Below are 71,644 nucleotides of genomic sequence, written 5' to 3'. Positions count from 1 at the left end.
AGTTGGCTGGTGACTGACACCCAGCCTCTGGGGAGGCCCTAGAGGGAGCAACTGTCTCTGAGATGGCCAGCTTAAATGAACCAGCAAAAGTTTGTGTGGAGTGTGTTCCCTGCTTGTAATGAGGCTGTGAGGATAAAGGCTGGGTAAATGAGTGGACAGGGTGCTGAACTGGTGGCAACTGAGCTACAGGTAGCAAAGTAGTAACAGGTGGTGGAGTGGCTGGCTGAACTGATAAGGCTGATGACTCTCTTGCCAACTGAGCTATTGACTGGGCTATGGACTGTAACATGGTGTCTACTGGGTCTGACTGTGACTGTGATGGAGGTGATGAGTGAGTGGCTGACTGAGTTAGCGACTGCTGGGAAGCTAACCGAGCTACCGGCTGAGCAGCTGACTCAACGAACACAGCCCCGGTATAAACAGTCATATGAACTGGTGAAACAGACAGAGCGTCTTTTCCACTCACCACAGCCGGCAGTTCTGAAGTCCTATTCTCCAGCTGTGGGGCGACGCGCCGACGGCGCGATCGTCGCTTCCTCCCGGGCAAAACCTCCGGCGGGCCGGGCAAAACCTCCGGCGGGCCGGGCAAAACCTCCGGCGTCCGGCTGGGTTGGGAAGCGATAGCGGCTGGTGGGTGTAGGTGAAGTTCGTGAAGGATGAAGTCTTGCGCGAGTGGGTGTAGTGAGTCCAATAGCCAGGGATAATCCGTGAGCAGCTGTTGCAGTCTGGCTTCCAGAACGTGGAGGAATGTTTCTCCCTCATGCTCTAGCCACAGGTTGATTATTTGTGAAGCGGAGTTCGTGATGAGGTCCCGAAGCTCCGTGGGTGGGGTGAATGCCGCTGGATCCATATCTGGCTGGTCCGTACTGTCACGGCGAGTGAGGTGAGCCGTGTGGAGGCAATGAAGGAGGATCCAAACGCAGGCAGTCGTGAAGGTGTGAAGGTGGTTTATTGAGCATGAAAGTAAATACAAACGGCAAAGGGAGCTATGACTAACTAGACTGGGAACAAACTAACTACAGAACACGAACCTGAACATGAGCAGAAACATTTGGCGGTTGACAGCAGGGAAACACACAGATGACGCAGGGTGGAATACACAGACGGACCAGCAACTATGACGGCAGACATGACTTAAATACACAGAGAATCACAGGGGAATTACACACAGGTGGTGGACACAGCTGGGAATAATCAACAAGACGAGACAAAGGTAAAACTGAACACACTCACATGAGACGCAGACCATCACAATAAGACAGGAACAAGCAACCATCACACTAAGACACAAACTCGACATAGAGAGACAGACAGAAAATGGCACATGGAGCTAGACAAATACTAAGCAGACACAACTGAAGAACAAATCCTAAACACCACAGAAACATGAAACTCAAATAATAAACATAATCATAATCAACACTACAAGAGAACAAGAAAACAATCCCTGATGCAAACTAAAACCAAAACATAATAAAACTCAAACTACTGGGTCCGACGGACCCAGAACCGTGACACCCAGGCTATTCGGGCACTGAACCAGGTGTAGGACTGGACTCACGTCACTATATGACTGGACTCTCACACACGTCACCACACGCACCACCACACATTTCCTATAATCCTATAATTCCTATAATTTATAATCTTTATAATCTTTATAATCTCTTCTGCTATTTGCACATTCTTTACTGTAAATTCCTAAGTTATAGTAACCTGTAAATTGTAAATATTGTAAAACTTTTCTTCTGTCATTTAATGGTTGGGCATTGTACAGCTACAAGCATTTCACCCCCATGTCATACTGTGTATGGTTGTGTGTGTGTGACAAATAAAATTTGAATTTGAATTTGAATTTGAATTTGAACCATCACAATAAACTAGCAAGCAGTAGATAACAGTAGATACTAAATATTATACGCTATTGTGCAGCACACAAGATAGACAGCGCACAATGTGCTTTGAGGCAGCAGCCAAGAAAGGTGTAGTCCGCGTCTGTGAACACCCGTGTGTACACCTGTGTGCATACCTGTGTGGATCAGCATGCTTATATTCCAAAGGTTTCTCCATGTAACGATCTGCTAGGGAGTGTGGGGAGCCATAGCCCCGTCCACCAGGGCATGAAGCAGGTATGGAGGAGATCCAGGCCCCAGATATCCAGAGGCCCCAGAGTACGAGGACCCGAGGAGGACCACCAAAAGGGGGGGAACCGTGCCACCCTCCTGGGAAGAGCTGAGGAGAGCCCCAAAGGAGAGGTCACCCAGCAGCTACTGAGCAGAGGCCAGAGGGGGTTGCAGTGGCGTTCCCGCGGGCTCTGCCAGCAGCCAGCTGTGCCAGAGAGGACTGAGCTTCAGGCCCAGAGGCCAGAGGTCTGAGGGCACCCCACCCGGGGTGGGGTGCAACCTCTCTGGGCCTGAGATGTACCCAGAGAGGTTGAGTCTAAGACCCAACCTGACATATAGACACAGACGAACAGGCGCACGTGGACACAAACGTGCATTCCCACCCCACAACCAAATACTCGGCACTCACCCAACGTGTAGACAGGCACAAATAGACACTGCACAGACAGTCGCACTCCCCAAACATACTCTATATCCCAGGTCCAGGTACCCCCGCCCCCAGAGCGTCAAGCCGCACCTAGACCCAGGAGATGTAACCCTTCTCTCTGGGGTGGAGGCGTCTCCATTTTCTCCTTCCTAATTTCAAAGGATAAAAACTCTGTGTTTGCCCGCTTTGCGCAACAGGTTAGTAAATTTGCCTCAAGAATGTTGGACTTTTTTGCTCATAAGCTTTGCCTGATAGGCTTGTTGTTTTATTGTTGTTCTTCCTTTTACACTGAATTGTTTCTATCCTGTTACAAAGGATAGCACTTGTGTGCTGTGGTATTCCAAATAGTGGCGTGTTTGTGTTTCTTTACGGTAAAATGTGTAAACCACTTCTACCTGTAGTTGTGGTTTTTTTTTTCTATTGAAACACACTTATGTTATGCATATTTTGTTTTTGTGATGACCTGTTTTTGGTGTTGGTAATTTTCTTTTTGTTACGTCGCTGGCAGGAGGCTCTTATTACAGCGTCATCAGCGTGTCTCAGTGTTCGGATTAACTGCAGGAAAGGTTTGTTTTTCTTATGTGTTTGTGATCTAAACCATATTTTCTCTCTCTCTTTTCGTTGTGAAGTTGAGTGCACAAAGAAGCCGTATGTGTGTGTGAGGGTCACATCCAAGTGTGAGTTCATTCTCTTTGACCTTCTTTCCCTCGGTAGCCAATCTGCCCAGTGGGAAGTCATATCGTTGAATTGCTATTTTATTTGTACTAATGTCATTTATTTGTATTTATTCAGTTTTACCATCATTATAAAACAAACTCCTTAATGACACAAACCACATTTTGCCTTTTTAAGTAATAAAGCCGAGTTTGAGTTGATATTCTCTGTGTGGTTTTGTCTGACTCACCATCTCTCCACCATTCCTCTGAACAGAATTATTTAAATAATACTGTAGTTAAAGGTTGTTGTTCTGTGGATTCACACTTTAGGTCTCATGAAGAATGTCGGCTGCACAGCTCTCTTTATTTCAATATTCAGTGCGCCTCTCTTCTGTCCTGCACTGGGTGAGCAGCTGCTTTATTAAGCTTAGAATCATTCTCGTGTTTTAATATCAAAACAAAGTCGTGCATTAATTAATAAAACTTAATAAGCCTGTTCTACAATGTTTTACCACTTTACCACCAAGTTTGTGTGATATGAAGAGTTCCCCATGATTGAAGCTCTCATTCAGAAAGCACAGAAACATAAACAGAAAATATTGGAATAACTGAAACATTCAATAATTAAAAATATTTTAATTCATTTGACATGTTATATGAGATATTAGATAAATATCTGGATTGAAATTACATTTCTGGTCAACTAATACTTGATACAATGATTTATTCATGAACAGAGAATTATTCCTTGTTCAGTGTTGCACAGTAAGTTTCTGTGTAGTGTTTCTGAATAAGAGTCGCTGATTGGTTCATGTGCACATATTCGGCTCATTTCCAGCTCCCTTTGACTATTATTGGACTAGAGTAGTTTTGCATGATTCACTCTTAGAAATGATCTTTATTTATCTTCTTCTGGGCCTTGATGTTGTATCTCAGGCTGGTAGTTCTTCTTATTGTGTGCTTCCTCTGTCCACATGGAGGACTCATAGTTTAGAGCTGTGTTTTAATCTTTATTTAACCAGCAAGTCAAACTCTTGAGAAGGCTGCATGCTAAGATCGTCTATTTAGCATCTATTTTATGTTGATGGCGTCTTTGTTTGGGTTTAAAACCAAAACCTTCTTGCCACGAGGCAAGACTAGCATCTATGTAAAAGATGACTGCAGCCAACATGATGTCACACAGTAGTTTGTGAATCCCCAGTTTTAGCTTCATGCTGCCATTGTGTAAGGGTTTTGGACCAGAAGTGTCCACTGTCCTCCATCTTCCTGCCTTTGTGCCAGAAATTAATCTCAGTTGATAATTAAATAAATAGTGAAGGATTACTCCTTCCCTAACATGCACCAGGAGCTCACACGGAGAAGAGAGGAGGCTGCAGGAGCTGGGCTCTTTTGTAGGAGGGACTAACATGAAATTATATTTATGTCAACATTCCCCTGCAACTTAAAACATCATAACGAATGAAACGATGTACTGTACGTTTATGGGCGCAGGTGTTCAATGCCCACTCATGAAATTCAGTTCCTCAGGCATAAGTTGAACAACCCATGCTCACAGAACCCAGAAGTGAATCACACAAAGCAGCTACCATGCTCACAAGAGTCAGTTTGGCGAGTGCTGCAGCAGATTCACAATCTCACAGGCAAATGTGCTCTTAAAGCTACAATTAGCATGAATCAGCTGACTTCTTACAGGGCAAAGAAAACCTGCGCCCATAAAATGACATGATCTGCTCGGGCTTTGACACACCTGGAATTTCATACATCAGGACAAAGGTGAGGAGAGGGACCCTGTGACACCCCATTGAAGAGCCGTAGGCTGTGGATCTCTTAAGATTTCACTGTTGGGTTTGTAAGGCCATGTTACTCCTAAATTTCTATCTTGTTCAAAGAGAAGATATAAAACAAAGTTCTTAGCTAATCGACCTTAGTGTTCTCCTTTTTTAAAAAGAATCGATAAAGAATCGAATCGTTAAACAGAATCGAAAATGGAATTGGAATCGTGAAAATCTTATCAATACCCATCCCTACACATATACTCAAAGCTAGCGCGAGGGCCCTCGGTGCGCCCGCCCTGTCCAAGATGTGTACATCCTCATCTTGGACAGGGAGGAACGCTGGTTTGAGCGCGGAGTCAAGGAGGCCATTTACGTGAAAAGGGAAAGACCATCTCTGAATCGAGGAGGGGGCCTAAGGGTACATCTTTCGCCATCTTACAATGTGTGATTGCAGCCATTCCCCAACTCTCTGTGAATGGTACTCATGGTCTTTGATCAGTGGGTTTTGGTCAGTGGTTGTTGATCAATGGTCATGAGAATTTGCATAATTATGATGAAGGAACTGACCTCCCAGCCCATTGCTCCTTCAGTGGGCTGGTTTCAGTCATTATGCAAATGTATGTTTATAAGATTTGGGGAAACCTGCAGTCAGCTGAGACTGAGGAAGTCACTTGGTTTCTCCCACAAAACGCTACGTCCAGATGAACAGAATCAACTTTTGGAGATTTACTTTCCTGGATGTTTGAGAATGCATCAAGACATATTTCACAGTTCACTCAGACATTCAACACAACAAAGCCTGTTCAGTGGCTTCAATTATCTTACAAGTTTCTGGTAAAGAGTTCATTTCAGAAGATTTTTTAATCAAACATATTAAAAATCACTTCTCACTCTGTCATTACTAAACAAACACGTCTCCATTTACCAACAGTGTCAGGATCCTTGGTCACTCGACCCAATACTTTGAATTCTTTGTGTCTTTATACTTTTGTATTGTGATTCATTTATAAGGTTCTCTTTGTTAATCTTAGTTTATCCCATAGTGTCTACTGTTCTAGTTCGGGTTTCCTGTATTCCCATTTTAGTTCCCTGTTTATTTAATAGGTTGCCCTCTTTGTCTACCTCTGTGTAACTGTTTATATTGTGATGTTTGTTCTGGTGCCTTGTGTTCTGTGTTTTCATCATCCCGTCATGTGCTCCTCCTTGTTCTCTCTTTCCCTCCAGGCTATCTCTGTGTACTTCCTGTGTTGCATTGAAAGTCCGTGTCTGGTGTGAGTGTTTTCAGTTTTCATGTCCTCCCCATCCTGCCACGTGTAATTATCCTCAGCTGTGTTCCCTGTGTGCTTCCGCTTCCCTTATTACCTTTTGGGTATTTATGTCTGAGTTTTTCTCTGTTCTGTGTTGCATCGATCTGTCAGGGAACGTCTGTGTGTAGGCAGGAGTGGACCCAAACACAGGACTCTCAACACAAGGTTAAACTCAAAGACTCAACTTCATTAACAGAAAAGCAAGTAGTGATCCAAAACTACACTGGAATGACCTAAAACTAAGGCACAGGGAGACACAGGGAAAACACAAGGAAATGCACACAACCATGAGGGTTGTGCACATGGAAACTAAAAACTAGAGCACTGGCGTCAGTTTCTCCTTTGCCTGAGACAAAAAGTTTTTCCTCCTCTGCATCTAAGCTAACTTTCCTTGGTTGGCTGGCCCATTTAATAGAAGATTTAAACAGCATGTGTGTGTGGCTCAAATCCAGTGCATGTGTGCTTTAGGTACCTTTACTAAGGATATCCTGTCTTTATGATATCATAGAGAGTATGAGTAGAAAAGAAGCCTGAGGCTCCGGCTCACTGGTATTACTTCTATACATAATGACCTTTTTATTTAACATTGTTAAATATCATGGTCATATCTAATGCACTCATCCATTGCTGAAACAGTATAGCTCTATATGACAGGAAATAAGGAAACGCATAATGAGTCTACTCTAAGGAGCTTGCAAAGAGAAGTGTCTGGACTTCTTTAAGTTTCTTGAAGATGTCTCACCTCTCACCTGAGAAGCTTCTTCAGTTCTGAGAGTCTACTTACAAATGACATTATGCATACTGAGTTTAAATGCTCTCTTTAAAGGCTTCACCTGTTCATTATTTCTCATTTATTTATAAGTTCTATCTGCCTTTTATCACAATTACCATTTTATTCTGTTTATATATTTCCGTTTAACCTCTGCAGATCAGGCTAATTTCACTGAGTGCAGAATAGGTCTACAAAGCTGAGCAAAAGAGCAACATCACAATAACATGGCTCAAAATTTCAACACTAACAAGCCTCCTGACTTCCTGCAAAAAGACCTAATGAATGTGTAAAGGAAAACACATGTTTATTCTATAACAGTGAGACTAACACTGAGGCGTATCCAGATGAGCACTACAGAGGATGACAGTATCATTCAGTTCACCTGGAACGGATGGCTTGAGTGTCTTCTTAAGTTATCTGAGACTCAACGACACAGGCACATATCACTGCATCGCTATCCTTAAGAGAAAGAATAGGTCATAGGTCAAATCACGTGACCTCAAAGTTACAGATAAGATAACAATACTAGCTCCTTTGGGTTTGTTTATAGCACTTTCACTCAATCTGTTTGGTAAATAATAGGCCAGTTATGTACATATAGAAAGTAGGTGCTGCTACTGTTATACATAAGTTGCTTTTAAAATACCTCAGAGCTGTATCACAGTGTACTTTTACATCAGCCTCCACTCCTCTACATTTACATTCATAAAACCAACCTTTTTTTAAGTGAAGATGCCAATAAATCCATATCCTGACCAGCTTCTTCTAAAACAGGTTATTAGACTTCAGTGGTGGCTGTAACTCAGGAGGTAGAGCCAGTCTACTGACTGAAAGGTTGGTGGTTTGATCCCTGATTACACGAGTCTGCATGCCAAATATCCTTGTTCAAGATACTAACCCCAAGTTGCTCTCCAATGCTTCCATGTTAGGGGTTAGATAAAAGCATAGAAGAAAGTGTTTGGTTGAATGGGACATGTTGTTTAAAGCGCTTTGGGGTTGTAGCAAAGTGTTGTGTAACAATCAGTCCATTTATCATTAGTGCGAAACTGTTTTTGATTTTAGGTCCGGGAGGGCATCATGTGTAAAACTCAGCAAAGTCAAACATGGCCTGCATTTGTACAGCGCTTTTCTAGTCCATAGGACCCCAAAGCGCTTCACTCTACATTCAGTCATCCACCCATTCACACACACATTCACACACTGGCGATGGCAAGCTACATTGTAGCCACAGCTGCCCTGGGGTGCACTGACATGTTGAACCACCCACTGTACTGACCTCTTCTGGCAACAGAGGAACGAGTAGCTTCTCTCTTTTTTTCTAAACTGACAGCTGTTTTCTAGTTTTTCATTTCCATGAATATGTGAGGGTTTGCTTTATTTAGATAAATTAAAAGTATATTTTTGTTGGCAAATCAAGGCCATCATGTGAAAATGTCCTCCATAATTTTACTTTTTGGTTAAAGGTTAGAAAATGTACTCTAAAGGTTTTAAGTATAATAACAAGCATCTGTAAAAAAATAAATAAATAAGGAATAGTTTGATTTTTTTCATTTCTTTTTTTAAATATCAGTTTGCATGCATGTTCACAGATAAAACACACAAATAGAAACTCTGTCACAGATTTTATTCTTGTGATAACAAATGTATGAATAAAATACAAATTGACACATGAAGTGTGCATTTATACAACACGTAACATATCAATGCTATGTGACAAATCATCGGTATGTTGTGTGTTGGGAATGAGAATGCTCTGAGATTTCACTGCCTATTATTAAAAAAACAAAACAAAACACCTGGTTGCTCTAGCATCACCATACTGGAGGATCCAGAGATGCATTTCGTTCGCCATCCCAAAGATAAACTTAACCTTTAACAGGTCAAGTAGTTTCAGTAGATGAAAGTTAAAAAAAAACTAAACAAAGTACAAAGTCATAATTTATCTAGAAGCATTTTTGGTAAACAAATGAAGCTCAATAGAGTAGAATAGCTCTTTATTGTCATTGTACATGTATTACTAAATTTTGGGTGCTCCACACTAATGTGAGAATGTGTCTTGTCGCAGTAAGTTCACTCTGAGCCGTCACAGAGAGAGACAGTGGAGCCAGGTGACTTTAGCTGAAACCCAGCATATAGTGCTTCAGTGAATTTGGTGTTGAAAGTGTGCAGGTGGACCAGTGTGTCAGAGAGGACACTGTAAAAGGACACAGTGCCTGCAGGGTAGTCCACATACACTGCTAATTTGTGAGAGACAATCAAGGAGGGGACAGCGATCACTATTGATGCGTAATTGTAATTTCCAAAGTAACCATCATCATTACTGCAGTAGAGACTGCAGGACTGATCAGTCCTTCCAAACCTGCTGTCATCGCCGTCTCCTTTCCGTCCAATTCCTACACAAGCTACACCGATTTGAACCTCTCCACTCCACTCGACCTCCCAGTAACAGCGACCAGTCAGACTGTTGGTACAGAGCAGCTGCGGCCAGTGATCAAACCTATGATTATGATCAGGATACAGCTGTTCTTCTTTCACGTGTGTGACCTTCTTGTTGTTGTCAGACAGTTTGAGGTTCCTGTGTGCTGTGTTTAGATCCAGCGTCAGGTCACAGAAATCTAAAGGGGACAATGAGACACAGTGCAAATGGTCTGTAATAAACACTTTTAATTTTATTTGCATGGTTTTCATGTTAATGTATGAAGAAGATCCGGTATGCAAAAGTTTTTGATTTTTTAAGAGTGTGTTACCATCAGAAATTGGTTTCTACTTAGTAAGTAAGTAAGAAGATATGTAACTTTTTTGTAAAATTCATGATTACATATATTTGACAGAGGTACAACTAAAGTGTAAAAAATGTGAACACAGTACAACATGGTGTAAATAGAACTGATACATCAAAAATACTTACATTTCCTTAGACCTGGTCTCATCCACTGGACTCCTTGAGGCTCCACACTGAAATGAGAATTTTATCTTTTAGTGTGAAAACATGCCTTTATATTGTCTGAGTAATCTTTTCTAGAGAAATAATCTTGTTTCCTTTTATTCCATAATAAAATGAAAAGGATAATGCACTTCCAGTTCTATGGATTTATATATCAAAGTAAATTTTTTAAAAAAGAAACCAACTGGTCTGTACAAGGTTCTTAAATTACCTAAAAACAACCTGAGAAAATTGAAAAAATTAGACATGTAAATAAAAAGCCAAAATCCTGTATAAATGACACGGTGCAAAACAGTTCACACTTGTAGCATCCGCTTAGCCATGAGTAGGAATCGAATAACTTAAGAGGAACTTTGAAGAAGAATTCTTAATTTTCTCACATGACTATATCTGCTCTGCATAAATAACAACTACTTGCTTCACTTTTTTTTTCTTTACAATAGGAAAGTCAAAATCCTGTTCCAAAGATTAGGGTGGTTCTGCATTTATTGGTGTAACGGTACACGTAAGCTCCAGACTGAGATGTCTTGATGCATGCTCAATCATCCAGGTAAGTAAATCCCAAAAGGTTGATTCTGTTCATCTGGATGTAACGTTTTCAGTGGGAAACTCCTCACAGCCTATTGTTCACATGTGCTAGCTTCAGTCATTACGCATTGAACTGTATATAAGGTTGGGGAAACCTGCAATCAGCTCAGATTAAAGAAGTCACTTGGATGAGTGACAAAACGTTTGTCCCACTGAAAACATCCAGGTGAACAGAATCAACCTTTTGGGGCTCCAGACTGAGACTAAGTCTGAGAAAACAATCTGACCCAAAACATTGGCATGTATGGCAATACATCTGGTAATAAAGGGAAATGAAACAAAAGGGTTACATAATATCAAAAAATCAATTCTGTTTATCTGGACTTTGCATTTTCAGTGGGAGAAACGTTTTGTCACCCATCCATGACTTCTTCAGGCTCAGCTGACTGCAGGTTTCACCAACCTTATAAACAGTACACAGCAAATTCAAAAGTGTTAAATGTTTTGGTGTTAATAGTCTTCTTGCAAAAGTAGAGTTAATTTTACTCTAAGTAGAGTCACATTCTACGTACGGGTCGGCAGTAATACATCCAGCACCATCATTTTAAACATGGGGGCCCCGCAGGGATGCGTGCTGAGCCCCCTCCTCTTCACTCTGCTGACCCATGACTGCACTCCATCATACAGCTCCAACCTCTTCATCAAGTTTGCGGACAACACAACGGTGGTGGGTCTCATTAGCAACAGGGATGAGACCGACTACAGAAGTGAGGTGAGACGCCTGGCCACGTGGTGTGTTGACAACAATCTCTCTCTGAATGTGGAGAAGACGAAGGAGATTGTTGTGGACTTCAGGAGAATGCACACCCAACATGCTCCTCTGACCATTGACGGAGCGTCTGTGGAGAGAGTGAGCAGCACCAAGTTCTTGGGTGTGCACATCACAGAGGATCTCTCCTGGACGTACAACACCACAGCACTGGCCAAGAAATCACAGCAGCGTCTCTTCTTTCTCCGCAAACTAAGAAGAGCAGGAGCACCAGCCCCCATCATGCACACTTTCTACAGAGGCACCATCGAGAGCATCCTGTCGAGCTGCATCACTGTGTGGTTTGGAACCTGCAATGCGTCCTGTCATAGAACCCTCCAACGCATAGTGAGAGCTGCAGAGAGGATCATTGGTGTCTCTCTCCCCTCCCTCCAGGACATTTACAGCACCCGTCTCACTAAAAAAGCCCTTTGCATAGCGGCTGATCCCACGCACCCAATGCAAAGCTTCTTCAAGTTGCTGCCGTCAGGGAGGTTTAATCCTTAATGGCCTGGAGTCTCCAGGCCAGGACCAGCAGACTGAAGGACAGCTTCATCCATCAGGCTGTCAGGAAGCTTAACTCCCTCCCGATTCTGCCCCCTCTCCCCTCTTCTCCTCCATGGTCTCACTGAACTCTGTCACACACACACACACACACACACACACACACACACACACACACACACACACACACACACACACACACACTCTCTCTGACTCACTCACTGGCCTGCACCAGTTACCAGTCACCTTGTGGAGCATTGGACTGCCACTACCTCATAAGACTTTGTTGTTACACTATCTCTTACCGTACATTACTAAATCTCCATTTGCACTATTTGCCTATTTGCACTACTCTGCCTGGTTTACACTCAATGTCATTTACCCTTACTTGAATATTGTATATTGTATAGCTTTCTTGGTATAATTGTATTGTATTTATTTAAATTTTTACTTTTTAATTATTTTACTTGCATTTCTTAATCACTCTCTTATATTTAAATGTTCTTTTGCTATTTCATCTAGGGTTTGAGAGTAACGAAATTTCTATTCTCTGTATGTCCTGTACATGTGGTAGAATTGACAAATAAAGTTGACTTTGACTTTGACTTGATTCTTTTAATGTAACTCTGAGGTGTAAAATGATAGTAGTTAAAATCGAGTGTTAAAAATGAGTGTTTCTATGTCAAATCTGGAGGTGTTACAATGGAAACATTAACTCTTGACCTCTTAACTCTGAACTCCTAGAGGGGCTACGACACCAACAGAGTAAATTCACAGACTCCGCCCCCAGCACGGCTCCAATCGAAGCTGAAGTGAAGCCGTTTCAGAACATTTTGCTCTACATATTTGAGTTGTTTGCCATGCTTGGTAAGTCATTCTTTCAAAGATTGTTTCAATTATTATTATGAGCTTTTACTTCTGTGGCTCTTTGGAGTTGAGACAAAGCTGTGTGAAAGGCATTAGCCATGTTGCTCGGTGATAGCATAATATTCTGTTTTAGCTAGCTGAAAGGTATTGTTTGCGGGCAAATACCACAGCCTTGAACAAAGCTTGCATGTGAATTTTCAGTCAAACTTTTGGTCAAATACACCTAAAACAATGTCTAGAATGTGAAATGTTGGTATAATGGTGCTACTTGAAGCCTGAAAACGATCGCCCATAAAAAAAAAAAACGAGCAAACAGCAGTAGCAGGCGTCCTGACTGGGTTCTACGTTAGCATAGATCCCTCCAGAGTTTTGTGCACACGGTTTAGGTAAAAATGAAAAAGGTTGAGGTTTTACATTTAGTTCAGTATTACCTGTTGCCTGTGTCCTTGTCTTTTGGGAAAATACTTTACACAAGTAATGGCTCAAAGATGATTCCTTTTTTTTTACTGTGCTGCAATTGTTTACTGGATTATTTGTGCCATTAATTAGTGTCAACTAATTTTTATTCAATCTCCACACAGGATATGCTTGTGAAGATGGAATATGGGGGAGAGTGGAAGTGCGTTGAAGTTCCACAAAGGGATGAATGAAGGACATGCATATTGTATTGAAGAAATAAGTGTTGAGAATGCTGTTATTTGCATTTACCATGTCAGGCCTTTTGATAAACACAATTCTAATGAAAGTGAGAACATGTATACTGTTGCATCTTTCAGAAAATGTTTTGAAATTGTGGTGCACAGTTCAGAATAAATGTTTTTCAAAAACCATTGTGTCTTTTTAGTAAATGTTTATTTCCAAAATAAATTTCTAGAAGTTCAGAACAGTAAAATTCCCGCTTTTTAGAATGAATTAGAAGATAACTCTTACGTAGTTAAACTAAAATACTCTTTGAGAGTTAATATATAAACTCTTAACACCAAGTGTTAAATTATCAACTCCAGAGAGATTTGGTGTTTAACACTAAATCAGAGTTAACGTACCAACTCTCCAAAAAGAGTTAAATTAACACTCTCTGGTGTGGACCCATATAGACACTTTAAAAGTGTTGAAATCAAATCAGACAGTGTTAATTTGGACATGCTGGATTTGCTGTGTACATTTGCAAAATAACGGAAAAAAGCCCACTTGTTGTAGTGGAAAAACATGGGGAACACAGCAGGAATGAATTAGGTGTCATCTGACAGGAGGAAGCAGAACTGCACACACTGAACACAGAACTTGAGATTGTCAAAATAAAACAGGAAACACACTGAGACACAGACCAAGAGACAAAGGCTTGACAAAGGGGCCGGGGGAGAAAACAGACAGGGATGGACATGACAGATTAGGTAGAAAGGATTGTACACAAGGAGAGAAACATGGGAACAACTAAGGGAGACGAGGCCTGGAGGGAGAGGGAGTGAGCGAGAGACAGAGAGGGGGAGAGGGAGGGACACAGAGCAGGCAAAGAGACATAATGGCTGAGGAAAAGAGACATGGATGGACATGACAGACAGAGGAGACATGGAAAGAAACACATGGAGGGGAAAACGGGAACAGAAAAGCGAGATGAAACACAAAGACATGACTGGGGGACACATGAATAAACTCAAAGACATTAGGAAAACTAAAACCCAAACCTAAATCATCTTAACCTCTTAAGCCCCAACGCCCCCTGATACGGGGGCAAAAGGCAGGAGATCAGTTAGGCTTAAGGGGCTTAAGAGGTTAATAAAGTAAAGTGTCAACAATCCCAAAATAAACTCAAACCCCCCATCGCAGACCAAGAACTATGACAAAGACACTTGTCAGAATTTGTCAGGGTTAAACACATCAAAACCACACTTAGCTATTGTGACACCTACAAGTGTATGGTCACAGTTGTAATCTGCTGGAAACATTTACTGATGTAAAAGCCTTTGGTTCACTGCTGTATTGCACTTTTCAGTTAAGGTTATGAAAATTGCGTGGCGTCGCCACAATTCCACTTGTAGTGTAAAGACGTGGTGGGTCTTACTACATCTGTTTTATTTCGTAGCACATGTAGCTCTGAGACATAATTTTAACCTGATGTTAGTAGAAGTTTTACAGTTGATGATTTCAACATAACCTCATTCTTACTCATTATATTGCTAAATGTAAATAGACTGGTTTATATTTACTTTTGGACAACTATAGAATATGTTTGTTTATTGTTTGCAAATATAGTGTTTAATCTTTTAAGGTATAAAGAGTTTATAACGGTAATAATAAGCAGGTTATTCGCAGTGCTAATATCACTGCACAGAGATATTGTTGAAGCTGGACAGCAGCAGGATTTAGTTACAGATTTATTGTAAATAAGGAGACTGATATAAGATCATTATTTTGTAGATCTATACTTGTGAAAAAAACAATGCGACCAAGTGGGTTTAACATGTGAACCTGATTGAATATGATGGTTTTTTTGTCACAAGAGGAATGACTGAAGGAAAGAGGAACGTGTGTATAAATGAACAGAAAACAATGGTATAAAATTCTGTGTAATAGAAAGACAAGGAAGAGCCTCCACAACTTATGTCTCCAGTCTCTACTTTTCTGTATAAAATAGTCCCCATAGAAGGCCTATAACACGATGGTTATGTGATGTTGGTGTTGTGAGCAACACTTTAAAGCAGTGTAGTAAAAAACTGAACTTCATAAGATCGACACAGTTTCAAACATCAGTATCAAGGGTCCCATCCCAAGCTATTTGTTACATTCTCCCTCAAGCTGTGTATTCCTCCTTGTGTATTTCTGCATTTCCTGAGCAACTTTAATTTGTATTTTGTTAAGCTCAGCAATAAAGCTTCCTTTTAATCACCTTGTTTCCCATGTCCTGCATTTTGGGTCTAACTAATCTTGCCACACAGCCAAGCTTTACACACAACGAGAGAGGCAACGCTCGTGGGCAATGATGATGAATCCTGATGGGATGTGATTGGGGTAAATACCTCAATCTTTTATTGAAATGCACAATCTCAATTGTCAACCTTGATGAGGTTGCAAGGTCATGCAGTCATAAGGTAGTGGGTGCCTATTTCATTTGATTTTAAACACTGTTTGAGGCCTAACTCATCATGATCCCAGCCTTATTTGTTTTTAGTCAATTATTTTCTCAAAACTTGGCAGTCTGGAAACAAAGAAAATAATCGATCTGATACAGAGCAAAAACTAATTTGAAAAAAGTCAGTTTTGCCTCTCTCTTGAATTAAAGGTTAAGGTAAACTTAGAGTTAAGGTTATCACTTACTTTACTTTTTTGTCCATAATTGGATAGATATATTGTAGATAGGCAGGAAAGTGGTGAGAGGAAGAGGAAAAGACATGCAGCAAAAGGCTGCTTGAACCCAGGCCTACTGCTCTCCGGCCATACGGCATATGGTCGCCTGTTCACCCACTGAGCTCAAATAGATCAACAAGATGACCACTTATTGTGAATGATATCACAGTATGCAACTGCTTGGCAAAGACTGTGACAGCTGGGATATGTTTGAGCACCACTTTTGACCAGCAAGAGAAGAAAATGTTAGAGATGATTGATTTTGTGATTTTGACTCACAGATGAGCTTTACTGTGATTGGTTCTGAGTCATTCAGCCACACAGTTGCCCATTTGACTGGACATACAGACTATATTACGGGCCATCAGGTCAGTGGTTACAATAAACCCTTAAATGAATTCAAGTAAATATCTGCTCTTCCTTACAAAATGTTGGAGAAAAAATATATTTTCAGCTTTATTTCCTGTTTTCCTACCAGAGTATGTCCAGTTTCACATGTGGATCCTGCTGTTGAGCAGACAAAAGCTTCATTCCTGAGTCTCCTGGATGATTATAGCTCAAGTCCAGCTCTTTCAAAAAGGAGGGATTGGAGCGCACAGCTGTGGCCAGAGAGGTGAAGCCTGTTCCTGTGATCTGACAGCCTGACAACCTTAAAACACATACAACAATGTAAGGAACTGCTCTGCATTTGATGATGTACATGCAGTCAAATGAACAGATTCTGATTTCAGTTAAAGTAGTTTTAAAAAAGGCTTTTAAGGACTCTGTTTAAAAACATGGAAAAAATATTATTACATTTTATTTTATACTATGATGGACAGACATAAATAAAGTTATGTTTGTTTGTGTGTGTGTGTGTGTGTGTGTGTGTGTGTCTTTCTCTTCTACTGTGCTCTTTCAGAGCTTACACCAGAAGAGAAACAACATCTTAAATCTATAAAATAATGACAGTTGTTGTGAAATATCCAAATCTCCTGAAACAAAGAATCAGCTAACCTGAGAGTTTCCAGCACACAGTGTGGATTCCCAAGTCCAACACAAAGCAGCTTCACTCCTGAGTCCTGGAGGTTGTTGTTACTCATGTCCAGCTCTCTCAGGCTGGAGGACTGAGAACTTAGAATTGAGGAAAGAGTTTGACAGCTTCTCTCTGTGAGGTTACAGCCGCTTAACCTAGAAAGACATGAATAGCAGTGAACTTTCCAAACTTTTGAAATAAATACTTTAAAGCAATCTCTTGCCAGGATTAAACTGGATACTTACAGGGCTTTCTTACAGGCTTTGACCACTGGCAGCAGCTGCAGAAGAGCCGCTTCTGAAGCTGAATATTTCCTCAAGTCAAACTCATCCACACCTGTTTCTGATGACAGTAAGATGAAGACCAGAGCTGACCACTGAGCAGGAGAGAGATCAACTTTAGACAGTTGTCCTAAACTCAGTTGATGCTGGACCTCCTTCACTACAGAGTCATCATTCAATTCATTCAGACAGTGGAACAGATTGATGCTTTTCTCAGGAGAGAGAGCGCCATTCATCTTTTTTTTAACATACTGAGCTGTTTCCTGATTTATCTGTGAGCTGTTTCCTGTTTGTGTGAGCAGGCCTTGTAAGAGATTCTGATTGGTCTGCAGTGAAAGACCAAGGAGGAACCGGAGAAACATGTCCAGATGTCCATTTGGACTTCGTAAGGCCTTGTCCACGGCACTCTGGTAGAACTGTCTTACTGAAGACTCATCAGTCTGCACTGAGGCTGTTTCTTCTTCCTCCAGCAGGTTGATACCAGAGTTGGTGAATGTCAGATGCACATGAAGAGCAGCTAAAAACTCCTGAATGCTCAGATGGACAAAACAGTAAACTTTCTCTTGGTACAGCCCTCTCTCCTCTTTAAAGATCTGTGTGAACACTCCTGAGTACACTGAGGCTTCTCTGACATTAATGCCACACTCTGTCAGGTCTGATTCATAGAAGATCAGGTTTCCTTTCTGCAGCTCCTGAAACGCCAGTTTCCCCAGTGCTTCAATCATCTTCCTGCTCTCTGGACTCCAGAGAGGATCTGTCTCAGCTCCTCCATCATACTTGATGTTCTTCAGTTTGGTCTGAACCACCAGGAAGTGAATGTACATCTCAGTCAGTGTCTTGGGCAGCTTTCCTCCAGCCTGTTTGGTTTTTAACACACTCTCTAGAACTGTAGCAGTGATACAGCAGAAGATTGGGATGTGACACATGATGTGGAGGCTTCGTGATGTCTTGATGTGAGAGATTATGGTGTTGGCCTCTTCCTTGTCTCTGAGTCTCTTCCTGAAGTACTCTTCCTTCTTTGGGTCAGTGAACCCTCTGATCTCTGTAACCATGTCTATATACTCAGCAGGAATCTGATTGGCTGCTGCAGGTCGTGTGGTTATCCAGATGTGAGCAGAAGGAAGCAACTGTCCCCTGATGAGGTTTGTCAGCAGCACATCCACTGATGTGGACTCTGTAACATCAGTGAGGATCTCAGTGATGTGGAAGTTCAGAGGAAGTCGACACTCATCCAGACCATCAAAGATGAACACAACTTTGAACTTTTTAAAGTTACAGATTCCTGCTTCTTTGATTTCAGTGAAGAAGTGATGAATAAGTCCCACTAAGCTGAACTTTTTATCCCTCAGTAAATTCAGCTCTCTGAATGGGAATGGAAACATGAACTGGATGTCCTGGTTGGTCTTGTCTTCAGTCCAGTCCAAAGTGAACTTTTGTGTCAGGAATGTTTTCCCGATGCCAGCCACTCCTTTGGTCAGAACTGTTCTGATTGGTTTGTCTCTTCCAGTCGAAGCTTTAAAGATGTCTTCACACCTGATTGTTGTTTCTGGTCTGTTTGGTTTCCAGGAGAACATTTCAATCTGTCTGACCTCATGTTCAGTGTTGACCACTCCGGTCCCTCCCTCTGTGATGCAGAGCTCTGTGTAGATCTCATTTAGAGTGGTTTGGTTTCCTGGTTTAGCAATCCCCTCAGAGACACACTGGAACTTCTTCTTTAGGTTACATTTAAAAGTATTCTCGCAAAGTGGATCAGGATTTTCTACAGGAAAGAACCAGAAACATGAGTGTTATGATTATAGAAAATGTGACAATTTCATTCCTGTAAAGACTGAATTTATGAAGAGAAATCCTCTCACTGCTCTGCAGACAGTCAGCCAGCTCCTCCTGTTTCATTATTCTCAGGAAGTTAACTGCAAGTTTCAGAAATGCCTCTCTGCTGCTCCTTCTCTGCTTCTCTTCCTCACTGTCCAACACCTCCTCTTCATCCCTCTGACACTCTGAATAATCTGGATTCAGGTCATTCTGCATCTTCTTTAGCTCGTCCTTCACAAACATGATAATGTTTCCCTCCAGTATCTGGAAAATAAGCAACACAATCTGAATTCACAAAAATCAGATCTTCATAGTAAAAATAATTTTTCACAGATTTGTTTTCTGTGTGTTTTCAATTTAACAAAAATACCCTGTACTTATGTTCATTTTACAGGAAACAATAAAATAATAACATAAATTAAATTAAATAATTCTAAGTACTCGGTTATTTCCCCATCTTACATCTTATGTTCCCTGTAGTTTCCTGCAAATTCCACATAAGTAAAGGGTACTTGCGCCTTATTTTCAGGTCGTGTTATAAAGTTATGCTGAAGCTTTGCTTTGAAAAGTTTTTCATAAATAAAAATAAAGTAAAAAATTAATTCCCTGTTGAATTATTTCTGGAATTTTGCCATAATTTTATGACGAATATTGTACTGTGCAACATGAAAACAATTACAAACAGAGGTTGGTGTACATGTACAAACCTTAAATATTGAGTCCAGATCAGTTTGATGCTGCAGACTCTCCTGATCAGCTCTGTGGAGACATCATTATTTATTTTATTTTTTTTAGAAAGAGGAAATACATATTAATGAACATTTTAACAAATTTAAATATGCCAGATTATAGCCTTGGGCTAATTTTCATCTGCATGAAGAAATTAGAACCATTTACCACATAAATACAAGCCAACGATTTCTTCTTCTACTGTTAGATGATCATCCTGATTAAAACAAGCACAACTGTGCTATAACAAACCTATTATGTTAATTTATAGACTTATTTATTAGACTCCACTAGTCCAAAACTAACAGGTCAGTGATGGTTCTGTACCAGTGTTCTTGTAATGACCATATTATGGATATTTCCGGTACATTGCATCATCACATTAAAAAAGTCAGATTCGTGTTGATGTGTTGAAGTGTTTCATTTTAAATTTGACCGTTTTTAAAAATACAAACACCAGGGAAGAGCATCTTACAGCAGCAGCTGACGCTTTATTCTGATTAAAAAAACTTAAAATGCACAAATTAAAAAATCGTAAGATGACACGTTGAATCAGCTACATCTGTGGTGTTCAGTGTCCAGATGCTGAACAACAAAATCTTACTACATGACCCATTTTGTCATGTTATTTCATGGAGGTCATATAAAAAGGAACCACTGGTGAAAAATGTAATGTAAAAGGTAAATGGCCTGCATTTGTATGGCGCTCAGTCCCTAAGGACCCCAAAGCGCTTCACACTACATTCAGTCATTCACACACTGGCAATAGCAAGCTACATTGTAGCCACAGCTGCCCTGGGGCGCACTGACAGAAGCGAGGCTGCCGGACACTGGCACCACCGGGCCCTCTGACCACCACCAGTAGTCAAACATGGGGTTAGTATCTTGCCCAAGGATATTTGGCATGCAGCCAGGAGGCAGCCTGGGATCGAACCACGACCTTCTGATTAGTGGCTGCCCTGCTCTGCTACCTGAGCTACAGCCACCCCAATCGAATGTAATGTAAATATCAAGTTTAAAAAAAAAGATTTGCTGTTGTCCTTATTAGTTTTGTTGACGATTGTCATGGTGATGGTGTGTCACTATGAATTATGAGAATCATTTAATAGTTAGAGAAATCCAGCAGCTCATATGGTGGCATCCAGCACCACACATACAGCTGCAGATCATTTCACCTTCCTACGCAAAACTGGCAACTGCATCAGAGTCAAAAGAGTCAAACTAACTGCTGACACATTCCTGCTGATTACCACATAAATTATAATCAGTGTGATGCCCAGTGCAGGGAATGCAGGGCTGTTAAAATAGATTTATTTTTCTTTTAAGTTAGCAGCCTCACTTATGGAGCTCTTCAATCTCAGGACTGAGGCCAGGTGTACCACAGAGCTGTAAGGTAAATGTGAAATGTCTTACTCCTCAGCAGCAGCAGACTTTGTTCCTTTAAAGTCAACGATGAAATATCTTGACCGATCACTCTTCAAAGACACACAGCTGGGTCCAGGTTCAGGTTCAAGCGCATCTGGTGTCTCAGTGATCCTGGTGAACAGAGAAATTAAATTTTTAGCCTTCTGACACAAAAAGTAGGATAAACTTGGAGCTAGTCACAGTGATAATATTACAGTAAGGCTAAAAAGTTTGATGCTCTTCACAATGTTCTCTTTAGTCTGTTTGTTTATCCAACTGTCTTTTCTTCTTTTTGTGAACAAAGTTAAAAATAAATCAATAAATCAATAAATCAATAAATGACTAAACCAAACCTTCTCACTGTTTACTCATGGAGTTAAGATACGTTTAACATTTTGTTAAGTCTTACCTCTCATCAGGAGTCAGTTTCCTTCTTTTAAAGTCAGGGCGATCTTCCTGTGGAGATCTGGGTCTGATCTCAGGCTCAGGAGAGTCTGGTCTGAGGAGTGAGGAAAAGAATAAGGCAGGGTTATATATATACACTTTTTTAATCTCCAGGTGGAACATACGCTGGAAAAACCTTGCAGGGTTAAATTGAATTAACAAAACAGAGAGCAGTTTTTTTGTAGAGTTACTGCATGTATGAAATCATTTCTGTATTTGTTCTTTTAGCAGTGACGATAATGTGAGGTTTTGTGTGATACCTTTCCATGTTGGTAAAAACCTGCAGTCACCTGATGGGAGAGAAAAGTGAGAATAAAACACACATAATCTGTTTATTGAGATATTTGATAGCAATAAGGTATCGCTATCAAATACCTGTTTAATTATAATAATAGTTTTATATTATATTATATTATATTATATTATATTATATTATATTATATTATATTATATTATATTATATTATATTATATTATATTATAATTAAGGTTTCATTGTTTGTCAACAAAAATCTGAAAGAGTCAACAAACAATCATTGTGATGATTAAACTTTTTAAAGAGGAGATTACATAGAAAACAAATTTTAAAAAAGCATAAAAAACTTACATGATATAAATCAGATCAAAGATTCACTTTTTTATCATCATCCTGAACACTGTCTGTCTGCAGCTGTTTGCTGTCTGCACCGGGAGAAGATCTGATTCTGTTCTTTCTCTATTAAGGTCTTGTCTTACTTTCACCACTTTATGCTTCAGGAGTTTGAGTCTGTACTTAAGTAAACTATTCTGTAGCTCACTTCCTTGTTTTTCTCGTATCTGTTATTGTTTTGAATACAGGTGCTCACTGTACTGATGACACGCCTACACTGTTAGACTGGTTAAACTGGTTAAACTGGTTAAACACTGCCTTGTTCTGGTGTTTTGCTGAATTTCCTGCCCCTGGCTACTGAATTTCATCCATCAAGTAAAGGGTTTGAACAACTAAACATAAATTATGCAGTTACTAAATGGCGTAAAACATTTTAATCGAATAATAATTATGTTACGAACTGTAGGGCTCTGCGTCCTGACAAAGTCAGAAATGATCCAGCCACCTGAATCAAAAACATGATAAACTACACAGAGCTCATCACCCAGAGGCATTAACAGTTTTGTCAAAGCACATAAAACCATCATCTGATTGTCTGAAAACACAAAAAACCTAATTCATGGTTCATGTCTCACCTTTAGTCCTTCCAACAGAGTCTGTTCTGCCTGCAGTGGGAAACCTTCAGCCTCCTCAGTCCAGTAAAAAGGTTCTCAAAGGTTTTGTGGTCACGAGCCCCTTTCAGAGGACAACATTATCCCATATAATCAGCTGATTTGGTCTTAGCTTCACATGATGATGTGCACTGACTGAAATATTTAACCACGTTCATCAGATAGATGACTGGCTAATAATTAATTTGTAGCAGGACAGAAGACACAGAATTACAGTAAAAATAAATGAAAGATAAAATACATACGTTTGCCGTGTGTCCTTCTTTCACTCTACCTTTTTCATCACCCTTACAGGACAAAGAACCGAGTCTACTTTCATATGCAAACACAGCCGTCACGCCCGGCTGCCTGAGATCAGGTTACATCAGCGAGTTTGTTCCTCTGTTTGTTTTCACTTCAGCTTCTGTTCAGTTTTCAGCAACTTTGAAGAAACACAGTTATTATTAGGTTTGGTTTTATGAGTAAAGTTTGAAGACATCAGTAAAACAGGAGTAAAAAATAACAATAATTATGTGTGTGTGTTGACCTTGAAACAAAAACATATGATCCTCTGTAATAGGAACTAATATGAGCTCATGTTTATGTGTCTCTTTGGCACACTTAGAAATGTTAATGTAGGTAAACTGGAAAATTTATTAATATTAATAATAATTCAGTGTCCAATCTCAGGTCATCGGCTCAGACGCAGTTTTCTTTCACTCGACCTGAGCTCACCAGCTCAGTAACAGCCCCACTCTTTGGTGTAAATGAGTCTTTATATTTGCTTTCTGTAACTTGATTTTTCTTACTTATTGTGTGCTCATTGTCTGTGTGTTTGTGTGTGTTTGTTCCTGATTCTTCACTTTTGTTGTTGTTTCAGTTCCAGCCTGAACTTTGAACTACATGATCACACAGTGGATTCTCCATTTTGTGCCAAAATCTGTTTTGAGTTTTCAACAACAGGTGTTTAAATCCACTGTTTCCCCTGTTCTGTTGGGCCTGCCTGTGTTAGAGACTAAAACATTACACACATCACACTGGAGTGGGCGTTCACAACCAAACCTGACAGATCCTGGAATTATATTTTTATCTTCTGGGGAGAGATAACTGATCAAATGGTCTCTGTCCTGTATTATGTCCATGACAATTTGTTTGGTTTCATTTAACACAATGTATTCACCTCAACACCTGTCATGTTCATGAAGGACTTGAGGTGTCAGAGTCTCAGGAAGGACGAATCAGACTTCAGCTGTTCAGACTCAGGACTGATGACTCGGGACTGGACCTGTGTCAGATGAACACTGATCATGGCTTCAGCTCTTTTGTCAAACTGAGTCTGAGAAAAAATGAACTTTTTTTATTATTTCCTTTCTGTTTGAATCTAAAAGAAGCCTAAACACACAAGATATCAATGGAAATCCCAGGACGTCCTCTATTTAGTACATGAGGACTTAGCTAAAAAGGGGCAAAAGATATAGACTTAAAACAAATGTCCATTACAGAGGACATAAATGCTGCTTCTCAGGAGGATAAATGTGTCAGGTTTGGTGGTGAACGTCCACTCCAGTGTGATGTTGTGGTTCTCCTCTGCCTGATAGCAGGTCTGTGTCACATTGACTACAAATGATCCTGTTGAGGAGACAGAGAGGGAAAGAGAAAGAGTCTGCCTTCATTCACTCATTACATCATCTACAAACAGACAGAGTGCCACAGTTATACTCTAGATTCTTGTAATTAGGTTGTGCATTAATGAATCATTCCTGAATTATTAATTATTTTGTTACAAATATTTACAAAAGCTCAGTGTGTACACTCACTGTAATAACGGTGAAATTCTTTTTTTTTTTGTAATTTTGAAATAAAAAAGTGAAAAATATTAATAAGAGATAAGATAAGATAAGATAAGATAGAACTTTCTTAATCCCTCGGGTGGGTTCCTCTGGGAAATTCGACTTCCAAAAAGCAATCGTTGAGATGAACCTTGTTGGATTAAGTTCATCGGCTGTTTGAGAGAGTCATGTACGTCTGTCTGTGGTGACGTAATTGGCACGTGACGTGAAGGCTTCAGCAGGCTGTACTCGCCATTTGTTTTTGTGACTTTGGACTTGCTGCGACTTTGAAAGTTGTGAATGTGCAAGAAGTTGGACTTGTTGTTGGAGTGAAGAGGAGAAAATCACAAAGCAGATTCACAGTTTGTCTGTGTTTTGCTGACTTTGCTGTTTGTTCTTTTTCCAACTTGCAGACACGCCTGCCTGCACATACCGTCTGTGACTGTGTGTTTGAAAGTGTCATCATTACATCATCTAGAAAATAGAATCGAAATATGATTCTACATCTGCTCTTCAGATCAGAAATAAATTGTTTGGGCAGAAAGCGTCATTTGCACGCGGAGCTGCATAAAAAGCACAAACTTAAAACATTCATGAGGTCATGTGATTCATATCAGAGCTCAGATTACTAAACTTAAAGTTAAACCGGACCTATCGAGAGGTTTTTTGAGTGAAAAAAATAAGTCTTGAAGCCCCAGAATGAAACCGAAAGTTAGAGAGGATTTTTTAACAGACGTCTCCATTTTCTCCTTCCTAATTTCAAAGGATAAAAACTCTGTGTTTGCCCGCTTTGCGCAACAGGTTAGTAAATTTCCCTCAAGAATGTTGGACTTTTTTGCTCATAAGCTTTGCCTGATAGGCTTGTTGTTTTATTTTTGTTCTTCCTTTTACACTGAATTGTTTCTATCCTGTTACAAAGGATAGCACTTGTGTGCTGTGGTATTCCAAATAGTGGCATGTTTGTGTTTCTTTACGGTAAAATGTGTAAACCACTTCTACCAGTAGTTGTGTTTTGTTTTTTCTATTGAAACGCACTTATGTTATGCATATTTTGTGTTTGTGATGACCTGTTTTTGGTGTTGGTCATTTTCTTTTTGTTACATCGCTGGCAGGAGGCTCTTATTACAGCGTCATCAGCGTGTCAGTGTTCGGATTAACTGCAGTAAAGGTTTGTTTTTCTTATGTGTTTGTGATCTAAACCATATTTTCTCTCTCTCTCTCTTTTCGTTGTGAAGTTGAGGGCACAAAGTAGCCGTATGTGTGTGTGAGACGGTCACATCCAAGTGTGAGTTCATTCTCTTTGACCTTCTTTCCCTTGGTAGCCAATCTGCCCAGTGGGAAGTCATATCGCTGAATTGCTATTTTATTTGTACTAATGTCATTTATTTGTCTTTATTCAGTTTTACCATCATTATAAAACGAACTCCTTAATGACACAAACCACATTTTGCCTTGTTAAGTAATAAAAGCCGAGTTTGAGTTGATATTCTCTGTGTGGTTTTGTCTGACTCACCATCTCTCCACCATTCCTCTGAACAGAATTATTTAAATAATACTGTAGTTAAAGGTTGTTGTTCTGTGGTTTCACACTTTAAGTCTCATGAAGAATGTCGGCTGCACAGCTCTCTTTATTTCAATATTCAGTGCGCCTCTCTTCTGTCCTGCACTGGGTGAGCAGCTGCTTTATTAAGCTCAGAATCATTCTCGTGTTTTAATATCAAAACAAAGTCGTGAATTAATTAATAAAACTTAATAAGCCTGTTCTACAATGTTTTACCACTTTACCACCAAGTTTGTGTGATATGAAGAGTTCCCCATGATTGAAGCTCTCATTCAGAAAGCACAGAAACATAAACAGAAAATATTGGAATAACTGAAACATTCAATAATTAAAAATATTTTAATTCATTTGACATGTTATATGAGATATTAAATAAATATCTGGATTGAAATTACATTTCTGGTCAACTAATACTTGATACAATGATTTATTCATGAACAGAGAATTATTCCTTGTTCAGTGTTGCACAGTAAGTTTCTGTGTAGTGTTTCTGAATAAGAGTCGCTGATTGGTTCATGTGCACATATTCGGCTCATTTCCAGCTCCCTTTGACTATTATTGGACTAGAGTAGTTTTGCATGATTCACTCTTAGAAATGATCTTTATTTATCTTCTTCTGGGCCTTGATGTTGTATCTCAGGCTGGTAGTTCTTCTTATTGTGTGCTTCCTCTGTCCACATGGAGGAAGCACTCATAGTTTAGAGCTGTGTTTTAATCTTTATTTAACCAGCAAGTCAAACTCTTGAGAAGGCTGCATGCTAAGATCGGCTATTTAGCATCTATTTTATGTTGATGGCGTCTTTGTTTGGGTTTAAATCCAAAACCTTCTTGCCACGAGGCAAGACTAGCATCTATGTAAAAGATGACTGTAGCCAACATGATGTCACACAGTAGTTTTTGAATCCTCAGTTTTAGCTTCATGCTGCCATTGTGTAAGGTTTTTGGACCTGAAGTGTCCACTGTCCTCCATCTTCCTGCCTTTGTGCCAGAAATTAATCTCAGTTGATAATTAAACAAATAGTGAATGATTACTCCTTCCCTAACATGCACCAGGAGCTCACATGGGGAAGAGAGGAGGCTGCAGGAGCTGGGCTCTTTTGTAGGAGGGACTAACATGAAATTATATTTATGTCAACATTCCCCTGCAACTTAAAATCATAACGATGAAACGATGTACTGTACTTTTATGGGTGAAGGTGTTCAATGCCCACTCATGAAATTCAGTTCCTCAGGCATAAGTTGAACAACCCATGCTCACAGAACCCAGAAGTGAATCACACAAAGCAGCTACCATGCTCACAAGAGTCAGTTTGGCGAGTGCTGCAGCAGATTCACAATCTCACAGTCAAATGTGCTCTTAAAGCTACAATTAGCATGAACCAGCTGACTTCTTACAGGGCAAAGAAAACCTGCACCCATAAAATGACATGATCTGCTCGGGGCTTTGACACACCTGTAATTTCATACATCAGGACAAAGGTGAGAAGAGGGACCCTGTGACACCCCATTGAAGAGCCGTAGGCTGTGGATCTCTTAAGATTTCACTGCTGGGTTTGTAAGGCCATGTTACTCCTAAATTTCTATCTTGTTCAAAGAGAAGATATAAAACAAAGTTCTAAGCTAATCGACCTTAGTGTTCTGTTCTCCTTTTTTAAAAAGAATCGATAAGAGAATCGATAAAGAATCGAATCGTTAAACAGAATCGAAAATGGAATTGGAATCGTGAAAATCTTATCAATACCCATCCCTACACATATACACAAAGCTAGCGCGAGGGCCCTCGGTGCGCCCGCCCTGTCCAAGATGTGTACATCCTCATCTTGGACAGGGAGGAACGCTGGTTTGAGCGCGGAGTCAAGGAGGCCATTTACGTGAAAAGGGAAAGACCATCTCTGAATCGAGGAGGGGGCCTTAGGGTACATCTTTCGCCATCTTACAATGCTGTGATTGCAGCCATTCCCCAACTCTCTGTGAATGGTACTCATGGTCTTTGATCAGTGGGTTTTGGTCAGTGGTTGTTGATCAATGGTCATGAGAATTTGCATAATTATGATGAAGGAACTGACCTCCCAGCCCATTGCTCCTTCAGTGGGCTGGTTTCAGTCATTATGCAAATGTATATTTATAAGATTTGGGGAAACCTGCAGTCAGCTGAGACTGAGGAAGTCACTTGGTTTCTCCCACAAAACGCTACGTCCAGATGAACAGAATCAACTTTTGGAGAATTACTTTCCTGGATGATTGAGAATGCATCAAGACATATTTCACAGTTCACTCAGACATTCAACACAACAAAGCCTGTTCAGTGGCTTCAATTATCTTACAAGTTTCTGGTAAAGAGTTCATTTCAGAAGATTTTTTAATCAAACATATTAAAAATCACTTCTCACTCTGTCATTACTAAACAAACACGTCTCCATTTACCAACAGTGTCAGGATCCTGGGTCACTCGACCCAGCACTTTGAATTCTTTGTGTCTTTATAATTTTGTATTGTGAATCATGTTTAAGGTTCTCTTTGTTAATCTTAGTTTATCCCATAGTGTCTACTGTTCTAGTTCGGGTTTCCTGTATTCCCATTTTAGTTCCCTGTTTATTTAATAGGTTGCCCTCTTTGTCTACCTCTGTGTAACTGTTTATATTGTGATGTTTGTTCTGGTGCCTTGTGTTCTGTGTTTTCATCATCCCGTCATGTGCTCCTCCTTGTTCTCTCTCTCCCTCCAGGCTATCTCTGTGTACTTCCTGTGTTGCATTGAAAGTCCGTGTCTGGTGTGAGTGTTTTCAGTTTTCATGTCCTCCCCATCCTGCCACGTGTAATTATCCTCAGCTGTGTTCCCTGTGTGCTTCCGCTTCCCTTATTACCTTTTGGGTATTTATGTCTGAGTTTTTCTCTGTTCTGTGTTGCATCGATCTGTCAGGGAACGTCTGTGTGTAGGCAGGAGTGGACCCAAACACAGGGCTCTCAACACAAGGTTAAACTCAAAGACTCAACTTCATTAACAGAAAAGCAAGTAGTGATCCAAAACTACACTGGAATGACCTAAAACTAAGGCACAGGGAGACACAGGGAAAACACAAGGAAATGCACACAACCATGAGGGTTGTGCACATGGAAACTAAAAACTAGAGCACTGGCGTCAGTTTCTCCTTTGCCTGAGACAAAAAGTTTTTCCTCCTCTGCATCTAAGCTAACTTTCCTTGGTTGGCTGGCCCATTTAATAGAAGATTTAAACAGCATGTGTGTGTGGCTCAAATCCAGTGCATGTGTGCTTTAGGTACCTTTACTAAGGATATCCTGTCTTTATGATATCATAGAGAGTATGAGTAGAAAAGAAGCCTGAGGCTCCGGCTCACTGGTATTACTTCTATACATAATGACCTTTTTATTTAACATTGTTAAATATCATGGTCATATCTAATGCACTCATCCATTGCTGAAACAGTATAGCTCTATATGACAGGAAATAAGGAAACGCATAATGAGTCTACTCTAAGGAGCTTGCAAAGAGAAGTGTCTGGACTTCTTTAAGTTTCTTGAAGATGTCTCACCTCTCACCTGAGAAGCTTCTTCAGTTCTGAGAGTCTACTTACAAATGACATTATGCATACTGAGTTTAAATGCTCTCTTTAAAGGCTTCACCTGTTCATTATTTCTCATTTATTTATAAGTTCTATCTGCCTTTTATCACAATTACCATTTTATTCTGTTTATATATTTCCGTTTAACCTCTGCAGATCAGGCTAATTTCACTGAGTGCAGAATAGGTCTACAAAGCTGAGCAAAAGAGCAACATCACAATAACATGGCTCAAAATTTCAACACTAACAAGCCTCCTGACTTCCTGCAAAAAGACCTAATGAATGTGAAAAGGAAAACACATGTTTATTCTATAACAGTGAGACTAACACTGAGGCGTATCCAGATGAGCACTACAGAGGATGACAGTATCATTCAGTTCACCTGGAACGGATGGCTTGAGTGTCTTCTTAAGTTATCTGAGACTCAACGACACAGGCACATATCACTGCATCGCTATCCTTAAGAGAAAGAATAGGTCATAGGTCAAATCACGTGACCTCAAAGTTACAGATAAGATAACAATACTAGCTCCTTTGGGTTTGTTTATAGCACTTTCACTCAATCTGTTTGGTAAATAATAGGCCAGTTATGTACATATAGAAAGTAGGTGCTGCTACTGTTATACATAAGTTGCTTTTAAAATACCTCAGAGCTCTATCACAGTGTACTTTTACATCAGCCTCCACTCCTCTACATTTACATTCATAAAACCAACCTTTTTTTAAGTGAAGATGCCAACAAATCCATATCCTGACCAGCTTCTTCTAAAACAGGTTATTAGACTTCAGTGGTGGCTGTAACTCAGGAGGTAGAGCCAGTCTACTGACTGAAAGGTTGGTGGTTTGATCCCTGATTACACGAGTCTGCATGCCAAATATCCTTGTTCAAGATACTAACCCCAAGTTGCTCTCCAATGCTTCCATGTTAGGGGTTAGATAAAAGCATAGAAGAAAGTGTTTGGTTGAATGGGACATGTTGTTTAAAGCGCTTTGGGGTTGTAGCAAAGTGTTGTGTAACAATCAGTCCATTTATCATTAGTGCGAAACTGTTTTTGATTTTAGGTCCGGGAGGGCATCATGTGTAAAACTCAGCAAAGTCAAACATGGCCTGCATTTGTACAGCGCTTTTCTAGTCCATAGGACCCCAAAGCGCTTCACTCTACATTCAGTCATCCACCCATTCACACACACATTCACACACTGGCGATGGCAAGCTACATTGTAGCCACAGCTGCCCTGGGGTGCACTGACATGTTGAACCACCCACTGTACTGACCTCTTCTGGCAACAGAGGAACAAGTAGCTTCTCTCTTTTTTCTAAACTGACAGCTGTTTTCTAGTTTTTCATTTCCATGAATATGTGAGGGTTTGCTTTATTTAGATAAATTAAAAGTATATTTTTGTTGGCAAATCAAGGCCATCATGTGAAAATGTCCTCCATAATTTTACTTTTTGGTTAAAGGTTAGAAAATGTACTCTAAAGGTTTTAAGTATAATAACAAGCATCTGTAAAAAAATAAATAAATAAGGAATAGTTTGATTTTTTTCATTTCTTTTTTTAAATATCAGTTTGCATGCATGTTCACAGATAAAACACACGAATAGAAACTCTGTCACAGATTTTATTCTTGTGATAACAAATGTATGAATAAAATACAAATTGACACATGAAGTGTGCATTTATACAACACGTAACATATCAATGCTATGTGACAAATCATCGGTATGTTGTGTGTTGGGAATGAGAATGCTCTGAGATTTCACTGCCTATTATTAAAAAAACAAAACAAAACACCTGGTTGCTCTAGCATCACCATACTGGAGGATCCAGAGATGCATTTCGTTCGCCATCCCAAAGATAAACTTAACCTTTAACAGGTCAAGTAGTTTCAGTAGATGAAAGTTAAAAAAAAACTAAACAAAGTACAAAGTCATAATTTATCTAGAAGCATTTTTGGTAAACAAATGAAGCTCAATAGAGTAGAATAGCTCTTTATTGTCATTGTACATGTATTACTAAATTTTGGGTGCTCCACACTAATGTGAGAATGTGTCTTGTCGCAGTAAGTTCACTCTGAGCCGTCACAGAGAGAGACAGTGGAGCCAGGTGACTTTAGCTGAAACCCAGCATATAGTGCTTCAGTGAATTTGGTGTTGAAAGTGTGCAGGTGGACCAGTGTGTCAGAGAGGACACTGTAAAAGGACACAGTGCCTGCAGGGTAGTCCACATACACTGCTAATTTGTGAGAGACAATCAAGGAGGGGACAGCGATCACTATTGATGCGTAATTGTAATTTCCAAAGTAACCATCATCATTACTGCAGTAGAGACTGCAGGACTGATCAGTCCTTCCAAACCTGCTGTCATCGCCGTCTCCTTTCCGTCCAATTCCTACACAAGCTACACCGATTTGAACCTCTCCACTCCACTCGACCTCCCAGTAACAGCGACCAGTCAGACTGTTGGTACAGAGCAGCTGCGGCCAGTGATCAAACCTATGATTATGATCAGGATACAGCTGTTCTTCTTTCACGTGTGTGACCTTCTTGTTGTTGTCAGACAGTTTGAGGTTCCTGTGTGCTGTGTTTAGATCCAGCGTCAGGTCACAGAAATCTAAAGGGGACAATGAGACACAGTGCAAATGGTCTGTAATAAACACTTTTAATTTTATTTGCATGGTTTTCATGTTAATGTATGAAGAAGATCCGGTATGCAAAAGTTTTTGATTTTTTAAGAGTGTGTTACCATCAGAAATTGGTTTCTACTTAGTAAGTAAGTAAGAAGATATGTAACTTTTTTGTAAAATTCATGATTACATATATTTGACAGAGGTACAACTAAAGTGTAAAAAATGTGAACACAGTACAACATGGTGTAAATAGAACTGATACATCAAAAATACTTACATTTCCTTAGACCTGGTCTCATCCACTGGACTCCTTGAGGCTCCACACTGAAATGAGAATTTTATCTTTTAGTGTGAAAACATGCCTTTATATTGTCTGAGTAATCTTTTCTAGAGAAATAATCTTGTTTCCTTTTATTCCATAATAAAATGAAAAGGATAATGCACTTCCAGTTCTATGGATTTATATATCAAAGTAAATTTTTTAAAAAAGAAACCAACTGGTCTGTACAAGGTTCTTAAATTACCTAAAAACAACCTGAGAAAATTGAAAAAATTAGACATGTAAATAAAAAGCCAAAATCCTGTATAAATGACACGGTGCAAAACAGTTCACACTTGTAGCATCCGCTTAGCCATGAGTAGGAATCGAATAACTTAAGAGGAACTTTGAAGAAGAATTCTTAATTTTCTCACATGACTATATCTGCTCTGCATAAATAACAACTACTTGCTTCACTTTTTTTTTCTTTACAATAGGAAAGTCAAAATCCTGTTCCAAAGATTAGGGTGGTTCTGCATTTATTGGTGTAACGGTACACGTAAGCTCCAGACTGAGATGTCTTGATGCATGCTCAATCATCCAGGTAAGTAAATCCCAAAAGGTTGATTCTGTTCATCTGGATGTAACGTTTTCAGTGGGAAACTCCTCACAGCCTATTGTTCACATGTGCTAGCTTCAGTCATTACGCATTGAACTGTATATAAGGTTGGGGAAACCTGCAATCAGCTCAGATTAAAGAAGTCACTTGGATGAGTGACAAAACGTTTGTCCCACTGAAAACATCCAGGTGAACAGAATCAACCTTTTGGGGCTCCAGACTGAGACTAAGTCTGAGAAAACAATCTGACCCAAAACATTGGCATGTATGGCAATACATCTGGTAATAAAGGGAAATGAAACAAAAGGGTTACATAATATCAAAAAATCAATTCTGTTTATCTGGACTTTGCATTTTCAGTGGGAGAAACGTTTTGTCACCCATCCATGACTTCTTCAGGCTCAGCTGACTGCAGGTTTCACCAACCTTATAAACAGTACACAGCAAATTCAAAAGTGTTAAATGTTTTGGTGTTAATAGTCTTCTTGCAAAAGTAGAGTTAATTTTACTCTAAGTAGAGTCACATTCTACGTACGGGTCGGCAGTAATACATCCAGCACCATCATTTTAAACATGGGGGCCCCGCAGGGATGCGTGCTGAGCCCCCTCCTCTTCACTCTGCTGACCCATGACTGCACTCCATCATACAGCTCCAACCTCTTCATCAAGTTTGCGGACAACACAACGGTGGTGGGTCTCATTAGCAACAGGGATGAGACCGACTACAGAAGTGAGGTGAGACGCCTGGCCACGTGGTGTGTTGACAACAATCTCTCTCTGAATGTGGAGAAGACGAAGGAGATTGTTGTGGACTTCAGGAGAATGCACACCCAACATGCTCCTCTGACCATTGACGGAGCGTCTGTGGAGAGAGTGAGCAGCACCAAGTTCTTGGGTGTGCACATCACAGAGGATCTCTCCTGGACGTACAACACCACAGCACTGGCCAAGAAATCACAGCAGCGTCTCTTCTTTCTCCGCAAACTAAGAAGAGCAGGAGCACCAGCCCCCATCATGCACACTTTCTACAGAGGCACCATCGAGAGCATCCTGTCGAGCTGCATCACTGTGTGGTTTGGAACCTGCAATGCGTCCTGTCATAGAACCCTCCAACGCATAGTGAGAGCTGCAGAGAGGATCATTGGTGTCTCTCTCCCCTCCCTCCAGGACATTTACAGCACCCGTCTCACTAAAAAAGCCCTTTGCATAGCGGCTGATCCCACGCACCCAATGCAAAGCTTCTTCAAGTTGCTGCCGTCAGGGAGGTTTAATCCTTAATGGCCTGGAGTCTCCAGGCCAGGACCAGCAGACTGAAGGACAGCTTCATCCATCAGGCTGTCAGGAAGCTTAACTCCCTCCCGATTCTGCCCCCTCTCCCCTCTTCTCCTCCATGGTCTCACTGAACTCTGTCACACACACACACACACACACACACACACACACACACACACACACACACACACACACACACTCTCTCTGACTCACTCACTGGCCTGCACCAGTTACCAGTCACCTTGTGGAGCATTGGACTGCCACTACCTCATAAGACTTTGTTGTTACACTATCTCTTACCGTACATTACTAAATCTCCATTTGCACTATTTGCCTATTTGCACTACTCTGCCTGGTTTACACTCAATGTCATTTACCCTTACTTGAATATTGTATATTGTATAGCTTTCTTGGTATAATTGTATTGTATTTATTTAAATTTTTACTTTTTAATTATTTTACTTGCATTTCTTAATCACTCTCTTATATTTAAATGTTCTTTTGCTATTTCATCTAGGGTTTGAGAGTAACGAAATTTCTATTCTCTGTATGTCCTGTACATGTGGTAGAATTGACAAATAAAGTTGACTTTGACTTTGACTTGATTCTTTTAATGTAACTCTGAGGTGTAAAATGATAGTAGTTAAAATCGAGTGTTAAAAATGAGTGTTTCTATGTCAAATCTGGAGGTGTTACAATGGAAACATTAACTCTTGACCTCTTAACTCTGAACTCCTAGAGGGGCTACGACACCAACAGAGTAAATTCACAGACTCCGCCCCCAGCACGGCTCCAATCGAAGCTGAAGTGAAGCCGTTTCAGAACATTTTGCTCTACATATTTGAGTTGTTTGCCATGCTTGGTAAGTCATTCTTTCAAAGATTGTTTCAATTATTATTATGAGCTTTTACTTCTGTGGCTCTTTGGAGTTGAGACAAAGCTGTGTGAAAGGCATTAGCCATGTTGCTCGGTGATAGCATAATATTCTGTTTTAGCTAGCTGAAAGGTATTGTTTGCGGGCAAATACCACAGCCTTGAACAAAGCTTGCATGTGAATTTTCAGTCAAACTTTTGGTCAAATACACCTAAAACAATGTCTAGAATGTGAAATGTTGGTATAATGGTGCTACTTGAAGCCTGAAAACGATCGCCCATAAAAAAAAAAAAACGAGCAAACAGCAGTAGCAGGCGTCCTGACTGGGTTCTACGTTAGCATAGATCCCTCCAGAGTTTTGTGCACACGGTTTAGGTAAAAATGAAAAAGGTTGAGGTTTTACATTTAGTTCAGTATTACCTGTTGCCTGTGTCCTTGTCTTTTGGGAAAATACTTTACACAAGTAATGGCTCAAAGATGATTCCTTTTTTTTTACTGTGCTGCAATTGTTTACTGGATTATTTGTGCCATTAATTAGTGTCAACTAATTTTTATTCAATCTCCACACAGGATATGCTTGTGAAGATGGAATATGGGGGAGAGTGGAAGTGCGTTGAAGTTCCACAAAGGGATGAATGAAGGACATGCATATTGTATTGAAGAAATAAGTGTTGAGAATGCTGTTATTTGCATTTACCATGTCAGGCCTTTTGATAAACACAATTCTAATGAAAGTGAGAACATGTATACTGTTGCATCTTTCAGAAAATGTTTTGAAATTGTGGTGCACAGTTCAGAATAAATGTTTTTCAAAAACCATTGTGTCTTTTTAGTAAATGTTTATTTCCAAAATAAATTTCTAGAAGTTCAGAACAGTAAAATTCCCGCTTTTTAGAATGAATTAGAAGATAACTCTTACGTAGTTAAACTAAAATACTCTTTGAGAGTTAATATATAAACTCTTAACACCAAGTGTTAAATTATCAACTCCAGAGAGATTTGGTGTTTAACACTAAATCAGAGTTAACGTACCAACTCTCCAAAAAGAGTTAAATTAACACTCTCTCTCTATAGACACTTTAAAAGTGTTGAAATCAAATCAGACAGTGTTAATTTGGACATGCTGGATTTGCTGTGTACATTTGCAAAATAACGGAAAAAAGCCCACTTGTTGTAGTGGAAAAACATGGGGAACACAGCAGGAATGAATTAGGTGTCATCTGACAGGAGGAAGCAGAACTGCACACACTGAACACAGAACTTGAGATTGTCAAAATAAAACAGGAAACACACTGAGACACAGACCAAGAGACAAAGGCTTGACAAAGGGGCCGGGGGAGAAAACAGACAGGGATGGACATGACAGATTAGGTAGAAAGGATTGTACACAAGGAGAGAAACATGGGAACAACTAAGGGAGACGAGGCCTGGAGGGAGAGGGAGTGAGCGAGAGACAGAGAGGGGGAGAGGGAGGGACACAGAGCAGGCAAAGAGACATAATGGCTGAGGAAAAGAGACATGGATGGACATGACAGACAGAGGAGACATGGAAAGAAACACATGGAGGGGAAAACGGGAACAGAAAAGCGAGATGAAACACAAAGACATGACTGGGGGACACATGAATAAACTCAAAGACATTAGGAAAACTAAAACCCAAACCTAAATCATCTTAACCTCTTAAGCCCCAACGCCCCCTGATACGGGGGCAAAAGGCAGGAGATCAGTTAGGCTTAAGGGGCTTAAGAGGTTAATAAAGTAAAGTGTCAACAATCCCAAAATAAACTCAAACCCCCCATCGCAGACCAAGAACTATGACAAAGACACTTGTCAGAATTTGTCAGGGTTAAACACATCAAAACCACACTTAGCTATTGTGACACCTACAAGTGTATGGTCACAGTTGTAATCTGCTGGAAACATTTACTGATGTAAAAGCCTTTGGTTCACTGCTGTATTGCACTTTTCAGTTAAGGTTATGAAAATTGCGTGGCGTCGCCACAATTCCACTTGTAGTGTAAAGACGTGGTGGGTCTTACTACATCTGTTTTATTTCGTAGCACATGTAGCTCTGAGACATAATTTTAACCTGATGTTAGTAGAAGTTTTACAGTTGATGATTTCAACATAACCTCATTCTTACTCATTATATTGCTAAATGTAAATAGACTGGTTTATATTTACTTTTGGACAACTATAGAATATGTTTGTTTATTGTTTGCAAATATAGTGTTTAATCTTTTAAGGTATAAAGAGTTTATAACGGTAATAATAAGCAGGTTATTCGCAGTGCTAATATCACTGCACAGAGATATTGTTGAAGCTGGACAGCAGCAGGATTTAGTTACAGATTTATTGTAAATAAGGAGACTGATATAAGATCATTATTTTGTAGATCTATACTTGTGAAAAAAACAATGCGACCAAGTGGGTTTAACATGTGAACCTGATTGAATATGATGGTTTTTTTGTCACAAGAGGAATGACTGAAGGAAAGAGGAACGTGTGTATAAATGAACAGAAAACAATGGTATAAAATTCTGTGTAATAGAAAGACAAGGAAGAGCCTCCACAACTTATGTCTCCAGTCTCTACTTTTCTGTATAAAATAGTCCCCATAGAAGGCCTATAACACGATGGTTATGTGATGTTGGTGTTGTGAGCAACACTTTAAAGCAGTGTAGTAAAAAACTGAACTTCATAAGATCGACACAGTTTCAAACATCAGTATCAAGGGTCCCATCCCAAGCTATTTGTTACATTCTCCCTCAAGCTGTGTATTCCTCCTTGTGTATTTCTGCATTTCCTGAGCAACTTTAATTTGTATTTTGTTAAGCTCAGCAATAAAGCTTCCTTTTAATCACCTTGTTTCCCATGTCCTGCATTTTGGGTCTAACTAATCTTGCCACACAGCCAAGCTTTACACACAACGAGAGAGGCAACGCTCGTGGGCAATGATGATGAATCCTGATGGGATGTGATTGGGGTAAATACCTCAATCTTTTATTGAAATGCACAATCTCAATTGTCAACCTTGATGAGGTTGCAAGGTCATGCAGTCATAAGGTAGTGGGTGCCTATTTCATTTGATTTTAAACACTGTTTGAGGCCTAACTCATCATGATCCCAGCCTTATTTGTTTTTAGTCAATTATTTTCTCAAAACTTGGCAGTCTGGAAACAAAGAAAATAATCGATCTGATACAGAGCAAAAACTAATTTGAAAAAAGTCAGTTTTGCCTCTCTCTTGAATTAAAGGTTAAGGTAAACTTAGAGTTAAGGTTATCACTTACTTTACTTTTTTGTCCATAATTGGATAGATATATTGTAGATAGGCAGGAAAGTGGTGAGAGGAAGAGGAAAAGACATGCAGCAAAAGGCTGCTTGAACCCAGGCCTACTGCTCTCCGGCCATACGGCATATGGTCGCCTGTTCACCCACTGAGCTCAAATAGATCAACAAGATGACCACTTATTGTGAATGATATCACAGTATGCAACTGCTTGGCAAAGACTGTGACAGCTGGGATATGTTTGAGCACCACTTTTGACCAGCAAGAGAAGAAAATGTTAGAGATGATTGATTTTGTGATTTTGACTCACAGATGAGCTTTACTGTGATTGGTTCTGAGTCATTCAGCCACACAGTTGCCCATTTGACTGGACATACAGACTATATTACGGGCCATCAGGTCAGTGGTTACAATAAACCCTTAAATGAATTCAAGTAAATATCTGCTCTTCCTTACAAAATGTTGGAGAAAAAATATATTTTCAGCTTTATTTCCTGTTTTCCTACCAGAGTATGTCCAGTTTCACATGTGGATCCTGCTGTTGAGCAGACAAAAGCTTCATTCCTGAGTCTCCTGGATGATTATAGCTCAAGTCCAGCTCTTTCAAAAAGGAGGGATTGGAGCGCACAGCTGTGGCCAGAGAGGTGAAGCCTGTTCCTGTGATCTGACAGCCTGACAACCTTAAAACACATACAACAATGTAAGGAACTGCTCTGCATTTGATGATGTACATGCAGTCAAATGAACAGATTCTGATTTCAGTTAAAGTAGTTTTAAAAAAGGCTTTTAAGGACTCTGTTTAAAAACATGGAAAAAATATTATTACATTTTATTTTATACTATGATGGACAGACATAAATAAAGTTATGTTTGTTTGTGTGTGTGTGTGTGTGTGTGTGTGTGTGTCTTTCTCTTCTACTGTGCTCTTTCAGAGCTTACACCAGAAGAGAAACAACATCTTAAATCTATAAAATAATGACAGTTGTTGTGAAATATCCAAATCTCCTGAAACAAAGAATCAGCTAACCTGAGAGTTTCCAGCACACAGTGTGGATTCCCAAGTCCAACACAAAGCAGCTTCACTCCTGAGTCCTGGAGGTTGTTGTTACTCATGTCCAGCTCTCTCAGGCTGGAGGACTGAGAACTTAGAATTGAGGAAAGAGTTTGACAGCTTCTCTCTGTGAGGTTACAGCCGCTTAACCTAGAAAGACATGAATAGCAGTGAACTTTCCAAACTTTTGAAATAAATACTTTAAAGCAATCTCTTGCCAGGATTAAACTGGATACTTACAGGGCTTTCTTACAGGCTTTGACCACTGGCAGCAGCTGCAGAAGAGCCGCTTCTGAAGCTGAATATTTCCTCAAGTCAAACTCATCCACACCTGTTTCTGATGACAGTAAGATGAAGACCAGAGCTGACCACTGAGCAGGAGAGAGATCAACTTTAGACAGTTGTCCTAAACTCAGTTGATGCTGGACCTCCTTCACTACAGAGTCATCATTCAATTCATTCAGACAGTGGAACAGATTGATGCTTTTCTCAGGAGAGAGAGCGCCATTCATCTTTTTTTTAACATACTGAGCTGTTTCCTGATTTATCTGTGAGCTGTTTCCTGTTTGTGTGAGCAGGCCTTGTAAGAGATTCTGATTGGTCTGCAGTGAAAGACCAAGGAGGAACCGGAGAAACATGTCCAGATGTCCATTTGGACTTCGTAAGGCCTTGTCCACGGCACTCTGGTAGAACTGTCTTACTGAAGACTCATCAGTCTGCACTGAGGCTGTTTCTTCTTCCTCCAGCAGGTTGATACCAGAGTTGGTGAATGTCAGATGCACATGAAGAGCAGCTAAAAACTCCTGAATGCTCAGATGGACAAAACAGTAAACTTTCTCTTGGTACAGCCCTCTCTCCTCTTTAAAGATCTGTGTGAACACTCCTGAGTACACTGAGGCTTCTCTGACATTAATGCCACACTCTGTCAGGTCTGATTCATAGAAGATCAGGTTTCCTTTCTGCAGCTCCTGAAACGCCAGTTTCCCCAGTGCTTCAATCATCTTCCTGCTCTCTGGACTCCAGAGAGGATCTGTCTCAGCTCCTCCATCATACTTGATGTTCTTCAGTTTGGTCTGAACCACCAGGAAGTGAATGTACATCTCAGTCAGTGTCTTGGGCAGCTTTCCTCCAGCCTGTTTGGTTTTTAACACACTCTCTAGAACTGTAGCAGTGATACAGCAGAAGATTGGGATGTGACACATGATGTGGAGGCTTCGTGATGTCTTGATGTGAGAGATTATGGTGTTGGCCTCTTCCTTGTCTCTGAGTCTCTTCCTGAAGTACTCTTCCTTCTTTGGGTCAGTGAACCCTCTGATCTCTGTAACCATGTCTATATACTCAGCAGGAATCTGATTGGCTGCTGCAGGTCGTGTGGTTATCCAGATGTGAGCAGAAGGAAGCAACTGTCCCCTGATGAGGTTTGTCAGCAGCACATCCACTGATGTGGACTCTGTAACATCAGTGAGGATCTCAGTGATGTGGAAGTTCAGAGGAAGTCGACACTCATCCAGACCATCAAAGATGAACACAACTTTGAACTTTTTAAAGTTACAGATTCCTGCTTCTTTGATTTCAGTGAAGAAGTGATGAATAAGTCCCACTAAGCTGAACTTTTTATCCCTCAGTAAATTCAGCTCTCTGAATGGGAATGGAAACATGAACTGGATGTCCTGGTTGGTCTTGTCTTCAGTCCAGTCCAAAGTGAACTTTTGTGTCAGGAATGTTTTCCCGATGCCAGCCACTCCTTTGGTCAGAACTGTTCTGATTGGTTTGTCTCTTCCAGTCGAAGCTTTAAAGATGTCTTCACACCTGATTGTTGTTTCTGGTCTGTTTGGTTTCCAGGAGAACATTTCAATCTGTCTGACCTCATGTTCAGTGTTGACCACTCCGGTCCCTCCCTCTGTGATGCAGAGCTCTGTGTAGATCTCATTTAGAGTGGTTTGGTTTCCTGGTTTAGCAATCCCCTCAGAGACACACTGGAACTTCTTCTTTAGGTTACATTTAAAAGTATTCTCGCAAAGTGGATCAGGATTTTCTACAGGAAAGAACCAGAAACATGAGTGTTATGATTATAGAAAATGTGACAATTTCATTCCTGTAAAGACTGAATTTATGAAGAGAAATCCTCTCACTGCTCTGCAGACAGTCAGCCAGCTCCTCCTGTTTCATTATTCTCAGGAAGTTAACTGCAAGTTTCAGAAATGCCTCTCTGCTGCTCCTTCTCTGCTTCTCTTCCTCACTGTCCAACACCTCCTCTTCATCCCTCTGACACTCTGAATAATCTGGATTCAGGTCATTCTGCATCTTCTTTAGCTCGTCCTTCACAAACATGATAATGTTTCCCTCCAGTATCTGGAAAATAAGCAACACAATCTGAATTCACAAAAATCAGATCTTCATAGTAAAAATAATTTTTCACAGATTTGTTTTCTGTGTGTTTTCAATTTAACAAAAATACCCTGTACTTATGTTCATTTTACAGGAAACAATAAAATAATAACATAAATTAAATTAAATAATTCTAAGTACTCGGTTATTTCCCCATCTTACATCTTATGTTCCCTGTAGTTTCCTGCAAATTCCACATAAGTAAAGGGTACTTGCGCCTTATTTTCAGGTCGTGTTATAAAGTTATGCTGAAGCTTTGCTTTGAAAAGTTTTTCATAAATAAAAATAAAGTAAAAAATTAATTCCCTGTTGAATTATTTCTGGAATTTTGCCATAATTTTATGACGAATATTGTACTGTGCAACATGAAAACAATTACAAACAGAGGTTGGTGTACATGTACAAACCTTAAATATTGAGTCCAGATCAGTTTGATGCTGCAGACTCTCCTGATCAGCTCTGTGGAGACATCATTATTTATTTTATTTTTTTTAGAAAGAGGAAATACATATTAATGAACATTTTAACAAATTTAAATATGCCAGATTATAGCCTTGGGCTAATTTTCATCTGCATGAAGAAATTAGAACCATTTACCACATAAATACAAGCCAACGATTTCTTCTTCTACTGTTAGATGATCATCCTGATTAAAACAAGCACAACTGTGCTATAACAAACCTATTATGTTAATTTATAGACTTATTTATTAGACTCCACTAGTCCAAAACTAACAGGTCAGTGATGGTTCTGTACCAGTGTTCTTGTAATGACCATATTATGGATATTTCCGGTACATTGCATCATCACATTAAAAAAGTCAGATTCGTGTTGATGTGTTGAAGTGTTTCATTTTAAATTTGACCGTTTTTAAAAATACAAACACCAGGGAAGAGCATCTTACAGCAGCAGCTGACGCTTTATTCTGATTAAAAAAACTTAAAATGCACAAATTAAAAAATCGTAAGATGACACGTTGAATCAGCTACATCTGTGGTGTTCAGTGTCCAGATGCTGAACAACAAAATCTTACTACATGACCCATTTTGTCATGTTATTTCATGGAGGTCATATAAAAAGGAACCACTGGTGAAAAATGTAATGTAAAAGGTAAATGGCCTGCATTTGTATGGCGCTCAGTCCCTAAGGACCCCAAAGCGCTTCACACTACATTCAGTCATTCACACACTGGCAATAGCAAGCTACATTGTAGCCACAGCTGCCCTGGGGCGCACTGACAGAAGCGAGGCTGCCGGACACTGGCACCACCGGGCCCTCTGACCACCACCAGTAGTCAAACATGGGGTTAGTATCTTGCCCAAGGATATTTGGCATGCAGCCAGGAGGCAGCCTGGGATCGAACCACGACCTTCTGATTAGTGGCTGCCCTGCTCTGCTACCTGAGCTACAGCCACCCCAATCGAATGTAATGTAAATATCAAGTTTAAAAAAAAAGATTTGCTGTTGTCCTTATTAGTTTTGTTGACGATTGTCATGGTGATGGTGTGTCACTATGAATTATGAGAATCATTTAATAGTTAGAGAAATCCAGCAGCTCATATGGTGGCATCCAGCACCACACATACAGCTGCAGATCATTTCACCTTCCTACGCAAAACTGGCAACTGCATCAGAGTCAAAAGAGTCAAACTAACTGCTGACACATTCCTGCTGATTACCACATAAATTATAATCAGTGTGATGCCCAGTGCAGGGAATGCAGGGCTGTTAAAATAGATTTATTTTTCTTTTAAGTTAGCAGCCTCACTTATGGAGCTCTTCAATCTCAGGACTGAGGCCAGGTGTACCACAGAGCTGTAAGGTAAATGTGAAATGTCTTACTCCTCAGCAGCAGCAGACTTTGTTCCTTTAAAGTCAACGATGAAATATCTTGACCGATCACTCTTCAAAGACACACAGCTGGGTCCAGGTTCAGGTTCAAGCGCATCTGGTGTCTCAGTGATCCTGGTGAACAGAGAAATTAAATTTTTAGCCTTCTGACACAAAAAGTAGGATAAACTTGGAGCTAGTCACAGTGATAATATTACAGTAAGGCTAAAAAGTTTGATGCTCTTCACAATGTTCTCTTTAGTCTGTTTGTTTATCCAACTGTCTTTTCTTCTTTTTGTGAACAAAGTTAAAAATAAATCAATAAATCAATAAATCAATAAATGACTAAACCAAACCTTCTCACTGTTTACTCATGGAGTTAAGATACGTTTAACATTTTGTTAAGTCTTACCTCTCATCAGGAGTCAGTTTCCTTCTTTTAAAGTCAGGGCGATCTTCCTGTGGAGATCTGGGTCTGATCTCAGGCTCAGGAGAGTCTGGTCTGAGGAGTGAGGAAAAGAATAAGGCAGGGTTATATATATACACTTTTTTAATCTCCAGGTGGAACATACGCTGGAAAAACCTTGCAGGGTTAAATTGAATTAACAAAACAGAGAGCAGTTTTTTTGTAGAGTTACTGCATGTATGAAATCATTTCTGTATTTGTTCTTTTAGCAGTGACGATAATGTGAGGTTTTGTGTGATACCTTTCCATGTTGGTAAAAACCTGCAGTCACCTGATGGGAGAGAAAAGTGAGAATAAAACACACATAATCTGTTTATTGAGATATTTGATAGCAATAAGGTATCGCTATCAAATACCTGTTTAATTATAATAATAGTTTTATATTATATTATATTATATTATATTATATTATATTATATTATATTATATTATATTATATTATATTATATTATATTATATTATAATTAAGGTTTCATTGTTTGTCAACAAAAATCTGAAAGAGTCAACAAACAATCATTGTGATGATTAAACTTTTTAAAGAGGAGATTACATAGAAAACAAATTTTAAAAAAGCATAAAAAACTTACATGATATAAATCAGATCAAAGATTCACTTTTTTATCATCATCCTGAACACTGTCTGTCTGCAGCTGTTTGCTGTCTGCACCGGGAGAAGATCTGATTCTGTTCTTTCTCTATTAAGGTCTTGTCTTACTTTCACCACTTTATGCTTCAGGAGTTTGAGTCTGTACTTAAGTAAACTATTCTGTAGCTCACTTCCTTGTTTTTCTCGTATCTGTTATTGTTTTGAATACAGGTGCTCACTGTACTGATGACACGCCTACACTGTTAGACTGGTTAAACTGGTTAAACTGGTTAAACACTGCCTTGTTCTGGTGTTTTGCTGAATTTCCTGCCCCTGGCTACTGAATTTCATCCATCAAGTAAAGGGTTTGAACAACTAAACATAAATTATGCAGTTACTAAATGGCGTAAAACATTTTAATCGAATAATAATTATGTTACGAACTGTAGGGCTCTGCGTCCTGACAAAGTCAGAAATGATCCAGCCACCTGAATCAAAAACATGATAAACTACACAGAGCTCATCACCCAGAGGCATTAACAGTTTTGTCAAAGCACATAAAACCATCATCTGATTGTCTGAAAACACAAAAAACCTAATTCATGGTTCATGTCTCACCTTTAGTCCTTCCAACAGAGTCTGTTCTGCCTGCAGTGGGAAACCTTCAGCCTCCTCAGTCCAGTAAAAAGGTTCTCAAAGGTTTTGTGGTCATGAGCCCCTTTCAGAGGACAACATTATCCCATATAATCAGCTGATTTGGTCTTAGCTTCACATGATGATGTGCACTGACTGAAATATTTAACCACGTTCATCAGATAGATGACTGGCTAATAATTAATTTGTAGCAGGACAGAAGACACAGAATTACAGTAAAAATAAATGAAAGATAAAATACATACGTTTGCCGTGTGTCCTTCTTTCACTCTACCTTTTTCATCACCCTTACAGGACAAAGAACCGAGTCTACTTTCATATGCAAACACAGCCGTCACGCCCGGCTGCCTGAGATCAGGTTACATCAGCGAGTTTGTTCCTCTGTTTGTTTTCACTTCAGCTTCTGTTCAGTTTTCAGCAACTTTGAAGAAACACAGTTATTATTAGGTTTGGTTTTATGAGTAAAGTTTGAAGACATCAGTAAAACAGGAGTAAAAAATAACAATAATTATGTGTGTGTGTTGACCTTGAAACAAAAACATATGATCCTCTGTAATAGGAACTAATATGAGCTCATGTTTATGTGTCTCTTTGGCACACTTAGAAATGTTAATGTAGGTAAACTGGAAAATTTATTAATATTAATAATAATTCAGTGTCCAATCTCAGGTCATCGGCTCAGACGCAGTTTTCTTTCACTCGACCTGAGCTCACCAGCTCAGTAACAGCCCCACTCTTTGGTGTAAATGAGTCTTTATATTTGCTTTCTGTAACTTGATTTTTCTTACTTATTGTGTGCTCATTGTCTGTGTGTTTGTGTGTGTTTGTTCCTGATTCTTCACTTTTGTTGTTGTTTCAGTTCCAGCCTGAACTTTGAACTACATGATCACACAGTGGATTCTCCATTTTGTGCCAAAATCTGTTTTGAGTTTTCAACAACAGGTGTTTAAATCCACTGTTTCCCCTGTTCTGTTGGGCCTGCCTGTGTTAGAGACTAAAACATTACACACATCACACTGGAGTGGGCGTTCACAACCAAACCTGACAGATCCTGGAATTATATTTTTATCTTCTGGGGAGAGATAACTGATCAAATGGTCTCTGTCCTGTATTATGTCCATGACAATTTGTTTGGTTTCATTTAACACAATGTATTCACCTCAACACCTGTCATGTTCATGAAGGACTTGAGGTGTCAGAGTCTCAGGAAGGACGAATCAGACTTCAGCTGTTCAGACTCAGGACTGATGACTCGGGACTGGACCTGTGTCAGATGAACACTGATCATGGCTTCAGCTCTTTTGTCAAACTGAGTCTGAGAAAAAATGAACTTTTTTTATTATTTCCTTTCTGTTTGAATCTAAAAGAAGCCTAAACACACAAGATATCAATGGAAATCCCAGGACGTCCTCTATTTAGTACATGAGGACTTAGCTAAAAAGGGGCAAAAGATATAGACTTAAAACAAATGTCCATTACAGAGGACATAAATGCTGCTTCTCAGGAGGATAAATGTGTCAGGTTTGGTGGTGAACGTCCACTCCAGTGTGATGTTGTGGTTCTCCTCTGCCTGATAGCAGGTCTGTGTCACATTGACTACAAATGATCCTGTTGAGGAGACAGAGAGGGAAAGAGAAAGAGTCTGCCTTCATTCACTCATTACATCATCTACAAACAGACAGAGTGCCACAGTTATACTCTAGATTCTTGTAATTAGGTTGTGCATTAATGAATCATTCCTGAATTATTAATTATTTTGTTACAAATATTTACAAAAGCTCAGTGTGTACACTCACTGTAATAACGGTGAAATTCTTTTTTTTTTTGTAATTTTGAAATAAAAAAGTGAAAAATATTAATAAGAGATAAGATAAGATAAGATAAGATAGAACTTTCTTAATCCCTCGGGTGGGTTCCTCTGGGAAATTCGACTTCCAAAAAGCAATCGTTGAGATGAACCTTGTTGGATTAAGTTCATCGGCTGTTTGAGAGAGTCATGTACGTCTGTCTGTGGTGACGTAATTGGCACGTGACGTGAAGGCTTCAGCAGGCTGTACTCGCCATTTGTTTTTGTGACTTTGGACTTGCTGCGACTTTGAAAGTTGTGAATGTGCAAGAAGTTGGACTTGTTGTTGGAGTGAAGAGGAGAAAATCACAAAGCAGATTCACAGTTTGTCTGTGTTTTGCTGACTTTGCTGTTTGTTCTTTTTCCAACTTGCAGACACGCCTGCCTGCACATACCGTCTGTGACTGTGTGTTTGAAAGTGTCATCATTACATCATCTAGAAAATAGAATCGAAATATGATTCTACATCTGCTCTTCAGATCAGAAATAAATTGTTTGGGCAGAAAGCGTCATTTGCACGCGGAGCTGCATAAAAAGCACAAACTTAAAACATTCATGAGGTCATGTGATTCATATCAGAGCTCAGATTACTAAACTTAAAGTTAAACCGGACCTATCGAGAGGTTTTTTGAGTGAAAAAAATAAGTCTTGAAGCCCCAGAATGAAACCGAAAGTTAGAGAGGATTTTTTAACAGACGTCTCCATTTTCTCCTTCCTAATTTCAAAGGATAAAAACTCTGTGTTTGCCCGCTTTGCGCAACAGGTTAGTAAATTTCCCTCAAGAATGTTGGACTTTTTTGCTCATAAGCTTTGCCTGATAGGCTTGTTGTTTTATTTTTGTTCTTCCTTTTACACTGAATTGTTTCTATCCTGTTACAAAGGATAGCACTTGTGTGCTGTGGTATTCCAAATAGTGGCATGTTTGTGTTTCTTTACGGTAAAATGTGTAAACCACTTCTACCAGTAGTTGTGTTTTGTTTTTTCTATTGAAACGCACTTATGTTATGCATATTTTGTGTTTGTGATGACCTGTTTTTGGTGTTGGTCATTTTCTTTTTGTTACATCGCTGGCAGGAGGCTCTTATTACAGCGTCATCAGCGTGTCAGTGTTCGGATTAACTGCAGTAAAGGTTTGTTTTTCTTATGTGTTTGTGATCTAAACCATATTTTCTCTCTCTCTCTCTTTTCGTTGTGAAGTTGAGGGCACAAAGTAGCCGTATGTGTGTGTGAGACGGTCACATCCAAGTGTGAGTTCATTCTCTTTGACCTTCTTTCCCTTGGTAGCCAATCTGCCCAGTGGGAAGTCATATCGCTGAATTGCTATTTTATTTGTACTAATGTCATTTATTTGTCTTTATTCAGTTTTACCATCATTATAAAACGAACTCCTTAATGACACAAACCACATTTTGCCTTGTTAAGTAATAAAAGCCGAGTTTGAGTTGATATTCTCTGTGTGGTTTTGTCTGACTCACCATCTCTCCACCATTCCTCTGAACAGAATTATTTAAATAATACTGTAGTTAAAGGTTGTTGTTCTGTGGTTTCACACTTTAAGTCTCATGAAGAATGTCGGCTGCACAGCTCTCTTTATTTCAATATTCAGTGCGCCTCTCTTCTGTCCTGCACTGGGTGAGCAGCTGCTTTATTAAGCTCAGAATCATTCTCGTGTTTTAATATCAAAACAAAGTCGTGAATTAATTAATAAAACTTAATAAGCCTGTTCTACAATGTTTTACCACTTTACCACCAAGTTTGTGTGATATGAAGAGTTCCCCATGATTGAAGCTCTCATTCAGAAAGCACAGAAACATAAACAGAAAATATTGGAATAACTGAAACATTCAATAATTAAAAATATTTTAATTCATTTGACATGTTATATGAGATATTAAATAAATATCTGGATTGAAATTACATTTCTGGTCAACTAATACTTGATACAATGATTTATTCATGAACAGAGAATTATTCCTTGTTCAGTGTTGCACAGTAAGTTTCTGTGTAGTGTTTCTGAATAAGAGTCGCTGATTGGTTCATGTGCACATATTCGGCTCATTTCCAGCTCCCTTTGACTATTATTGGACTAGAGTAGTTTTGCATGATTCACTCTTAGAAATGATCTTTATTTATCTTCTTCTGGGCCTTGATGTTGTATCTCAGGCTGGTAGTTCTTCTTATTGTGTGCTTCCTCTGTCCACATGGAGGAAGCACTCATAGTTTAGAGCTGTGTTTTAATCTTTATTTAACCAGCAAGTCAAACTCTTGAGAAGGCTGCATGCTAAGATCGGCTATTTAGCATCTATTTTATGTTGATGGCGTCTTTGTTTGGGTTTAAATCCAAAACCTTCTTGCCACGAGGCAAGACTAGCATCTATGTAAAAGATGACTGTAGCCAACATGATGTCACACAGTAGTTTTTGAATCCTCAGTTTTAGCTTCATGCTGCCATTGTGTAAGGTTTTTGGACCTGAAGTGTCCACTGTCCTCCATCTTCCTGCCTTTGTGCCAGAAATTAATCTCAGTTGATAATTAAACAAATAGTGAATGATTACTCCTTCCCTAACATGCACCAGGAGCTCACATGGGGAAGAGAGGAGGCTGCAGGAGCTGGGCTCTTTTGTAGGAGGGACTAACATGAAATTATATTTATGTCAACATTCCCCTGCAACTTAAAATCATAACGATGAAACGATGTACTGTACTTTTATGGGTGAAGGTGTTCAATGCCCACTCATGAAATTCAGTTCCTCAGGCATAAGTTGAACAACCCATGCTCACAGAACCCAGAAGTGAATCACACAAAGCAGCTACCATGCTCACAAGAGTCAGTTTGGCGAGTGCTGCAGCAGATTCACAATCTCACAGTCAAATGTGCTCTTAAAGCTACAATTAGCATGAACCAGCTGACTTCTTACAGGGCAAAGAAAACCTGCACCCATAAAATGACATGATCTGCTCGGGGCTTTGACACACCTGTAATTTCATACATCAGGACAAAGGTGAGAAGAGGGACCCTGTGACACCCCATTGAAGAGCCGTAGGCTGTGGATCTCTTAAGATTTCACTGCTGGGTTTGTAAGGCCATGTTACTCCTAAATTTCTATCTTGTTCAAAGAGAAGATATAAAACAAAGTTCTAAGCTAATCGACCTTAGTGTTCTGTTCTCCTTTTTTAAAAAGAATCGATAAGAGAATCGATAAAGAATCGAATCGTTAAACAGAATCGAAAATGGAATTGGAATCGTGAAAATCTTATCAATACCCATCCCTACACATATACACAAAGCTAGCGCGAGGGCCCTCGGTGCGCCCGCCCTGTCCAAGATGTGTACATCCTCATCTTGGACAGGGAGGAACGCTGGTTTGAGCGCGGAGTCAAGGAGGCCATTTACGTGAAAAGGGAAAGACCATCTCTGAATCGAGGAGGGGGCCTTAGGGTACATCTTTCGCCATCTTACAATGCTGTGATTGCAGCCATTCCCCAACTCTCTGTGAATGGTACTCATGGTCTTTGATCAGTGGGTTTTGGTCAGTGGTTGTTGATCAATGGTCATGAGAATTTGCATAATTATGATGAAGGAACTGACCTCCCAGCCCATTGCTCCTTCAGTGGGCTGGTTTCAGTCATTATGCAAATGTATATTTATAAGATTTGGGGAAACCTGCAGTCAGCTGAGACTGAGGAAGTCACTTGGTTTCTCCCACAAAACGCTACGTCCAGATGAACAGAATCAACTTTTGGAGAATTACTTTCCTGGATGATTGAGAATGCATCAAGACATATTTCACAGTTCACTCAGACATTCAACACAACAAAGCCTGTTCAGTGGCTTCAATTATCTTACAAGTTTCTGGTAAAGAGTTCATTTCAGAAGATTTTTTAATCAAACATATTAAAAATCACTTCTCACTCTGTCATTACTAAACAAACACGTCTCCATTTACCAACAGTGTCAGGATCCTGGGTCACTCGACCCAGCACTTTGAATTCTTTGTGTCTTTATAATTTTGTATTGTGAATCATGTTTAAGGTTCTCTTTGTTAATCTTAGTTTATCCCATAGTGTCTACTGTTCTAGTTCGGGTTTCCTGTATTCCCATTTTAGTTCCCTGTTTATTTAATAGGTTGCCCTCTTTGTCTACCTCTGTGTAACTGTTTATATTGTGATGTTTGTTCTGGTGCCTTGTGTTCTGTGTTTTCATCATCCCGTCATGTGCTCCTCCTTGTTCTCTCTCTCCCTCCAGGCTATCTCTGTGTACTTCCTGTGTTGCATTGAAAGTCCGTGTCTGGTGTGAGTGTTTTCAGTTTTCATGTCCTCCCCATCCTGCCACGTGTAATTATCCTCAGCTGTGTTCCCTGTGTGCTTCCGCTTCCCTTATTACCTTTTGGGTATTTATGTCTGAGTTTTCCTCTGTTCTGTGTTGCATCGATCTGTCAGGGAACGTCTGTGTGTAGGCAGGAGTGGACCCAAACACAGGACTCTCAACACAAGGTTAAACTCAAAGACTCAACTTCATTAACAGAAAAGCAAGTAGTGATCCAAAACTATACTGGAATGACCTAAAACTAAGGCACAGGGAGACACAGGGAAAACACAAGGAAATGCACACAACCATGAGGGTTGTGGACATGGAAACTAAAAACTAGAGCACTGGCGTCAGTTTCTCCTTTGCCTGAGACAAAAAGTTTTTCCTCCTCTGCATCTAAGCTAACTTTCCTTGGTTGGCTGGCCCATTTAATAGAAGATTTAAACAGCATGTGTGTGTGGCTCAAATCCAGTGCATGTGTGCTTTAGGTACCTTTACTAAGGATATCCTGTCTTTATGATATCATAGAGAGTATGAGTAGAAAAGAAGCCTGAGGCTCCGGCTCACTGGTATTACTTCTATACATAATGACCTTTTTATTTAACATTGTTAAATATCATGGTCATATCTAATGCACTCATCCATTGCTGAAACAGTATAGCTCTATATGACAGGAAATAAGGAAACGCATAATGAGTCTACTCTAAGGAGCTTGGAAAGAGAAGCGTCTGGACTTCTTTAAGTTTCTTGAAGATGTCTCACCTCTCACCTGAGAAGCTTCTTCAGTTCTGAGAGTCTACTTACAAATCACATTATGCATACTGAGTTTAAATGCTCTCTTTAAAGGCTTCACCTGTTCATTATTTCTCATTTATTTATAAGTTCTGTCTGCCTTTTATCATAATTACCATTTTATTCTGTTTATATATTTCCGTTTAACCTCTGCAGATCAGGCTAATTTCACTGAGTGCAGAATAGGTCTACAAAGCTGAGCAAAAGAGCAACATCACAATAACATGGCTCAAAATTTCAACACTAACAGGCCTCCTGACTTCCTGCAAAAAGACCTAATGAATGTGAAAAGGAAAACACATGTTTATTCTATAACAGTGAGACTAACACTGAGGCGTATCCAGATGAGCACTACAGAGGATGACAGTATCATTCAGTTCACCTGGAACGGATGGCTTGAGTGTCTTCTTAAGTCATCTGAGACTCAACGACACAGGCACATATCACTGCATCGCTATCCTTAAGAGAAAAAATAGGTCATAGGTCAAATCACGTGACCTCAAAGTTACAGATAAGATACTAGCTCCTTTGGGTTTGTTTATAGCACTTTCACTCAATCTGTTTGGTAAATAATAGGCCAGTTATGTACATATAGAAAGTAGGTGCTGCTACTGTTATACATAAGTTGCTTTTAAAATACCTCAGAGCTGTATCACAGTGTACTTTTACATCAGTCTCCACTCCTCTACATTTACATTCATAAAACCAACCTTTTTTCAAGTGAAGATGCCAACAAATCCATACTATCCTGACCAGCTTCTTCTAAAACAGGTTATTAGGCTTCAGTGGTGGCTGTAACTCAGGAGGTAGAGCCAGTCTACTGACTGAAAGGTTGGTGGTTTGATCCCTGATTACACGAGTCTGCATGCCAAATATCCTTGTGCAAGATACTAACCCCAAGTTGCTCTCCAATGCTTCCATGTTAGGGGTTAGATAAAAGCATAGAAGAAAGTGTTTGGTTGAATGGGACATGTTGTTTAAAGCGCTTTGGGGTCGTAGCAAAGTGCTGTGTAACAATCAGTCCATTTATCATTACTCTTCTGGCAACAGAGGAACAAGTAGCTTCTCTCTTTTTTCTAAACTGACAGCTGTTTTCTAGTTTTTCATTTCCATGAATATGTGAGGGTTTGCTTTATTTAGATAAATTAAAAGTATATTTTTGCTGGTAAATCAAGGCCATCATGTGAAAATGTCCTCCATAATTTTACTTTTTGGTTAAAGGTTAGAAAATGTACTCTAAAGGTTTTAAGTATAATAACAAGCATCTGTAAAAAAATAAATAAATAAGGAATAGTTTGATTTTTTTCATTTCTTTTTTTAAATATCAGTTTGCATGCATGTTCACAGATAAAACACACGAATAGAAACTCTGTCACAGATTTTATTCTTGCGATAAAAAATAGTATAAAATACAAATTGAGACATGAAGTGTGCATTTATACAACACGTAACATATCAATGCTATGTGACAAATCATCGGTATGTTGTGTGTTGGGAATGAGAATGCTCTGAGATTTCACTGCCTATTATTAAAAAAACAAAACAAAACAAAAAGCTCCTGGTTGCTCTAGCATCACCATACTGGAGGATCCAGTGATGCATTTCGCTCGCCATCCCAAAGATAAACTTAACCTTTAACAGGTCAAGTAGTTTCAGTAGATGAAAGTTAAAAAAAACTAAACAAAGTACAAAGTCATAATTTATCTAGAAGCATTTTTGGTAAACAAATGAAGCTCAATAGAGTAGAATAGCTCTTTATTGTCATTGTACATGTATTACTAAATTTTGGGTGCTCCACACTAATGTGAGAATGTGTCTTGTCGCAGTAAGTTCACTCTGAGCCGTCACAGAAAGAGACAGTGGAGCCAGGTGACCTTAAATGAAACCCAGCATATAGTGCTTCAGTGAATTTGGTGTTGAAAGTGTGCAGGTGGATCAGTCTGTCAGGGAGGACACTGTAAAAGGACACAGTGCCTGCAGGGTAGTCCACATACACTGCTAATTTGTGAGAGACAATCGAGGAGGGGACAGCGATCACTATTGATGTGTAATTGGAATTTCCAAAGTAACCATCATCATTACTGCAGTAGAGACTCCAGGACTGATCAGTCCTTCCAAACCTGCTGTCATCGCCGTCTCCTTTCCGTCCAATTCCTACACAAGCTACACTGATACGAACCTCTCCACTCCACTCGACCTCCCAGTAACAGCGACCAGTCAGACTGTTGGTACAGAGCAGCTGAGGCCAGTGATCAAACCTATGATCATGATCAGGATACAGCTGGTCTTCTTTCACGTGTGTCACCTTCTTGTTGTTGTCAGACAGTTTGAGGTTCCTGTGTGCTGTGTTTAGATCCAGCGTCAGGTCACAGAAATCTAAAGGGGACAGTGAGACACAGTGCAAATGGTCTGTAATAAACACTTTTAATTTTATTTGCATGGTTTTCATGTTAATGTATGAAGAAGATCCGGTATGCAAAAGTTTTTGATTTTTTAAGAGTGTGTTACCATCAGAAATTGGTTTCTACTTAGTACGTAAGTAAGAAGATATGTAACTTTTTTGTAAAATTCATGATTACATATATTTGACAGAGGTACAACTAAAGTGTAAAAAATGTGAACACAGTACAACATGGTGTAAATAGAACTGATACATCAAAAATACTCACATTTCCTTAGACCTGGTCTCATCCACTGGATTCCTTGAGGCTCCACACTGAAATGAGAATTTTATCTTTTAGTGTGAAAACATGCCTTTATATTGTCTGAGTAATCTTTTCTAGAGAAATAATCTTGTTTCCTTTTATTCCATAATAAAATGAAAACGATAATGCACTTCCAGTTCTATGGATTTATATATCAAAGTAAATTTTTTAAAAAAGAAACCAACTGGTCTGTACAAGGTTCTTAAATTACCTAAATACAACCTGAGAAAATTGAAAAGAATTAGACATGTAAATAAAAAGCCAAAATCCTGTATAAATGACACGGTGCAAAACAGTTCACACTTGTAGCATCCACTTAGCCATGAGTAGGAATCGAATAACTTAAGAGGAACTTTGAAGAAGAATTCTTAATTTTCTCACATGACTATATCTGCTCTGCATAAATAACAACTACTTGCTTCACTTTTTTTTTCTTTACAATAGGAAAGTCAAAATCCTGTTCCAAAGATTAGGGTGGTTCTGCATTTATTGGTGTAACGGTACACGTAAGCTCCAGACTGAGATGTCTTGATGCATGCTCAATCATCCAGGTAAGTAAATCCCAAAAGGTTGATTCTGTTCATCTGGATGTAACGTTTTCAGTGGGAAACTCCTCACAGCCTATTGTTCAGATGTGCTAGTTTCAGTCATTACGCATTGAACTGTATATAAGGTTGGGGAAACCTGCAATCAGCTCAGATTAAAGAAGTCACTTGGATGAGTGACAAAACGTTTGTCCCACTGAAAACATTACATCCAGGTGAACAGAATCAACCTTTTGGGGCTCCAGACTGAGACTAAGTCTGAGAAAACAATCTGACCCAAAACATTGGCATGTATGGCAATACATCTGGTAATAAAGGGAAATGAAACAAAAGGGTTACATAATATCAAAAAATCAATTCTGTTTATCTGGACTTTGCATTTTCAGTGGGAGTAACGTTTTGTCACCCATCCATGTGACTTCTTCAGGCTCAGCTGACTGCAGGTTTCACCAACCTTATAAACAGTACACAGCAAATTCAAAAGTGTTAAATGTTTTGGTGTTAATAGTCTTCTTGCAAAAGTAGAGTTAATTTTACTCTAAGTAGAGTCACATTCTTTTAATGTAACTCTGAGGTGTAAAATGATAGTAGTTAAAATCGAGTGTTAAAAATGAGTGTTTCTATGTCAAATCTGGAGGTGTTACAATGGAAACATTAACTCTTGACCTCTTAACTCTGAACTCCTAGAGGGGCTATGACACCAACAGAGTAAATTCACAGACTCCGCCCCCAGCACGGCTCCAATCGAAGCTGAAGTGAAGCCGTTTCAGAACATTTTGCTCTACATATTTGAGTTGTTTGCCATGCTTGGTAAGTCATTTTTCCAAAGATTGTTTCAATTATTTCTATTAGCTTTTACTTCTGTGGCTCTTTGGAGTTGAGACAAAGCTGTGTGAAAGGCATTAGCCATGTTGCTCGCTGATAGCATAACATTCTGTTTTAGCTAGCTGAAAGGTATTGTTTGCGGGCAAATACCACAGCCTTGAAAAAAGCTTGGCTAATACCCTGTGTTAAATTATCAACTCCAGACAGATTTGGTGTTTAACACTAAATCAGAGTTAACGTACCAACTCTCCAAAAAGAGTTAAATTAACACTCTCTGGTGTGGACCCATATAGACACTTTAATAGTGTTGAAATCAAATCCGACAGTGTTAATTTGGACATGCTGGATTTGCTGTGTACATTTGCAAAATAACGGAAAAAAGCCCACTTGTTCTAGTGGAAAAACATGGGGAACACAGCAGAAACGAATTAGGTGTCATCTGACAGGAGGAAGCAGGACTGCACACACTGAACACAGAACTTGAGATTGTCAAAATAAAACAGGAAACACACTGAGACACAGACCAAGAGACAAAGGCTTGACAAAGGGGCAGGGGGAGGAAATAGACAGGGATGGACATGACAGATTAGGTAGAAAGGATTGAACACAAGGTGAGAAACATGGGAACAACTAAGGGAGACGAGGCCTGGAGGGAGAGGGAGTGAGCGAGAGACAGAGAGGGGGGGACGGAGGGACACAGAGCAGGCAAAGAGACATAATGGCTGAGGAAAAGAGACATGGATGGACATGACAGACAGAGGAGACATGGAAAGAAACACATGGAGGGGAAAACGGGAACAGAAAAGCGAGATGAAACACAAAGACATGACTGGGGGACACATGAATAAACTTAAAGACATTAGGAAAACTAAAACCCAAACCTAAATCATCTTAACCTCTTAAACCCCAACGCCCCTTGATACAGGGGCAAAAGGCAGGAGATCAGTTAGGCTTAAGGGGCTTAAGAGGTTAATAAAGTAAAGTGTCAACAATCCCAAAATAAACTCAAACCCCCCATCGCAGACCAAGAACTATGACAAAGACACTTGTCAGAACTTGTCAGGGTTAAACACATCAAAACCACACTTAGCTATTGTGACACCTACAAGTGTATGGTCACAGTTGTAATCTGCTGGAAACATTTACTGATGTAAAAGCCTTTGGTTCACTGCTGTATTGCACTTTTCAGTTAAGGTTATGAAAATTGCGTGGCGTCGCCACAATTCCACTTGTAGTGTAAAGAGGTGGTGGGTCTTACTACATCTGTTTTATTTCGTAGCACATGTAGCTCTGAGACATAATTTTAACCTGATGTTAGTAGAAGTTTTACAGTTGATGATTTCAACATAACCTCATTCTTACTCATTATATTGCTAAATGTAAATAGACTGGTTTATATTTACTTTTGGACAACTATAGAATATGTTTGTTTATTGTTTGCAAATATAGTATTTAATCTTTTAAGGTATAAAGAGTTTGTAACAGTTATAATAAGCAGGTTATTCGCAGTGCTAATATTACTGCACAGAGATATTGTTGAAGCTGGACAGCAGCAGGATTTAGTTACAGATTTATTGTAAATAAGGAGACTGATATAAGATCATTATTTTGTAGATCTATACTTGTGAAAAAAACAATGCGACCAAGTGGGTTTAACATGTGAACCTGATTGAATATGATGTTTTTTGTCACAAGAGGAATGACTGAAGGAAAGAGGAACGTGTGTATAAATGAACAGAAAACAATGGTATAAAATTCTGTGTAATAGAAAGACAAGGAAGAGCCTCCACAACTTATGTCTCCAGTCTCTACTTTTCTGTATAAAATAGACCCCATTGAAGGCCTATAACACGATGGTTATGTGATGTTGGTGTTGTGAGCAACACTTTAAAGCAGTGTAGTAAAACAACTGAACTTCATAAGATCGACACAGTTTCAAACATCAGTATCAAGGGTCCCATCCCAAGCTATTTGTTACATTCTCCCTCAAGCTGTGTATTCCTCCTTGTGTATTTCTGCATTTCCTGAGCAACTTTAATTTGTATTTTGTTAAGCTCAGCAATAAAGCTTCCTTTTAATCACCTTGTTTCTCATGTCCTGCATTTTGGGTCTAACTAATCTTGCCACACAGCCAAGCTTTACACACAACGAGAGAGGCAACGCTCGTGGGCAATGATGATGAATCCTGATGGGATGTGATTGGGGTAAATACCTCAATCTTTTATTGAAATGCACAATCTCAATTGTCAACCTTAATGAGGTTGCAAGGTCATGCAGTCATAAGGTAGTGGGTGCCTATTTCATTTGATTTTAAACACTTTTTGAGGCCTAACTCATCATGATCCCAGCCTTGTTTATTTGTTTTTAGTCAATTATTCTCTCAAAACTTGGCAGTCTGGAAACAAAGAAAATAATCGATCTGATACAGAGCAAAAACTAATTTGAAAAAAGTCAGTTTTGCCTCTCTCTTGAATTAAAGGTTAAGGTAAACTTAGAGTTAAGGTTATCACTTACTTTACTTTTTTGTCCATAATTGGATAGATATATTGTAGATAGGCAGGAAAGTGGTGAGAGGAAGAGGAAAAGACATGCAGCAAAAGGCTGCTTGAACCCAGGCCTACTGCTCTCCGGCCATACGGCATATGGTCGCCTGTTCACCCACTGAGCTCAAGTAGATCAACAAGATGACCCCTTATTGTGAATGATATCACAGTATGCAACTGCTTGGCAAAGACTGTGACAGCTGGGATATGTTTGAGCACCACTTTTGACCAGCAAGACAAGAAAATGTTAGAGATGATTGATTTTGTGATTTTGACTCACAGATGAGCTTTACTGTGATTGGTTCTGAGTCATTCACCCACACAGTTGCCCATTTGACTGGACATACAGACTATATTACGGGCCATCAGGTCAGTGGTTACAATAAACCCTTAAATGAATTCAAGTAAATATCTGCTCTTCCTTACAAAATGTTGGAAAAAAATATATATTTTCAGCTTTATTTCCTGTTTTCCTACCAGAGTATGTCCAGTTTCACATGTGGATCCTGCTGTTGAGCAGACAAAAGCTTCATTCCTGAGTCTCCTGGGTGATTATAGCTCAAGTCCAGCTCTTTCAAAAAGGAGGGATTGGAGCGCAGAGCTGTGGCCAGAGAGGTGAAGCCTGTTCCTGTGATCTGACAGCCTGACAACCTTAAAACACATACAACAATGTAAGGAACTGCTCTGCATTTGATGATGCACATGCAGTCATATGAACAGATTCTGATTTCAGTTAAAGTAGTTTTAAAAAAGGCTTTTAAGGACTCTGTTTAAAAACATGGAAAAAATATTATTACATTTTATTTTATACTATGATGGACAGACATAAATAAAGTTATCTTTGTTTGTGTGTGTGTGTGTGTGTGTGTGTGTGTGTGTGTGTCTTTCTCTTCTACTGTGCTCTTTCAGAGCTTACACCAGAACAGAAACAACATCTTAAATCTATAAAATAATGACAGTTGTTGTGAAATATCCAAATCGCCTGAAACAAAGAGTCAGCTAACCTGAGAGTTTCCAGCACACAGTGTGGACTCCCAAGTCCAACACAAAGCAGCTTCACTCCTGAGTCCTGGAGGTTGTTGTTACTCATGTCCAGCTCTCTCAGGCTGGAGGACTGAGAACTTAGAATTGAGGAAAGAGTTTGACAGCTTCTCTCTGTGAGGTTACAGCCGCTTAACCTAGACAGACATGAATAGCAGTGAACTTTCCAAACTTTTGAAATAAATACTTTAAAGCAATCTCTTGCCAGGATTAAACTGGATACTTACTGGGCTTTCTTACAGGCTTTGACCACTGGCGGCAGCTGCAGAAGAGCCGCTTCTGAAGCTGAATATTTCCTCAAGTCAAACTCATCCACACCTGTTTCTGATGACAGTAAGACGAAGACCAGAGCTGACCACTGAGCAGGAGAGAGATCAACTTTAGACAGTTGTCCTAAACTCAGTTGATGCTGGACCTCCTTCACTACAGAGTCATCATTCAATTCATTCAGACAGTGGAGCAGATTGATGCTTTTCTCAGGAGAGAGAGCGCCATTCATCTTTTTTTTAACATACTGAGCTGTTTCCTGATTTATCTGTGAGCTGTTTCCTGTTTGTGTGAGCAGGCCTTGTAAGAGATTCTGATTGGTCTGCAGTGAAAGACCAAGGAGGAACCGGAGAAACATGTCCAGATGTCCATTTGGACTTCGTAAGGCCTTGTCCACGGCACTCTGGTAGAACTGTCTTACTGAAGACTCATCAGTCTGCACTGAGGCTGTTTCTTCTTCCTCCAGCAGGTTGATACCAGAGTTGGTGAATGTCAGATGCACATGAAGAGCAGCTAAAAACTCCTGAATGCTCAGATGGACAAAACAGTAAACTTTCTCTTGGTACAGCCCTCTCTCTTCTTTAAAGATCTGTGTGAACACTCCTGAGTACACTGAGGCTTCTCTGACATTAATGCCACACTCTGTCAGGTCTGATTCATAGAAGATCAGGTTTCCTTTCTGCAGCTCCTGAAACGCCAGTTTCCCCAGTGCTTCAATCATCTTCCTGCTCTCTGGACTCCAGAGAGGATCTGTCTCAGCTCCTCCATCATACTTGATGTTCTTCAGTTTGGTCTGAACCACCAGGAAGTGAATGTACATCTCAGTCAGTGTCTTGGGCAGCTTCCCTCCAGCCGGTTTGGTTTTTAACAAACTCTCTAGAACTGTAGCAGTGATCCAGCAGAAGATTGGGATGTGACACATGATGTGGAGGCTTCGTGATGTCTTGATGTGAGAGATTATGGTGTTGGCCTCTTCCTTGTCTCTGAGTCTCTTCCTGAAGTACTCTTCCTTCTTTGGGTCAGTGAACCCTCTGATCTCTGTAACCATGTCTATATACTCAGCAGGAATCTGATTGGCTGCTGCAGGTCGTGTGGTTATCCAGATGTGAGCAGAAGGAAGCAACTTTCCCCTGATGAGGTTTGTCAGCAGCACATCCACTGATGTGGACTCTGTAACATCAGTGAGGATCTCAGTGATGTGGAAGTTCAGAGGAAGTCGACACTCATCCAGACCATCAAAGATGAACACAACTTTGAACTTTTTAAAGTTACAGATTCCTGCTTCTTTGATTTCAGTGAAGAAGTGATGAATAAGTCCTGCTAAGCTGAACTTTTTATCCCTCAGTAAATTCAGCTCTCTGAATGGGAATGGAAACATGAACTGGATGTCCTGGTTGGTCTTGTCTTCAGTCCAGTCCAAAGTGAACTTTTGTGTCAGGAATGTTTTCCCGATGCCAGCCACTCCTTTGGTCAGAACTGTTCTGATTGGTTTGTCTCTTTCAGTCGAAGCTTTAAAGATGTTTTCACACCTGATTGTTGTTTCTGGTCTGTTTGGTTTCCAGGAGAACATTTCAATCTGTCTGACCTCATGTTCAGTGTTGACCACTCCGGTCCCTCCCTCTGTGATGTAGAGCTCTGTGTAGATCTCATTTAGAGTGATTTGGTTTCCTGGTTTAGCAATCCCCTCAGAGACACACTGGAACTTCTTCTTTAGGTTACATTTAAAAGTATTCTCACAAAGTGGATCAGGATTTTCTACAGGAAAGAACCAGAAACATGAGTGTTATGATTATAGAAAATGTGACAATTTCATTCCTGTAAAGACTGAATTTATGAAGAGAAATCCTCTCACTGCTCTGCAGACAGTCAGCCAGCTCCTCCTGTTTCATTATTCTCAGGAAGTTAACTGCAAGTTTCAGAAATGCCTCTCTGCTGCTCCTTCTCTGCTTCTCTTCCTCACTGTCCAACACCTCCTCTTCATCCCTCTGACACTCTGAATAATCTGGATTCAGATCATTCTGCATCTTCTTTAGCTCGTCCTTCACAAACATGATAATGTTTCCCTCCAGTATCTGGAAAATAAGCAACACAATCTGAATTCACAAAAATCAGATCTTCATAGTAAAAATAATTTTTCACAGATTTGTTTTCTGTGTGTTTTCAATTTAACAAAAATACCCTTACTTATGTTCATTTTACAGGAAACAATAAAATAATAACATAAATTAAATTAAATAATTCTAAGTACTCGGTTATTTCCCCATCTTACATCTTATGTTCCCTGTAGTTTCCTGCAAATTCCACATAAGTAAAGGGTACTTGCGCCTTATTTTCAGGTCGTGTTATAAAGTTATGCTGAAGCTTTGCTTTGAAAAGTGTTTCATAAATAAAAATAAAGTAAAAAATTAATTCCCTGTTGAATTATTTCTGGAATTTTGCCATAATTTTATGACGAATATTGGACTGTGCAACATGAAAACAATTACAAACAGAGGTTGGTGTACATGTACAAACCTTAAATATTGAGTCCAGATCAGTTTGATGCTGCAGACTCTCCTGATCAGCTCTGTGGAGACATCATTATTTATTTTATTTTTTTTAGAAAGAGGCAATACATATTAATGAACATTTTAACAAATTTAAATATGCCAGATTATAGCCTTGGGCTAATTTTCATCTGCATGAAGAAATTAGAACCATTTACCACATAAATACAAGCCAACGATTTCTTCTTCTACTGTTAGATGATCATCCTGATTAAAACAAGCACAACTGTGCTGTAACAAACCTATTATGTTAATTTATAGACTTATTTATTAGACTCCACTAGTCCAAAACTAACAGGTCAGTGATGGTTCTGTACCAGTGTTCTTGTAATGACCATATTATGGATATTTCCGGTACATTGCATCATCACATTAAAAAAGTCAGATTCGTGTTGATGTGTTGAAGTGTTTCATTTTAAATTTGACCGTTTTTAAAAATACAAACACCAGGGAAGAGCATCTTACAGCAGCAGCTGACACTTTATTCTGAGTAAAAAAACTTAAAATGCACAAATTAAAAAATCGTAAGATGACACTTTGAATCAGCTACATCTGTGGTGTTCAGTGTCCAGATGCTGAACAACAAAATCTTACTACATGACCCATTTTGTCATGTTATTTCATGGAGGTCATATAAAAAGGAACCACTGGTGAAAAATGTAATGTAAAAGGTAAATGGCCTGCATTTGTATGGCGCTCAGTCCCTAAGGACCCCAAAGCGCTTCACACTACATTCAGTCATTCACACACTGGCAATAGCAAGCTACATTGTAGCCACAGCTGCCCTGGGGCGCACTGACAGAAGCGAGGCTGCCGGACACAGGCACCACAGGGCCCTCTGACCACCACCAGTAGGCAAACACGGGGTTAGTATCTTGCCCAAGGATATTTGGCATGCAGCCAGGAGGCAGCCTGGGATCGAACCACGACCTTCTGATTAGTGGCTGCCCTGCTCTGCTACCTGAGCTGCAGCCACCCCAATCGAATGTAATGTAAATATCAAGTTTAAAAAAAAAGATTTGCTGTTGTCCTTATTAGTTTTGTTGACGATTGTCATGGTGATGGTTTGTCACTATGAATTATGAGAATCATTTAATAGTTAGAGAAATCCAGCAGCTCATATGGTGGCATCCAGCACCACACATACAGCTGCAGATCATTTCACCTTCCTACGCAAAACTGGCAACTGCATCAGAGTCAAAAGAGTCAAACTAACTGCTGACACATTCCTGCTGATTACCACATAAATTATAATCAGTGTGATGCCCAGTGCAGGGAATGCAGGGCTGTTAAAATAGATTTTTTTTTCTTTTAAAGAAGCAGCCTCACTTATGGAGCTCTTCAATCTCAGGACTGAGGCCAGGTGTACCACAGAGCTGTAAGGTAAATGTGAATGTCTTACTCCTCAGCAGCAGCAGACTTTGTTCCTTTAAAGTTAAAGATGAAATATTTTGACCGATCACTCTTCAAAGACACACAGCTGGGTCCAGGTTCAGGTTCAAGCGCATCTGGTGTCTCAGTGATCCTGGTGAACAGAGAAATTAAATTTTTAGCCTTCTGACACAAAAAGTAGGATAAACTTGGAGCTAGTCACAGTGATAATATTACAGTAAGGCTAAAAAGTTTGATGCACTTCACAATGTTCTCTTTAGTCTGTTTGTTTATCCAACTGTCTTTTCTTCTTTTTGTGAACAAAGTTAAAAATAAATCAATAAATCAATAAATCAATAAATGACTAAACCAAACCTTCTCACTGTTTACTCATGGAGTTAAGATACGTTTAACATTTTGTTAAGTCTTACCTCTCATCAGGAGTCAGTTCCCTTCTTTTAAAGTCAGGGCGATCTTCCTGTGGAGATCTGGGTCTGATCTCAGGCTCAGGAGAGTCTGGTCTGAGGAGTGAGGAAAAGAATAAGGCAGGGTTATATATATACACTTTTTTAATCTCCAGGTGGAACATACACTGGAAAAACCTTGCAGGGTTAAATTGAATTAACAAAACAGAGAGCAGTTTTTTTGTAGAGAGTTATTGCATGTATGAAATCACTTCTGTTTTTGTTCTTTTAGCAGTGACGATAATGTGAGGTTTTGTGTGATACCTTTCCATGTTGGTAAAAACCTGCAGTCACCTGATGGGAGAGAAAAGTGAGAATAAAACACACATAATCTGTTTATTGAGATATTTGATAGCAATAAGGTATCGCTATCAAATACCTGTTTAATTATAATAATAGTTTTATATTATATTATATTATATTATATTATATTATATTATATTATATTATATTATATTATATTATATTATATTATATTATATTATAATATAATTAAGGTTTCATTGTTTGTCAACAAAAATCTGAAAGAGTCAACAAACAATCATTGTGATGATTAAACTTTTTAAAGAGGAGATTACATAGAAAACAAATAATAAAAAGCATAAAAAACTTACATGATATAAATCAGATCAAAGATTCACTTTTTTATCATCATCCTGAACACTGTCTGTCTGCAGCTGTTTGCTGTCTGCACCGGGAGAAGATCTGATTCTGTTCTTTCTCTATTAAGGTTTTGTCTTACTTTCACCACTTTATGCTTCAGGAGTTTGAGTCTGTATTTAAGTAAACTATTCTGTAGCTCACTTCCTTGTTTTTCTCTTATACGTTCCTGATTTGAATACAGGTGCTCACTGTACTGATGACACGCCTACACTGTTAGACTGGTTAAACTGGTTAAACTGGTTAAACACTGCCTTGTTCTGGTGTTTTGCTGAATTTCCTGCCCCTGGCTACTGAATTTCATCCATCAAGTAAAGGGTTTGAACAACTAAACATAAATTATGAAGTTACTAAATGGCGTAAAACATTTTAATCGAATAATAATTATGTTAAGAACTGTAGGGCTCTGCGTCCTGACAACGTCAGAAATGATCCAGCCACCTGAATCAAAAACATGATAAACTACACAGAGCTCATCACCCAGAGGCATTAACAGTTTTGTCAAAGCACATAAAACCATCATCTGATTGTCTGAAAACACAAAACACCAAATTCATGGTTCATGTCTCACCTTTAGTCCTTCCAACAGAGTCTGTTCTGCCTGCAGTGGGAAACCTTCAGCCTCCTCAGTCCAGTAAAAAGGTTCTCAAAGGTTTTGTGGTCATGAGCCCCTTTCAGAGGACAACATTATCCCATATAATCAGCTGTTTGGTCTTAGCTTCACATGATGATGTGCACTGACTGAAATATTTAACCACGTTCACCAGATAGCTGACTGGCTAATAATTAATTTTTAGCAGGACAGAAGACACAGAATTACAGTAAAAATAAATGAAAGATAAAATACATACATCTGCCGTGTGTCCTTCTGTCACTCTGTACTTTTTTCATCAGCCCTTACAGGACAAAGAACCAAGTCTACTTTCATATGCAAACACAGCCGTCACGCCCGGCTGCCTGAGATCAGGTTACATCAGCGAGTTTGTTCCTCTGTTTGTTTTCACTTCAGCTTCTGTTCAGTTTTCAGCAACTTTGAAGAAACACAGTTATTATTAGGTTTGGTTTTATGAGTAATGTTTGAAGACATCAGTAAAACAGGAGTAAAAAATAACAATAATTATGTGTGCGTGTTGACCTTGAAACAAAAAATATGATCCTCTGTAATAGGAACTAATATGAGCTCATGTTTATGTGTCTCTTTGGCACACTTAGAAATGTTAATGTAGGTAAACTGGAAAATTTATTAATATTAATAATAATTCAGTGTCCAATCTCAGGTCATTGGCTCAGACGCAGTTTTCTTTCTCTCTACCTGAGCTCACCAGCTCAGTAACAGCCCCACTCTTTGGTGTAAATGAGTCTTTATATTTGCTTTCTGTAACTTGATTTTTCTTACTTATTGTGTGCTCACTGTCTGTGTGTTTGTGTGTGTTTGTTCCTGATTCTTCACTTTTGTTGTTGTTTCAGTTCCAGCCTGAACTTTGAACTACATGATCACACAGTGGATTCTCCATTTTGTTTTCAACAACAGGTGTTTAAATCCACTGTTTCCCCTGTTCTGTTGGGCCTGCCTGTGTTAGAGACTAAAACATTACACACATCACAGTGGAGTGGGAGCTCAACCAAAACTGACAGATCCTGGAATTATATTTTTATCTTCTGTGGAGAGATAACTGATCAAACGGTCTCTGTCCTGTATTATGTCCATGACAATTTGTTTGGTTTCATTTAACACAACGTATTCACCTCAACACCTGTCATGTTCATGAAGGACTTGAGGTGTCAGAGTCTCAGGAAGGACGAATCAGACTTCAGCTCTTCAGACTCAGGACTGATGACTCAGGACTGGACCTGTGTCAGATGAACACTGATCATGGCTTCAGCTCTTTTGTCAAACTGAGTCTGAGAAAAAATGAACTTTTTTTATTATTTCCTTTCTGTTTGAATCCAAAAGAAGCCTAAACACACAAGATATCAATGGAAATCCCAGGACGTCCTCTATTTAGTACATGAGGACTTAGCTAAAAAGGGGCAAAAGATATAGACTTAAAACAAATGTCCATTACAGAGGACATAAATGCTGCTTCTCAGGAGGATAAATGTGTCAGGTTTGGTGGTGAACGTCCACTCCAGTGTGATGTTGTGGTTCTCCTCTGCCTGATAGCAGGTCTGTGTCACGTTGACTACAAATGATCCTGTTGAGGAGACAGAGAGGGAAAGAGAGGAGCAGACACACTGAGAACTGCAACAAATCTGTTGTTGAGCTTTATTTGGAGTTCATAAAGTGAAGCTGTAAACTAACCAGAGACACATGAGGTGAGGATGATGAGCAGCAGGATCCTGCAGATCATCTTCTCCCTGTGACGATAAAATTTGATTTGAGGAAGAACCTTTTCACACACATTTATATGTTTTAAATAAAAGTATAAAAACATTAACAGAGCTGAATCCTGTCTCACATGAACTTTCTCATCTTCTAAAACATTTTGGCGGCTACCCCTCAGCCTCTCAGCAGCTGCACTTCTGGTAAATGTGAAAATCACAGGTGATCTCAGAAAAGTTGACTCTGAACTTGAGGTCAAGATCACAGGGATTCAAACTCATCTCAGAGCTGACAACTTGTCTCTGAATGTGGACAAAACAAAAGAGATGATTGTTGACTTCAGGAGAGCACGGAGAGATCACTGCCCACTTAACATCAATAGATCCTCTGAGGTTGTCAAGAGCACCAGATTCCTTGGTCTCTACCTGGTGGAGAACCTCTCCTGGTCCCTCAACACCAGCTCCATAACCAAAAAACCCCACCAGCGTGTCTACTTCCTGCAGAAGCAGAGGAAAGCCCATCTGCCATCATCCATTCTTACCACCTTCTACAGAGGGACTGTCGAGAGCATCCTGAGCAGCTGCATCACTGCCTGGTGTGGTAACTGCACCATATCGGATTGCAATACCCTACAATGGATAGTGAGAGCAGCTGAGAAGATCACTGGAGCCTCTCTTCCATCCACCAAGGACACTTTCAGCACCCGCTCCATCTGCAACGCCACCAGCACTATGGAGGACCTCACACACACTTTTCACCCTGCTGCCTTCTGGAAAGAGGTACCGAAGCATTCGGGCCCTCACTGCCAGACTATGGAACAGTTTCTTCCCCCAAGCCATCAGACTCCTGAACACTCAGTGACTGGACTGACACACACACACACACACACACACACACACACACACACACACACACACACACACACACACACACACACACACACACATCCATTGCACTGTCTTGTGTCTGTGTCGCCCTGTTCTGTCTAGTGTTGCACTGTCTTGTCTTGTTTTCTTTGCAATTTTTTGCACATTGCACTTTACGTAGTCCCGTGTTTTTCTATTATATGTCATATGTAGCACCAGGGCCTCGGAGGAAAGCTGTCATTTCACTCTGTACTGTACGACTGCACATGGTAATGACAATAACAGACACTTGACACTTGACAGAGTCTGCAGCCACAGTTTCAGTGCAGCTCACCAGCACATGAAGAGTTAATGGTCGTCTATGATCCAAATCATGATCATTGTTCTGTGCACACTTTCAGCTACAAGGTGTAAAATTGTCTGTTGACATCAGAGTGAAGTGTGTTGTTTTGTTACTCCAGAAACATGTTTAGATGTTTGCAGGCTGAGTTTATCTGTACCCGTCCTTGTGTTTCTCCGTCTCTGGCAGCTGTCTCTACGAACCATGAGCTCCTCTCTACGAATGTGGAAGAACATGTGAAGTTTGTTCTGTTGATTTTACCCGGTGCATTTCACTCACTGACCTGCAAGATAAAAAACTAAATATCAGTGTAACAGATTTTCATTTCATCAGAGCTCACAGATAAGTTGAGCATTAGCCAACAGGGGGCGTTTCTCACCAGAAAATAAATGAGGCAAAATTAAACAGGTCATGTGATCGGTGTTCTTTAAAAGTTCCTTTCAGACTCACTGGTTTATTTGAAAGTTACAGGTTAGTGCAGGATAAACAGGTTAGTTTGCTGCACTGTGATGGATTTAACAGAATAGTGTCCCAGATAGGAAACATTGAAACTATGTTGAGTCAATATCAGGTGATGTCATTGAATCAACGTTGAAGTGTGATGTTGACCTAACGTCACTCTTGCACCTTTTTTTAATGTTGAAACAACGTCAGGTTTTGATGTTGAATCAATGTTGAAACCTGACATTGATTGAACGTTATATTTTCTAATACTGTTGACATTGAAACAATGTCAGATTTTGATATTGAAACACTGTTGAGCTATGGTGTTGATTTTCCACCTCTTTCGCACAGTTGCTTTTTATTAAAACAACAGTTAAATCATGACTGGAAATCTACCTTTCTTTATAGGTATTTTAACCAATACTAAACTACTGCATGTTTCCATCAATACTTAAACCACCTAAACACATAATTGTACTTATTCCTTAAATTGGACACCCTTTATTGTCATGGTCGGACGGTCCTTCCTGGGGCGACCTGCCTGTGTGTGTATGTGTGTGCTTCTCTCTCTCTCCTCCACCCAGTGTCTGACACACCCGCACCTAATTTGCCACCCAGCTGTCACTGATCATCCTTCGTTGTGGGCTGAGGTATTTAACTGTGTGTCCGGATGGCAGTCGACGCTGGATTGTACTTGAAGCTCGGTAGTAAAGAGTGTTTTGTGACTTCCTGCTTAGCTTTAGCCGGCTAGCTTCCTCACCTGTTGTTTATAGGAGGAAGAGATATGGAGGTTGGAGAGAAGGAGCCCGTGGATTAAGCTATTGGAGGAGAACACACACTCTGAGAATCACTTTGGAAACTCACCTGTGCACTACTGGGAGTTTGGAGAAGATCACAGTTGGACTTTGCACTTCACTTTGTGTTTTAAAACTGTTTTTGGGCACTGTAAATAAACGCACTGTGTACTTTGCATCCTGAGCTCCGCGACTGAGTCCGTACTTTCCCATTACCCGTGACAGCTTCATGTCCTGAGCATTGTGTTTTCCTTTTTTCTATGTAGTGCTTAGCAACTACTCAGTAGAGTATTTAATTTAGATTGACTTGAGGCATGATTTGATGGCATAGTTCAGTTTTGAATTGTTTGGCGGTGAAAGTTTGGTTTTGTGAATGCAGCTTGAAATTTGGGTTTTGTGTTCACAGTGTGGGGAAAAGGAGATCAGCTTTCCAGGAATGTGTCTTAGAATTAATCTCTCCTTTCAGGCACATTAATGATTACGGCTGTGAATTCAATCCCAGGATAACAGGAGCCTGAATTAACATAAGTCATGTTACACAGCACACATCACTTCCTGTAATTAAAGCAGCTCAGAGTCTTTTGTTGATGTGACTGATGATTCGCTCTGATCCAAAGTTGGTCCTGCACAGAGAATCCTGTCAGTCCCAGTTTGTTTTTCTGAGACACTCAACATCGCTACATCAGCATAGAGGTGTCGTTGGCTTAATTTCTTTCTCAACATGAAGCAGCAACACTGCAGTTCAAACACTGAATATAGTTTTGGTTTATGTGAGAGGTTTAAGGGCTGAACTGCTCTTGTATTTCCTCAATGTGCACTTTAAATTTCCTCAAACTCCACCGATCCAAACAAAACCGACGCAGAAGCAGAGTCAAAACACTGAAACTTTAATACGTTTAATAATAGTTGGATTAATTAATGTGCTTCCTCTCTGATCGTCATTCTGTCATCTATAACCTGCTGGACCATTAAAGATCTGGATCATTAAGAAGTCCAAACAGGAAACATGAAATTTGTTAACGAATGCCTCGTCATAGGGGTCAAAGGTCATCAGCCATGCTGGTCAGACACAGATGGAGACCGTTCACATTTAACATTT

At 39.7% G+C, this 71,644-nt stretch overlaps 3 protein-coding genes across 7 annotated transcripts; all 3 read right to left on the bottom strand.

Moving 5' to 3' along the window:
* Nucleotides 1-8,669: 8,669 nt before the first annotated feature.
* On the bottom strand, nt 8,670-22,021 carry LOC309702677 (protein NLRC3-like). Of its 2 annotated transcripts, XM_082527283.1 has the most exons (10): nt 21,999-22,021; nt 21,704-21,793; nt 21,304-21,426; nt 19,869-19,920; nt 19,206-19,425; nt 17,314-19,108; nt 17,050-17,223; nt 16,529-16,702; nt 9,969-10,015; nt 8,670-9,675 (listed from the first exon to the last, which is right to left on the bottom strand). In XM_082527283.1, the coding sequence occupies exons 1-10, from the start codon at nt 22,004-22,006 to the stop codon at nt 9,131-9,133; spliced, it is 3,228 nt and encodes a 1,075-aa protein (XP_082383409.1). In that variant the 5' UTR covers nt 22,007-22,021; the 3' UTR covers nt 8,670-9,130. The 2 variants fall into 2 exon arrangements, with proteins under 2 accessions (XP_082383409.1, XP_082383410.1); XM_082527284.1 differs by lacking the exon at nt 21,704-21,793 and having other exon boundaries at nt 21,999-22,008.
* Nucleotides 22,022-31,552: 9,531 nt separating this feature from the next.
* Nucleotides 31,553-46,124, bottom strand: LOC309702678 (protein NLRC3-like). Of its 3 annotated transcripts, XM_082527285.1 has the most exons (12): nt 46,110-46,124; nt 45,829-45,928; nt 44,866-44,895; nt 44,571-44,660; nt 44,171-44,293; nt 42,736-42,787; nt 42,073-42,292; nt 40,181-41,975; nt 39,917-40,090; nt 39,396-39,569; nt 32,852-32,898; nt 31,553-32,558 (listed from the first exon to the last, which is right to left on the bottom strand). In XM_082527285.1, exons 3-12 carry the CDS (start codon nt 44,871-44,873, stop codon nt 32,014-32,016), a joined length of 3,228 nt encoding a protein of 1,075 aa, XP_082383411.1. In that variant the 5' UTR covers nt 44,874-44,895; nt 45,829-45,928; nt 46,110-46,124; the 3' UTR covers nt 31,553-32,013. The 3 variants fall into 3 exon arrangements, with proteins under 3 accessions (XP_082383411.1, XP_082383412.1, XP_082383413.1); XM_082527286.1 differs by lacking the exon at nt 46,110-46,124 and having other exon boundaries at nt 45,829-45,932; XM_082527287.1 differs by lacking the exons at nt 45,829-45,928; nt 46,110-46,124 and adding an exon at nt 45,212-45,666.
* An 8,054-nt stretch (nt 46,125-54,178) lies between these two features.
* LOC309702680 (NLR family CARD domain-containing protein 3-like) lies at nt 54,179-66,705 on the bottom strand. Of its 2 annotated transcripts, XM_082527288.1 has the most exons (12): nt 66,630-66,705; nt 66,350-66,449; nt 65,383-65,412; nt 65,086-65,175; nt 64,686-64,808; nt 63,252-63,303; nt 62,590-62,809; nt 60,698-62,492; nt 60,434-60,607; nt 59,907-60,080; nt 55,481-55,527; nt 54,179-55,187 (listed from the first exon to the last, which is right to left on the bottom strand). In XM_082527288.1, exons 3-12 carry the CDS (start codon nt 65,388-65,390, stop codon nt 54,643-54,645), a joined length of 3,228 nt encoding a protein of 1,075 aa, XP_082383414.1. In that variant the 5' UTR covers nt 65,391-65,412; nt 66,350-66,449; nt 66,630-66,705; the 3' UTR covers nt 54,179-54,642. The 2 variants fall into 2 exon arrangements, with proteins under 2 accessions (XP_082383414.1, XP_082383415.1); XM_082527289.1 differs by lacking the exons at nt 65,086-65,175; nt 66,350-66,449; nt 66,630-66,705 and having other exon boundaries at nt 65,383-65,405.
* Nucleotides 66,706-71,644: the final 4,939 nt, after the last annotated feature.

Source organism: Aulonocara stuartgranti, assembly GCF_965226115.1.
Source record: "Aulonocara stuartgranti genome assembly, chromosome: 3".
NCBI lineage: Eukaryota > Metazoa > Chordata > Actinopteri > Cichliformes > Cichlidae > Aulonocara > Aulonocara stuartgranti.
Note: the sequence above shows the minus strand (reverse complement) of the source record. Positions and strands in the feature narration are given on the sequence as shown.

Bases quoted from the DNA above. Each gene is read 5' to 3' on its own strand.
- LOC309702680 (XM_082527288.1), bottom strand. The intron at 60,081-60,433 runs GTTAGCTGACTC...ATGTGTTTTAAG, and splicing joins TGTGTGCTGGAAACTCTCAG to GTTGTCAGGCTGTCAGATCA. The intron at 55,528-59,906 runs GTAGGAAAACAG...TTCTCATTTCAG, and splicing joins GTGAAACTGGACATACTCTG to TGTGGAGCCTCAAGGAATCC.
- LOC309702678 (XM_082527285.1), bottom strand. The intron at 41,976-42,072 runs GTGAGAGGATTT...TCTTTCCTGTAG, and splicing joins GGCTGACTGTCTGCAGAGCA to AAAATCCTGATCCACTTTGC. The intron at 39,570-39,916 runs GTTAGCTGATTC...ATGTGTTTTAAG, and splicing joins TGTGTGCTGGAAACTCTCAG to GTTGTCAGGCTGTCAGATCA.
- LOC309702677 (XM_082527283.1), bottom strand. The intron at 19,426-19,868 runs GTTTGTACATGT...CTTATTTTCCAG, and splicing joins ATCTGGACTCAATATTTAAG to ATACTGGAGGGAAACATTAT. The intron at 10,016-16,528 runs GTAGGAAAACAG...TTCTCATTTCAG, and splicing joins GTGAAACTGGACATACTCTG to TGTGGAGCCTCAAGGAGTCC.